This window comes from Arvicanthis niloticus, chromosome 4 (assembly GCF_011762505.2).
Source record: "Arvicanthis niloticus isolate mArvNil1 chromosome 4, mArvNil1.pat.X, whole genome shotgun sequence".
Lineage (NCBI taxonomy): Eukaryota > Metazoa > Chordata > Mammalia > Rodentia > Muridae > Arvicanthis > Arvicanthis niloticus.
Window position 1 is genome coordinate 93,657,552 of NC_047661.1, and position 72,089 is coordinate 93,729,640.

A 72,089-nucleotide genomic window follows, 5' to 3' on the forward strand; every position below is an offset into this window, starting at 1 on the left:
TATATAACCAAGTACATGACAGGTATCTGCTAAGTGTTCTCAAGAAAAACTGGGCATGGTGATGAACACCTGTAATTCCAGCACTCCTGAGGTTCAGGTGGGAGGATCAGAAATTTGAGGCTAGCCTGGGCTATATGGGAAGATACTGTCATTAAAAGACTTTTTAAAGTTCCTATGATGTACTGCATGGAAAGAAAACCATAAAACTATGGTGAATGTCATATAAAAAGTAAGTGAAAAGGTTAATAAAATGTACTAGATAGTGCCAGGTGTGGTGGCACACACCCTTAACCCCAGCACTTGGGAGGCAGAGAGGCAGGGGGAATCTCTGAGTTCAAGGCCAGCCTGTTTTACAAAGTGAGTTCCAGGACAGCCAGGGCTACACAGAGAAACTCCGTCTTGAAATCCCTCCACACCACCACCAAATGTACTAGATAGAAGAGTGGGAAGAGACAGAACTAGAACTGCTCATCATTAGCTTTTTCTGGAACAACTGTAAATATAGAGTAAAAGAATCATTGTTCTAATTTCATTCTGTCACTGAGACAGACAAACGCCATCACCCAAAACAACTTTGTGGAGGAGAGGATTTAATGTCAAACTCGTACTCTGGGGTAACAGTTCATCACCAAAGAAGTCAAAGCAGAAACTTGAAGCAGAAAACATGGAGTCAGGCTGCCTTCCTGGCTCACTTGCTGTCTTTCTCAGCTAGCTTTCTTATACAGTCCAGGCCCACCTGCCTAGGGGATGGCACCACTCAGAGTGGGCTAAGCCCTCCTATATGCATCATCAAACAAAATAGTGCCTCATAAACATGGCTACAGAACAAGCTGAGCTGAGCAATTCCTGAGTTGAAGCTCCCTCTTTCCAGTTGACTTTGGGTTGTGTCACAACCACCCAGCTAAAAGTTGTCTCCAGCAGGCTTCTAGGCTTCACTTCTGACCCCATCTTCCTTTTCCACATCCATCCTATTTCCAGCTTTAAGCCCCATTTTCTGAGCCCAAGACTTTGAGTCATCTTAATTAAGGCTCTGTCTTAGTTACTTCTCTACAGCTGTGACCAAACACCATGTCCAAGGCAACATATAAAAGAAAGCATTTCATTTAGGGAATTGTGGTTCAGAGGCTTGGAGTCTATGAAGATCATGGCAGAAAACATGGCAACCGGAAGCAGGCAGGGCACAGGAGCAGTAGCTGAGAGCTTTCATCTTCTCCACAAGCATGCGACAGGCAGGGGAGAGGGAGAAAGGCATAGAGAAAGCTAATTGGGCTGACACAGAGATTCTGAAACCTCAAAAAAAACGCACACCCACCAAGATACCCCCTCCAACAAGGCCACACCTCCTAATTCTTTCAAAGAGCTCCACCAACTGTGGAGTGACCACTGAAAAGAACAAGCCTATGAGGGCCCAGGGGGTCATTCGCATTCAAATCAACCCAAGCTCCACCCACAACCTTGGGCCTCCGCGGGCCCTGCTCAAGAGCTGTTGTCCTAACTGATACTACACAGACCTGTTCACTTACGTAAGCGTGTGGGAGATGCAATTCTCCGGGTCCCTCTGTTTGATCATCTTCTGACTGTTCTACTCATTCCGTACCACAGATTCCTAAACTCTCAACCCCACAACTACAGCCCTGGCACTTTCAGAGTGTATCTGCTGCCGGATTGACTTATACTTTCTTAGCAGCCCGTTGCCTCCTTGTCTGGATCGCTACACAGCTTTCCTGTTGAATCCTGGAGAAGCTCATCCCTGTTGAGCACTACGCTTGCCAGTCGGGGTAAAACTTAAGGGTGAGGCATAGCTCAGTGGTAGAGAACATATTTCCCTTGCATAAGGCCCCAAGTTTAATTCTCACAGCACTACTGGCTTAAAAAGGCAAACTGTCATTAAACCTGGTAAGTCCAAGGGACCCTATCCCCCAGAATGTGACTTATTCCAAGTATGAAAATCAACTTCTATAACCAAGCACTTTGCTCCATATACCTGGGGCAAGAAAACAACACAAGCAACACATTTTGTCTTTTATACGACAGAATAAATTTACTGGTTTTTAAAAACATTATCTTATTTGAACTCCACACCAAATATACCATATAAAAATAACCAGTTTCTCTATTTTTTTATATATAAGTATGCAAGCTTGGCACAATGGCACATACCTATAATCCTAGCACTTGGAGGGTAGAGACATGGGGATCACAGGTTTAGATCAGCCTGAGATTCATGAGACTACTTCAGAACAAATCAAAGTAAAATCAAAAGTATGAGGGGGACAGAGCTGTGAGGTCCCACCCCCACCCTGAGGGTCTATAGGATGTTAATAGTTGCTGAAAGATGGAGAGACATTTTCTTCCATGGTGTAAGTGTGGAAAAGGTGGCCTGGCTTCTGTAAGTAACCTCTCACCCTTGCACCTGTAAGCAGTATCTTATTTTGTGTTTTTGAAAACAACCTTAATAAAACTCACAGAGACACCAAAAAGACACTAACAACAAAGAAGAAGAAGAAGAGGAAGAGGAAGAGGAAGAGGAAGGAGGAGGAGGAGGAGGATGATGAAGGGAAGAAGGAAGAAAGAAAGGAAGAAAGGAAGATAAAAAGAAAGGAAAGCAGAAGAAAGCAGAAGAGTAACTAGCTGGAGAGAGGAGGAGGGAGTCATCAGGAGTGAAATTGGGACATGAAAGGGTAATGAGATATGCATATCATCAAAGTGCATTAGACACATGCATAAAACGCCATAACAAGTCCATTGTCATGTATAATTCATATATGCTAATAAAAACCCTAAGTAAATGACTTGGAGAGGATGATAAAATAACCCCATTTTCCCAGGTTCGAGGGGTTTCCCAGATCATTGGTCTTCCTGGTTTGAAACAAGTCTTACACAAACTGGGATGGTGACATACGCTACATCACACAGCTCGTAAACAACGGTCTAGGATTTGGATCCAGGGCACCTAGGTGATACTGCCGTGACTGAAACAAATAGATACTTGTTAAATGAATACTTGGTCCCTTCTTTCCAAATCTCTTGTGCTCTCCAGACTAAAGAATCAAGGTGCTGTTTGTCATTTTCATGAGATTCCAATTGGACGCAGAGCATGAGGAATGGCTGCTTTTTATACAGGGAAAGCATTCTTGCAGTAATATGAAGGTCAGAATAAACACTCATGGGAATGATGTCAATAAAAGGATTAATTGAGCAGAGTTCATGATTATCTTAACGAGACTTGAAATCAAAAGTGATTGTGCATGAGCTGCTAACCCAATCAACAATCAAACTGCCCCTACTCTTGGGTGAGCAAACACTGATTGCAGAGATGAATATTCAGTACATGAGAATTTTTCAGGCCCTTTTATCAGATAACAATCAAGAGTCGTAAGAGACATAAACAGACCAATAAATCTCACATTCAATGGTAGCTTTGCTGAAGCCATCTCACTAAAGACTCATTTAAAACTGTTAAATAAGAAGAGGCCAAGAGCTTCCTAAGTGACAATTTTAACATCCAGTCATCAAGGAAGAATGACAGAGAAGGGAATTTGTAGGAGAAAACTATCGAGCTTGAGATGGAAATGGTTCTTTTCTCTTTACCCACCACATAGCTGCCATCACTTAATTGTGTGTGTGTGATGGGGGGAGTGTCAAGGGGGCAGGGGTGTATCATTATCTAGTGATGTCATCTTTTCCTTTTGTGACAGATACGTGGACAATATAAGAGTCTTTAAATTCAGCATTACATGTATCAAAATGTAGCCCCCTTATGACCAAAGCCAGCCAGGGACTTCTGTCTAAATCATAAAACTAGAGGTGCTCTGAGGGGCCAGGCAGGGCACCTCATCTTCAGGGCTGGCACAGTTCCCCTAACTTCTAGGCTATCAGAGAAGGGCTAAGGTCAGGGACCACTCACTTCCCCTTGGCAGGCTTTCTGGGGCACCACCCCTCTGTCACCAGAATGCCACCGTTCTTCCTAAGTACACCCAGCCTTCCTTTGGACATTAGTTTACATCATCTTGGGGGATGATCCATTCCAAATGCTTAAATTCTATTATAAAATATCCTTGGTATGTCTTCAATTTTAGGGTTTTTTTTTTTTTTTTTTTCAGTGCTTACTGTTTCTAACAGTATCGGGAAGATACTGAATATTCACCTTTCACTCAGTCTGTAACTGTCTGACAATACACTGGGTGCCAAGATCAGAGGAGGAACAGCGATAAGGGTGAAAGACCTCCTTAGCAACGAAGAGAACAGACATAGCGAAGCTATTCCAGGAAGAGGGGGGCCAGCATTCATCCGTATGCAGATGATACATGCAAAAGACTACAAATTAGTTCAACAAGGTCGCAGGCAGGAAGCCTAGGAGTTGGCAGACCTGCAGCTGGGTAATTCGGTACTTTTCCAGGAAGTTTTCTCTGGCTGAGTCCTGTAGTAGCAACAGCTTCTGCCCACTTCCTAAGAATAATCAGAAAGCCATTAGAGCTCCTGATGTCCTTCCTGCCCTTTAGTTTCCCATCTCCAGTGTCTTCTCACAGGCGACATATTTTAAACCCTAATTTGCATTTGTTTTTCCATCTTTCTTCAGCATCCACCTAACAGTCTGGTCCACATCAGTGTTCTCTGCCAGTAACCACTATCAAGGGTGGAGTTTCCTGTGACCCAGGAAGAAGAGAAAACACAGCCTTGCCAGCTCAAAAGTTACAGCGAAGCCGCTGCATGCTATGTCAGAAGTCTGGCTAATCTGTCGGAGGACAGCATCTCACACCTGTCTCTGCCAAACATGTCCCGTTAACTGAATGGACACAACCCCTGAGTCTCCCAATGGTGCCTATCAGTGGCTTAAGTGGAGTTGTGGTAGTCAGTTTTCATCACTGTGTCAAAAATGCTGGAGAAAAAGATTCTGACAGAACAGGTTTATTTTAGTTTACAGTCAAGGCACATGGTCGGTCACTTGTTCTGTTATTCCTGAACCTGGATCACCGTGAGGTGACTCAGAACTCTACAGCGCAACTCTTAAAGTTAAAGTCATCATAATCCAATTACCCTTCAACAATCCCAGCAGCTGGCAACAAGCCATCTTAACACCTGAGCTTTGGGAATATTGTTCCTAGTCAAACCAACCCCAGCAGGCACTAAGGAGCTTGGTTACCTCAGACGCTACTAAAACTGCTACAGGGCAGGTAAGATGGCTCAGTGGGTGATGGCACTAGCTTGGCAAGCCTGAGGAATTCAGTTTCACTTCTGAGACACATGTGGTGAAAAGAAAGAATGTTTATCTTGACTCCCACAAGAAGGGTGTAGTACAACACCCCCAACACACACACACACACACACACACACACACACACACACACACACACACACACACACGTAGGAAGGAGTGAGAAGAACTGGGCAAAAGGCAATGGAAAGTAAGGGAGAAATAGAAAGCAGGCTGCGCATGCGTACAGACATCATAAGGATGGGCACAACAAGTTTTGCTTGAACCTCTGGCCCCAGAGTCTGAGCTGACTGGGACAGTGATAAGCTGTGACCAAAGGACTGTCACGTCACAGGCTGGTCGACGATCGTTGAGGAAGCTTGGGAGTGAGGATGGTCACGGTTGCAGCTCAGATGGGTTAAGGGTTTTCAGTGCACGCAATGCTTTTTCCTCTTAGCTCACATTACGGCACTGACCTTTCCTTTACAGATGAGGGCCAAGTTAAGATGGTTCACAGCCTCCCAAGATCAAAGTTGGGTGGAACCCTGGTGATTGTGAGTCCAGACTCAACTCTGTCATCCAAATTCAGCATTACCTTTTATTTATCGGTTGGTTGTTCACTCATTTATTATGCTTCTGAGTCTCTTGCTACTAAAGTACTGTGAATACTTCTTGGTCTTTTGGCTAAGACCTATAAATCCAGAGCTACACAAAATGCTGAAGATACAGAAGACTTTGAGTCTGAAAAGGTCTGATGAGACTCCCTTTGAGCCTCTATGTCATAGAACACAATCAAGTGACAAGCAATCAACAAAGGTAAGGACGGGCTGTGTTACATTCTATGTATGGGTTATGGCAGAGATGAGTAGAAGACACCTACTTGTGTGGTCAGGGGAAGGCCTCGGGGAAAGGGATGGGAGATCTAAAGGATGTTATAGAGTCAGCCATCGGGCAACTGCCAGACCTGTAAAGAAATAACCAATGCAAAAGCAAGACTGTCAGGGTGACTGGGTAAGTGTAGAGAATTTAGGAGGAGCCAGGCCATAAAAGGTCTTCAAAGACATCAGAGGACTTAGGATTGTCTTAATGCAATGGCAAGCCCTTAGAAGACAATAGGCAATGGAGTGATGACAGTTTTACTTTTTATTCAGAGAAAAGGGCATAGGCTCTGGAGCCAGAACGCCTGGATTTAAATCTTGGTTTGCTATTCATGAGCAGGACAGCCACAGGCAACTTCTTTTATGCTTCTTTTTATCTTTCAAGTGCAGAATCTAGACCAGAAAATGGTGGTGCATGGGCACAATCCCAGCACTGGGAAGGGTCAGTAGGATGATGACAGGCAGCCTGAACTGCATAGGAAAGCCTATCTCAGAACAACACAGAGCTCATCAAATGCAGACTCTACTAACAGGTCCCTCAGGGGCAGTTAGAAAAGTCAGATTTGTTATCATTTGAATATTCTTATAATAACATTTAGCTTATAAAACACATAAGTAGATGGGTTAATAAATAAGCAAATAGATGCTTTCACACATACAGCCATCCAAATATACTTCTGCATCAACTCAGAAAGGTTATTTCGAGGCATCCTTTTCTTTCCGTGCAGTATGTGTGATTTCTTCTTCCCCTTGGCTCACATTAGCAATTGTTCTGCCCTATAGGAATGACTCATCAAGAACTCGATGTTTCTTACCACATAATGCTAAATAGGCATGCATAAAAATGGGTGTGAGCATATGTATTATAGCATGATACTATCATTGTTTTGCAGAAAATAAGTCATACACATTGTTCAATAAATACTAACACGTGGAAACCCTTTCTAAACAATGGGTGTGAGTCTATTTCATCATTTTAAGATGGGCATGTCTTGACCTCTGTGGACTGATCTGCTATAATTTATGCAGAACCTCCTCTCTTGGCTCCACATTTGTCCCCAGTTCTTTTGACAGTTCTATAAGTGTCAATACTTAAACATCCATACATCCATGCACTCTGTGTCTCAACAGGTATCAAGGAGAGGGATTATTAGACTTCAGGATACCAGTGGCATTCATTTCCTTTCTCTCTCTCTCTCTCTCTCTCTCTCTCTCTCTCTCTCTCTCTCTCTCTCTCTCTCTCGGGATAGATATTGTTTGTTTTGTTTTCTTTCTGGTAGGTTCTCAACATAATAAAGGAGTCTAACCTTGAACTTGCTAAGCAGCCAAGGCTGGCCTTGAACTACTGATGCCTCCACTTCCCAAGTGAAGTATTAGGATTACAAGTGACTTTATTTTCCTTTTTTGTTATTGTTTGTTTGTTTGTTTGTTGAAAGACTCTCACATAGCCCAGAATGGCCTTGAATTCATTCTGTAGCAAAGATGGCCTTGAACTCCTGATTCTACTGCCTCTATTGTCCAAATTTTATGGTTACAGGCACGTGCTCCCACACCTAGCTGAAATATCATGAATTTCCATAGTGACTTTACAATATAATCAGAACCATAATCAAGAAAGAAAATATTCATCATCCTCAGAATATTTCACTCACAATTACTTTTTTGATCTCTATCATCATGTATTAGTTCTGTATGCAACTAAATAACATATAAATAAAACTACATAGTATATATTTTAGTATCTGGATTATTTAACTCAACATCTTTTTTATTGTTGCTATTGGCCTTATTATTATTATTTGAGAAATGATCTTACTACATTACCTCAGGCTAGCCTGTAACTCACCAAGTAGCCCAGGCTGACCTTGAACTTCAGTAATTAATACAGTAATTTAGCATCCAATATTTTGTTACTAAGTTTAATGTTACATGCTTTTCACCTATACTCTTTTTAAATTAAGCAAGTTGCTTTTTATTCTAATTCTTTAGTAGGATTTTTTTTAAAGAAATAAGGCTTGCATTCCTAGAATAAATTTTGCTTGGTAATAATATATTTGACATCCTATTCATATTAGAATTAAATTTGCTAATATCTCATCTTTGATAGACTCTGACCATAACTTTTATATTTCTTTGACAAATGTTTATATCAGAACATAATTCTGGCTTCATGGAAATAACTGGAAGACATTGTCTTCTCCTATGTTTCTCAAGAGTCTGCATTGTGTACAAATATACACACATGCATAAAATATTTTTAAAAAGAGTTTCTTTTAAATTTCTATTACTTTTCCCTCAAATATCTGGTGAAATTCATCACTGAAATTACATAAGCTTATGAAATCAACTACAGAGGATGACTATATGGGGGAAAACTGCTCATTTTCATAAACTATCTCCTGGTGTCAGATACTGTATTTTATGAAATTCTATGCCTACATATCAGTTATTCTTCTCAATTGCTTTGAGAAAACAGGTAGGGGGTGGGGTGAGATTTGGCTTACACTTCTCCATCATTGAAAGAAGCCAAGTCAGGAACTCAAAGTAGGAATTTGGAGACAGGAGCCAAGACAGAAGACATGGAGGAACACTACTTACTGACTTGCTCGCTGTGGCTTCCTCTTCTTCTGCAACCCAGGACCACATGTCCTGGAATTGTACCACCCACATGGGCTGGGCCTTACCACATCAATCAAGTTGACAAAAACTGTTCAGAACAACAATGGGGATAGGTGAGTCCATTCATTCCAGAAGTATTCTCTACACCTGTGAGAATGGAAGGCTAGTTCTTAGAGGGCAGAAGGGCTCTGAGGTAGCAGACATTGTTTCCCTTTGAGATAAGACTGTATGCTTCAAGGCTGATCTTTTAGCATGGTCTTTGTGCCTCTACTACACTGGGTCTTGGATTACCCATCTGGCCTAAGGTAGTAGACATCTCATTATGTTGCTCATTGTTCCTGAAAAAGAGTGTCCTGATGCAATATCAGAAATGTCTGCTACTGATCCCTCCCCCGCCCCCTCTCTCTTCTGGCAGGATTTTTCTATGTAGTTTGGATTGGCATTGAACTTGTACTCTCCCTGCCTCTGCTTCCTTAGTGTTGACATTAAACACATGCTTCACCATGCACAGCCTATGCTATGAAATAGTCGAAAGAAGCAACAGCTATAATGTGCCTAACAAGGAGAAACCCAAGTTGTTGATTTACAGGTACATTTACACTCTGCCCCTACAGTACCCATGCCAATTGTGGGTGGCTGGTGACAAAACTAGCTAGCATCAATAGCCAATACATTTCAATAATACTTAGTGCATTTTCTTGCTAATGGGTATTACGTATGAAACGAAATGCATTCAGAATGGTGCATAGGGACACACAGCTGCTGTAATCTCAGCACTGGACAGAGGCAGGAGGACCATGAGTCCAAGGGCATTCTATACTAGAGAGTAAGAACCTGTCTTCAAAACCACCGAGACAAGATGATGAAACCCAAACAACTTTTACAACTCCTGCCTCTGTCTACACTTCTGCCTATACATTTCTGCTAGAGACTTTTTTGTCTTGTTTTTTTTGTTTTTGTTGTTTTGTTCGTTTCATTTTGTTCTTTTCCTTCCAATCCCGTAGCCAGATGTTCAGGTCATCTGTCATTGATTGACCAGGAATTTCATGTTTTCTTATTTGAGGCAATTTCTGCTCCAAGTGGGAGACTTGATGCATTCCTTGGGAACATCTTTCACCTCCATTTCCAAGACCAGCACCGCTTGCTCTAACGCTATTGTTTATTTCTGACTTGCATGCACATCTGAGTGCATGTCAAACTTAGATTTTCCCCTTCCTCAGCATGCACTATGAGACCTCTTATGAACTATGAGACATCTTGTGTGAGCACAGTGTGAGCTTACAGAAAGGCATGTGAACAGCTATGGGGAACGGGTATGCAGCATATGCATGCTTCTGTCTGAGATCATCGTCTTGGGGTTGTCTCAACTTTCCCAGTATAGACATCTTCAAGAAATTATACCAGCTATTTGATCCAAAGGAGAAGAGAACTTATACCACAGCCTTGAATTAATGCAGACTTTTTTACCTGCTCTTGCTCACTCAAACGTAAGACTACTCTTGAGAGAGGGATATAAATATAGTCCCGATATGTGAAATTCTCAAAAATATAAAAATGTTAGATATTTTAAATGCAATAGTATTCTTAGATATATATTACCTCTAGAACCTAAAGATGCCTTCCAAGAATTGTACTTCCTTATTTGTAATAGGGGGTATAACAGGGGTCTTCATTTTAAAAGGATAGCTCAAGAATCAGTGAAATAGCTCTGTTGGTAAAAGACCTGGCTGCCAAGCCTGTTGACCTGAGTCCTCAAGACCCACCTCTGCATCTTCTGGGTCCGTAACAGGAGCATTAGTCCCTCCTTTTCCACATTTATAGGATGAGCTTTGGGGGTACCACTTGGCCTTCTCCATTGTAGCATGCCATTCCCCACAAGTCAGCAATGCCATGTGAGAGATTCTCCGCGTGTTAATGATAGACATTTAATGACTTGAGAAATAATCATGTGTTTATTTAGATGTGTTTATTTAGGTATTTTTTTAGGGAGGGAGTGAACCCCCACTGAGCTTGAATTTATTCAAATATGTATTTGTTTCCTAGGTCACACAAATCTCCAGTCTAACAGAGGGTCACATGTTACTGGGTCTCTGGGGATCAACTCAAACCACATGTTCCTTAAACTGTCAAGGTATTTCCTGCCCTCAGGGTCAGAGCTTACAATTAAAATGATCCCCTTGTTGCCATCTCAAGCTGAGACAGAAAAAAATGGAGTCTATAGGTCCCATTTGGCTAGTCATTGAATGTAAGCATCCCTGAAGGGACTATCTGAGTATACTAACCAAGGATCCTGGAAGCCATGATAATTAGTTCTTTGTTTCTGAAGTGGTATATGGATGTTGCCTTCTTTGCTGAGCACTGTAATGTCCCTGGGGGAAATATCTAGAAGGAATAGGGTAGCAAGACTGGGCAGAGGGAAAAGATGGATTATGGTGTGGGTGTCACAGAGATGCTGGCCAGTCTTACATGGGTCTTTGGCACTGGCATAGCCGGCTTCTCAGAATTGTCCTGGACTATCAAATCCTGAGTTTTCTTTCTACCAGCATTAGATGCAGGCTGTTCTTGGTGAAGAAATGTGATGTGGGATGAGACAGTATCTAGGAGGAGGTACAGTCAACTAGGCTTGATGGCTGGGGTGGAAGCATTGCAGGTTTGAGGTTGACCTGGGCTACATAGTGATGACCTGTTTCTCAGAAAATAGGGAGCTGGGGGATGTCACTCAGTGGCAGAGTACTTGCCTAGCATGTGGGAGGTCCTGGGTTCCGTCCTCAGTACTAAACAAAACAAAAACAAACAAACAAAAACAAGAAACACACAAAACGGGAAAAGAGGAGAAAAGAAATAAAGTGGGAGAGGGAGATAGAGACAAGAAGGGAAAGAAGAGGAGAAAGAGAGAAGTGGGAAGGAGAGGAAGAAAAAAGCAAGACAAAAAGGGAAAAAAGGAATTGTCGCTGTAAGCTGCTAAAGATGAACGCCTCCAAAAGTTGGGGGATGCACGTTTTGGCACTGAAAAAAACATCTGGGTGTTATGCTTGTTCTCCATCCGGAGCCGTCAGCATGTAGACGGTAATTCAAAGCCTGGATATGAATGTGATTACTAAGGAGAAAAGGCAGACAGTAGAGAGAGAAGAGGAAGTAGGGTACCAGGGGCTCATGCTTGTAGTCTGGATTAGTTGAGAACCCGAGGCTCTCACATGAGCCCTTGAGTAACAAAACAAGATCCCTTCAGAAGAGTGATTCCTAGTAGTTAAGTAAGTGGCTGCTTGTAGCATTGCAGATGTTTCCACGCCAAGCCATCAAGGTACCAACCCCGTTCTCATCTTGTACACAGGAAGAGGCAAGGCGGGGCTCTGCCAAACTGACAACCACTGCTTGGCACAGTGGCTGTGGCTCTTCGCTGTCTTTTTCTACCATTTACAGTCACGTGTGCCAGCCTTCAAACTGGTAAACAGGGGATGGGGCGAAAGGTCAAAGGGGGTCAGATCGCAATCTGAACACGCTGGCGTAATCAGCTGTGTTTCCTCATTATAATCAGGAAATCCTGTCTCCCTCCAGTGAAGGCACATCTGGAGAGTCAGCAAGGGTGGGGAAGGGCAGAGGGGGGAAAGAGGAAAAGGGGAAGAGGGTGGAGTCAGGTAGCAAGGAAGGGAGAGGCTGATCTCTCCTTTCTGGGCTTAAAATAAGCCTTCATTTCTTTAGTTCTTATACAACGTACATCGCTCTGCCACACTTCTTTCCCCATTAGCCTCTGTTGTCTTCATAATTTTATTACTAGCTAAGGGGAATTTCACTGCATTTAAAGAGAAGGTAAGTGTGAGTTATATAGTACGTGCTGAGCTATGAGAGACTCTGTCTCAAAAAAAAAAGTTAAAAATTTAAAGTAGTATTTTAAGGTGTGAATATGTTTGCATGCATGTATGTATAATGTACGTGCGTAATCAGATGTCGTGGTACACACTTAAAATCCTAGCAATTGAGAGGTCAAAGTAGGGAGATCATGAGTTACAGACCAGCTTAGGCAACATGGGAAGAGCCTGTCTCAAAAAAGGGCTGTGGCTCAGTTGTTGGAGTACTTCCCTAACCTGTATGATACGTAGGTTCAAGTCCCAATAGTTCATAAACCAGCATGGTGAAAGTAGGAAGATCAGAACAAGGCCATCCTCAACTACATAGGGTATTTGAGGTTAGCCTAGAATAAAAGAAACTGCCTTGAGAGAAACAAACATAGAGTAATAACAATAACCCTAACTTTTAAATGGCCCATTTTTGGTAAAGCGTTTATTGCATGCCACCTACAATATGGATTCTGGTATTAAAAATAAAAGTTAAATTATTAATTTTAAATTGTAGCACTAATCCAATTTTTATTTTTATTGTCTCTACCTCCAGAGTGCTGAGAATTAAGCATTTGACAACAAAGCTTATGTGGAAGTAAGGACTGCATCCAGAGTTTTGTAGCTACCAGGCAAGCCGTCTAATAGCTGAGCTACATCCCTGCTTGTTTCTATGCTTCTTTGAGACAGGTGCTGTGTAGATCAGGCTGGCCTGAAACATGCCTGGATCCTCCTGTCTCTAGCTCCTGAGCACAGGGATTACAGGTGTATGCCACCACACGTAGCTGCTGCTTGCTCTAGATGCCTTATTCTTCAAACCTTTATTTATTACTCTGATGTATACGCAAGTTCATGCAACAGTGCACATGTGGAGGTCTGAGGACAACCTGTAGGATTCAATTCTCTCTCCATCTACCCATCCATGGGTCCCAGGGGTCCCAGATCATCAGGTTTGTGTGCTAAGTGCCTTCACCCACTTAGCAAGCTTTCTGACTCTACATACCCCATTTTATGAACAAAAATAGTAAAGTTTATTTTAGAATCAAGACCAGGTTCCTGATAAGGTCTTCAATGCAGAGAAATCAATTGTTATGGTCAAGGGTGGCCAGTCCATTCATTGACTGTAATCTTTGAAGGAAATGAGAAGATTAAGATGCCACCATGCCAAGAGTTTCTAACTTCAGTGCAGAGAAATCACGGGAACTGGATCAGGTTTTTCTTGATTTCTACCTTGATTTCTCTGCATTGAAGTTAGAAACTCTCAGCATAATGGCATCTTAACCTTCTAGTTTCCTTCGAAGACTACAGTCAATGAAAGAGACTGGCACCCACCCTTGATGCTAACAATTGAGAAGATCTAGTCCCTGCCATAACAAAAGGCAAGAAGACCACTGAACACTTTACTGATACCTCAAAGCTTCTGCCCATGGTGCTAGATAGCTTTCCTGGCACTGTGACATTCTGCCACAGTTTCCAAGGGAATATTCTCCTAATGTAATGGGGCTCATTATTTACCAGGAAAAAAGTCTTAATAATTCTGAACTTGCTTCACCAAATTTCATCTATTTTTTTCCTAAGAAGTCACTCTCTTAATGTTTAAGCTTTGAATGGGGCTCTATCCCATCCCCAATTTGAATTTTAAACAAACAAAAATGGAGAAGGCTGGTGAGTTAAGAGGCTGGGCCTTCCTCATGAGGAAAAAAGTGAGTTTGTGCCCCATTTTCCAAGTGGGCTGGCAACCACTTCTTTGACTACAAAGATCAACATAGTGATTGCTTGCTTGAATTTACTTTTTCTTTTTGAACCCCTGGGTCATTCTGACATAACTCCCAAAGAAGGCAAAATGGAATAGTTAGAGAAGCTACTGGAAGTAGGTATGTCTTGACATAAAACTTTTCTGCTCAATTTATTTATTTTTACTTTAAGCGTATGGGTATTTTGGCCTGCATGAATGTCTGTGCACCACATATGTGTAATGCCTGTAGAGGCCAAAAGAGGATGTCAGATCTCTGGAATCAGCATCAAGGATGATTGTGAGCTACCATGTCAGTGCTAGAAACTGAACCTCAGTCCTCTGAAAGAGCAAAAACTTCTCTTAACTGCTGAATCATCTCTCTAGCCCACAGCTTAGAAGACTTTAAGAGCTGTCAGCAAAAATCTAATACCTGAGGATGACTTGACAACTACTCCAAATGCTTCAGGATCATTGTCCATAATGCACTTAAGGGACCATAAGGCAAATTAGTTATTAGAATTTAACATCTTAATTTATATTGGCTATGGAAACCGACAAGCCCCAAAAGGATGTAAGTGCCTGTAATTTCAGTTCCTGGTAGGTAAAACCACAAGGATCAGTGTAAGTTCATCCTTGTCACAAGTGGAGTTCAAGGCCAAATGACCTAAGACCCTGTCTTAGAAAAGAATAAAATAGAAACTGTTGTTACTGTCACACAAAGATTAAAATGAATTAGAAGGGGCTGTATCTTCAAAGAGTCTGCCATACCTTTAGTGACACTTGCTGAATGTCACAGAAACTGAGGGGGCAGGGGAAGAAAGAAAGAAAAGCAAGATCTAAAAATAACAGAAAATTTTAAGGAACTAGCCCCAGCCTCTTCCAAACAGAAGGATCTACCTTCCTTCCCGTGAAAAGGGAACTGGATCAGGTTTTCCTTTGTTATGAGACTGGAAGCCCTAAAAGAATCTTCCCTGCTCTTTCTTAAAGACAAACCAGTCCAGGAAACCAGTGCTGGGTGTGTCGGGTGAGATGAAAGAGTGGGAATGTAGTTTAATTTGCTCCATTGAACTCCCCTCTTATTCTTCCCCATTAGCCTGTAACCACTGTGAATCATCATTTCAACCTAATAGAAAAGTCTGCTTATATTCAAGAGTATGTGGAGAAGTGGCTCGTCATAAATAACTATGCATTCTTTTTTAGAAAGTGTTTGTTTAATTGGCACACAGTGATACTTCTGATTTGTGGGGTGATGTCTGGCAGGCAGGCGTGGCAGCAGGAGCTTGAAAGGTCACATCTTCAACAGCAAATGTGAACCAGAGAGTGACTGAACTGAAAACAGGGTGAAGCTAGGAATGCCCACCCCCCTCCCCCACACACACCCCAATGATGTACTTCTCTACAGGAAGGCACCATAGCCTTTCTAAGCAGCGTCAAACTGGGATCAAGTTTCCCAGTATCCAATGGGATACATTTCTCATTCAAACCCCCACATGAAGTATTATTTCAATACATGCATACAATGTGCTATGGCCAGATCAGGACAAGTAGCTGATCTATTCATCTTTAACTTGGATCATTTCTTTGAGTTGGGAATATTCAAATCCTTTCTATTACCTATCTTGTAATAGTCAGTTAATTGTTGTCAACATAACCCTACATTAAAAAAAAAAAAAATTGTCTCTTTACTGATTTCCAAACATATGCACAGACATAACCATACATGTAGATATATGCCCACACACTCCAACTGAGAGGCTAAAGCACAATCCAGTTTTTCCTTTAACCCACTGATGAACTTTAAGCGAAACCTCACAGAATAAAAATAACAACCATAGCAACAACAAAAGCGGGGTGTGGTGTCCTGCCTAGGATCCCAGTATTCAGTAGAGACAAATGCCATAATCAGCTCACACTCAACAAGTGATCAAGGGATTTGTGTTAATACCCTCAGACTTTATATGGGTTCACTTTCAACTTTTCCTAACATGATACATTTCATACTTGCAGGCAACCTTGGTACTATAACTCTATTGGATGGTTTTGTGTGTCAACTTGACACAAACTGGAGTTATCACAGAGAAAGGAGCTTCAGTTGAGAAAATGCCCCCAAGAGATTCAGCTATAAGGCATTTTCCCAATTAGTGATCGTGGGTGGGAGGGCCCATTGTGGGTGGTGCCATCCCTGGGCTGGTAGTCTTGGGTTCTATTAGAAAGCAAGCTGAGCAAGCCAGGGGAAGCAAGCCAGTAAGTAGCATCCCTCCATGGCCTCTGTATCAGCTCCTGCTTCCTGACATGCTTGAGTTCCAGTCCTGACTTTCCTCGGTGATGAACAGCAATGTAGAAGTGTAAGCTGAATAAACCCTTTCCTCTCCCACCTTGCTTCTTGGTCATGATGTTTGTGCAGCAATAGAAACCCTGACTAAGACAATAACAAAACATGGGGATGTTGTATGATGACAAATCCCTCTAAATGTCCTCCCATCTCATTTGAATACTACTCCATCTTAGAGTGCTTATTGATTGACTCTTCCTGATCCTTTTTTTTTCCAGGAAAGTTCTAAACTTACTACAGGACTCATGATTTAGGAATTTAGCGTATTTCTGTATTTCATGTCATTACCAAGGTTTGAGAGTTCAAGTTACAAAACTTGTACAGGTTTTGAGTGATTCATCCTCTAATTTAATTTCTGCATTAACAGTTATTCTTAGTGCAGAAAGGCATGAATTATCCCATACGTTTACTTTACTGTTAACTCAGAATGCGCTTGACTAGCCAAGCGACCCAACTGTGTAATATTATCATGAATTCACTACACATCAGAAGTTGCCTGAAGCCAGCTAAGACAGCACAGCAAGAGGTATCTTTTTTTTTTTTTAAAGTACTCATCCCAATATCATATACACACAAGCTAAGCACACTGTGTTATTATATTTAGGAATATATATGCATATATGTATACATACAGGAATGTAACATATATATTTGTCTACAATTTAAAAAAAAAAAAAAAAGAGCCAGAGGCCATGAATCTGAGGGGGGTGGGAGCAGCACATGGAAGAGGTTGGCGGGAGAAAAGCAAAAGGGGAAAATAATGTAACTGTACTTTAATTTCAAAAATTAAAAATTAAACGAAAAAACTATAAAACTTGATGTCATATATATAAATGATTGGTGCAAGAAATAAAATAAGTTGACTATGAAAAAGAGAAGAAAAACAGAAGTGTAACCTTTAAATAAAGGAAACAATAGCCCAAAGGAATGGGGAAAATCAGCTGCAAGAAACAAAGCTGAGGGGCAGAAGAGGAAGTGTTAAGTTAGCACAGGAAAATAGCTGGAACCAAAATACGACGAAGACCTCTGCTGCTAGCTTTTTTGGTTTTCTGTTTTTTTGTTTTTTGGTTTTTTTTTTTTAAGCGGCTGGCTGAGATGTGGAGTCTTCCCGTTTCCTGCCGTGCAATGCCCTTTTTACCAACACTGAGATCACAAAGGCTGTCAGCAGACCATGAGTCAGCGCTTCAAAGAGAGAAGGCATCAAAGACTGACCCTCCAACCCAGTTCCTCCAGACACAGTGAATTAAAAAGCAAAAACAAGTCATGCTTTCCAAACCAGTCGGAAATGTTTAAGTTTCAAGTTTAGAGTTATTTCAACATAACTCAACTCACCTGAAATCTTCCTTCAAAGTTCTCCAGGATTGTTCGTGACCATGTCTTGGAAGTCAGCAAAGCCAGAATTTTAGTCCCGGCTATGGCAATGACTAGTTTGGTAGCTTCAAACACTTTAAACTTCTTAATCCTCACTTTCTTCTCCCATTTAGTAGAGTCCAAGGATAAAGAACTTTTTCAGCTCTAGTCTGTAAGTGATGCTTACACAGCAGTGAAGACCATGTAAAGGATTGAACACCGACAGATACGCAGAATGACAGAGTGGAACTTCTTGGGAAAATGAGCCAGAGGAAGCTAGGTAGGTGGCACATGACTGTAATCCTAGCATTTAGGACACGGAGATAAAAGAAAGGGTTTAAGGTCATTCTCAACTACACAGTGAGCTCGAGGTCAACCTGGGCTATGAGATTCTTTCTCAAGCGACCAAACAATAAGAGTGTTAGAAGAACAAAGTGAAAGGGATTCAGCAGGTATATTCATCTGTGTATATAAATACACCTGTGTGTGTGTGTGTGTGTGTGTGTGTGTGTGTGTTACTATAGGGGTTTTCAGAAGAAAACATTAAAACTTAGTTTAATTTTGTTTGTTGATAGAGCCTCACTCAGGTTAGGTTGGCCTTGCACTCTCAGTAGATGACCTTTGAACTCTGACCTTCTTGCCTTTACCTCTTCAGTGGTTGGCAGTTTACAACAGGTTATTGATTAAAAACAAAACTTCATACATAATAGGCACATGCTTTTCAAAATCTTAAGTGGAGAGCTTGAAAGAGAACTCGGTGGTTAAAAGCACTTGATGCTCTTCGAGAAGACCCAAGTTTGGTCCCTAGCACACATGTAAGACAGCTTAAGTTCCTCTGACTCTCTCTAGCTTCAGGGAATCTGATGCCCCAACTCTCTGCAGATACCTGTACAACAAGAGGTTGTTGGGTATTTTAAAGTTACTTTCCCTTCCAAGGCTGGCATGGGAGTCCAGTGAGAACAAAAGGGTCACTAGCATCACTTTGCCCAGGTAATTTCTTCTGTGTAATGGAAACTTCACTGTTAGGTCAAGTAAAATTCAACAATCCTAGTTTTCCAAAGGTCTGACATCTTGATTTTCTTCTTCATGGAACTTTAGCATACATGACTCCTTGTTTGTTTGTTTGTTTGTTGTTGCTATTATTGCTTTGAGAAAGGGTTTCTTTGTGTAGCCTCGGCTGTCTTGGAACTTGCACTGTAGTTCAGGCTGGCCTCAAACTCAAAGATCAACCTGCCTCTGCCTCCCAAGTGCTGGTAAAGGCATACATCATCACAGTGAGTTCCCACTTTGATTTTTAATGTGAACCAAAGCTCAAAAATAAAAAGTTATACTTATATACATACAAGGCTGTTTTGAACTTCTCCATAGAGCAGAATGCTGAAGATCCAGAATCAAATTATCTTAGGCTCCCTTTAGTCCCCTTAAGAACCATGTATTGCCCACTTCTGACCTAACATCCTCATGATTGGGTAGATGCTTTTTGGAATGTATTGTAGACCACTAGCTTCACCAAACCAATAAGCAAAGGGATGACTTAAAATGGTGCTCTCCATCACCATTCTGCATCACTGCTCAAGCAATAGAAGTTCCAGGACCACCAATATCTGCATAGAGTCAGATCATATAAAGCTGTGCAACAGTGGGTTTCTAGAAGCCCTCAACCACAGTTTTATAGCAGGGGTAAACAGTTAAATTTTAATATATGTTATTTCTTTTGCTTTTGGGGTAGGATTCTTTGCTGTAGTCTACCTTAGGCCATGATTTGCCCAGAAGAAAACTTGAATTAACTCCAGAAGAACAGGAGACAGAGCAATGTCCTATTTCCAACTTCCCAAAAGCCAAGTTTCACACCCATTTGGTGAAGGGATTTCATGAGCATTTCTGTGAAACATTTGTCTTAGAGACTTCAGATCACAGGGTTTTACTACAGGAAAGGGGGGAGGGGCAAGGAAGGAAGGACACTTGTCACTAAAATTTAGTCAGGTGAAAGCTGTATGAAGACATGATGCAAAAGTTTGCCCTTTGTGGGATGGTTAGTAGTTTGAGGCTAGTCTGGACTATGTAGTAAGATCATGTATCAAAAATAATCAAGCAAAGCACACGCGTGCACGCGCGCACAAAAGAAAAGGAAGAAAAGGGGGAAGAAGGGGAGGAGAAAAGAGGGGAGAGAAGAAAAGAGGAAAGAAAGATTTGCCTTTGTTAATCTGAAGAATTGTGAAGTGAGTGTGTGTGTGTGTCTGTGTGTGTGTGTGTCTGTGTGTGTGTGTGTGTAGCTGCTGTGAGACACTAACAGTGAAGGTTGTCTAATAGCTCCCCTCCATAGCTGTTCTGAGGTTGTCCCAGGAAAGGAAAACTTTCCTCTGAAGGCCCAACAGCTGTCACTATTGAAAATCTCCCTACAGACATGGAACAGGAGTAGCCCAGTGTGCAATAAGCTCCCTTTCAAACCCAAAGATGGAGAAACTCCTTTGAGTTTCCTCCTGGCAATAGGGAACTGTCTCTTTACCATGCAATAAACTGCTGCTTGCTTTCTTGCCCCTAACACTAAAACAAAGCATCAGACTATGCAAAAAAAGAAATCCTCAAAGGCACTAATTATCAAAGGCAGAGGTGACTGGACTGCAGCAGACACCAGCCCAGAGGAGACAGAAAGAAGACCATGTCAGTCAGGGACCAAGTGCTGGATTTTGACCAAACCCAACTAGAGAGCCCCAAATCACACCCACACAACAGAAAACCACAAACACCTACAGGGCAAGTAGCAACAAGTAGACAGGGGCTGGCAGCAGGGGCAGGCAGGCAACAGCTTAAGGACTTCAATTTCTCCTTTCTACCAGGGCCTTACATAAACCACAATCCCTCCCCCATTCTCTAGGCTCTTAGAGGAAGACAGTGGCAGATGAACATTTTGTCTGAAGGATTACATCAGCAGATCCTGGATGGAATAGCCGTATTTTTTTTTATTGTGTGCTGAGGAATAAACTCAGGGCCTTATGCATGCTAATATGGCTTCAGTCACTGACCTACACCCGTCAGCTGGATGGTTGGGATTCTGTTGTTTATTTTTTCGGAACATTTTTATATGTAACCTAAGCTAACCCAGAACCCACAATTCCTCCTGTCTTAGCTTCCAGGGCTCTGGGATTACAGGCCTGCACCCTCACAAAGGATGGGCTCATCTCCGCTGTTTACATCAGAGACTTTCTCTCCGCCTCTACACGGGAAGGAAGGGCTTGGGAGGGAATCCAGGATACTTTAGACTAAATAACATGCATATTTTTGCACCTCCAAATTGTAACATAGATAAAAGCTACAGTCCTGGCACTCATTCACTCTTGGGTTTCATGAAGAAAAAAAAAAAAGACAGTCTAAGTACAAAACGTCATTGTTGACTGGAACAACTTCCAAAGGAATGAGTTCTTTGAAAGACCAGAATAGTCTTCCTATGTGGTCTGGCTTTAGTAGAGCTCATCTGGGGAAAGGAGAGGAGGAGACAAGGAAATGGCTGTGGCAAGGGTTTAGTCTGTTTTCTTCATGACTGTGTGCAGAATAGTAAATAACCGATAAACCCATGCTAAAAGACAATGAGCATTTGAGAATCTGCCTGTACCAGCCATTGAAAAGCATGATCCTGTCTAATTTGCTACCCAGCCTATGAAGTTGGAACTCTTATCACTAGTTTATTGCCAAAGATGTGGATTCAGATAGGGGAATGTAGTTCAATTGTTAGAGTGCTTGCCTAGCATGCAGGAAATCCTGGGTTTCATCTCCAGAGCCACATATGGTGGTTCATGCCTGTAATCCCAATACTTAGGAGGTAGAAGCAGGAGGATCAGAAGTTCAAAGTCATACATAGCTACTCAGAGAGTTCAAAGTCAGCTTGAGCTACATTAAGACTCTGTCTCCAAAGAGGGGCGTTGGGGTGGGCAGTGAGATGGTCCGATGGGTAAGTTTACTTGCATCCAAGCTGGATGACTAGAGGTTGATCCCCAGGACCCACACTGTGAAGAGAACCAACTCCTGCAGCTTGTCTCCTGCTTTCCACGGGTGCACCATGGAGCATGTGCCAATCCCACCCACACCCCACACACACATGTGCACACACTTATACACAAATAAATATGAACAAAAATATTGAGAAAGAAAGGAAAGCAGGAAGAAAGAGAGAGGCTGGAGAGATGGGCTAATGTTAAGAGTGCTTGCTGCTCTTGCAGAGGACCAGAGTTCCAATTACAACCCAATGGTGCACAGATCACATGCCCTGTGATCCGAGCTCCACCGGATCAAGCACCACCCTCTGGCCTCTGAAGGCAACTGCACTGATGTGCATGCACCACCCACACAGACAGACACACATATACATAATCACAAACATTAAAATATATCTTAAGAAAGGAAGTAAGAAATTAATTTGGGCTTAATATTTTTTCCTGGGCCACACTTAGTAAACATATATGCTAGGAACAGGATTCAAATATAGGTCAAACTGTCCACTGAAGGTTTTTTATTCCTGTTTTTATGCATTTTTTCTTTTAAGTAGATAAAATATTCATATGGAAGAAACTTTAACGATATTTTTGTCTTTTACTTTATTTTACAGGAAAGATTTTGATGTTTTCTGTGGTAACCAGATTCCTAATACATACATATACATACACACATATACATGCATATGTGTTTGTGTCTGTATTTATATGTATGTATTTTAAAAGTCTATATATTTTATTTGGTTTAAGCAAAAACCAAAACACAATACTTTTCCCTGCCAGGTGTGGTCGAACTGAAGCATTTGCAAAGCTGAGCTAGAACTGCTGTAAGCCTCAGGAAAGCTTGAACTACCTAGCTTAGTTGAAGGTCTGTCTCAAACAATAAAGAAGAAGAGAGATGCTTCCTGCTGCTTTGACTGCACTGGGAGTGCAACACTGATGCTGTACCTAGCACATACCTAGGTTCAAATGCTACTAATTGCCTGGATAGACAGAAGTCACAGGAGCAGTAGAAAAAACTGGACTGAGAATTGAAATGGAATTCCACAGAGGGGAGGGGGACTCTGGAAAAGGGAAGTCAGAACTCTAATCAGTACTTTAACTGAAATAAGCACTTTTTAAGGTCAAAAGAACCCTTGAGCTTTGTGCAATCAAGGCTTAAGAAAACAAAATGGGCCAAATTGCATAAAAATAAGTCCTTTCTTGGATTTCCAGTGACGTTAGAAACCACAAAAGACTTCACCATCTATTCAAATTACAGCCTTCTCTTTCAGCCTCTGGTAAGATGCTTGGTCAAAAACCATCATCTGTTCATCTACATTAGCATTCACCACACCCTTTGGCTTTGATCTCCTGCTTTCTCTAAATTCAGTCACCCAGTAGCCAGAGAGCAGAATCATTGTTAGTCCCAAGATTTGCATTCCAAGGTTCTAAAAAAAAATCTGGCTAGATCTGAACAAACTTGGGCCAGGGGCTTGAAAATGGAAGTGTCACCTACAACCACTGCTTTTGTTAATTGGACTGTGGTTGCAAAATGGCTTGGGGAAAGAGGAAGAAGCAAGTTATTGTAAGCCACCTATCTGTACGATAAGACGATAAGAAGATTATATAGATCTCTGAGGTTCCTTCTAACTTGAGCATTCTGTGAGTCCAAGACTAAGGAAAATTTCTCAACTTCCCCAAGGAAGAAAAAGTCAAAACCCTCAGCTTCTCTGCTTAACTTGGTCTTGTGTCTAAGAGGAAGTTATTTTAACTCATTAGTCCCTGATTTTGCATGCCCAGGAGCCAGAGAGTAACATACACTTCACAGAAGCCCCGTATATAGCTAGTTGGAATGCAAAAATCAGGCCTGGTAACATACTTGCTTTAAATATTGTTTTAGAACTGTTTACATGGGCTGGAGAGATGGCTTAGCGGTTAAGAGCACCGACTGCTCTGCCAGAGGTCCAGAGTTCAATTCCCGGCAACCACAAGGTGGCTCACAACCATCTGACCATCTGTAATGGGATCTGATGCCCTCTTCTTGTGTGTGTCTGAAGACAGCTGCAGTGTACTCATATAAATAAAAAAATAAATAAATCTTTAAAACTGTTTACATGCATATGGTGTGTTTTGATCATATTCACTCTTTAACTATCTCTCATTTTTCTCCCACTCATGCTGAACCCTTCTTCCAAACAAGTTTTTCTACTACTTCCAAGTCTTATGGAGGGGAGGTGCTTGGTGAGCTTAATTAGGGCAGTGTTGATCTGCATTGATTGGGGGCGGGGTCTTTACTGGAGCACAAGCAAATTGCCCGTGGCTATTCTTCTGAAGACAATGACTCCTTTCCCCCAGTAGCCATTAATTGTCAATAGTTCTTCCTGGAGAAGTGGGAGAGGGTCTCCAAAGCCTATTGATCTTGTACAGGTCTTGTGTATGTTAATCACAGCCATTGTGAGTTCTTATGTGTCATGGTTATGTCATATCCAGAAGACAGCATTAGCACTCTGCCCTGTCACCCCTCCAGCACTGCTTCAAGCCCTCTTTCCATGATGCTCACTGATCATTGTGGAGAGGGAACTAAGGTTGATATTGAAGTCCCATCTAGAGGTGAGCACTCTGTGGTCACTGACTGACAGCGCTTTGACCAGTTTTGGGTCTTGTCATAAACCACTGCCAACGGCAAATCAGAGCTTCTCTAAGCAAGTCTGTGAGCTGCACTGATCAATAGGTATAAACATATTTAGACAACCAAACTGTTCATGAAGCAAAACTGCTGCCATGGCCACAAATATGAAATTTTGAGCAAATTTACAGTACAAGGCATGGTCTCCCTGCTATAGAGTAGGTTTCAGATCCAATCAGAAAGTGTTTGGTTACTCTCAAAACAGTCATGTCTATAAAGTCAATATTGTAACCCACAGGGTCCACATTTCAGTCAAGATCACAGACGATCTTTCTTCTCCAGCAGCCTATGTAGTACCTCAGACACCATGAAAGCTTTGCCAACCTAGTTTTTATGCTTTTAAATTTTAAAGAAATTTTGGAAAGGAATATGGGAGGAGTTTGCGCACTTGAACAGTGTTTCACATGCATCATGCCTTTACCTGTGTTATTTTCCCATCATGCTAATACATTAGGACAGCATCGTTTAGAGAGTTTGAGGGACTGCTTCTTTGGCCACCATCACTACTCAGTGGAAATCTAGGAGTTGGAGCCCCCCATGTGAGGATATGCAGTAGCTTCCAATGATCATATATACTTGCCAAGAAGAATCGTCATCCACAGAGTCCGAGAACTTGAGCCACTCTAGTCTCCCAAGCTACCATGTTTGTCACGACCTAAGGGGAAAAAAAAAAACCCTCCTCCAATGTGGGACTGCGTTGGTACCCAGAGTAGAATCCTGGGTAGATAACTCAGGTCTGAGAGCTCTCTCTGTAGCACTAATTTATATTGATGGTCACATAGGATCTCTGAGATCCTTCTGGCTACTGTTAATGCCACTTTATTCAGAAGGATCAAAAGTTCAAGGTCATCCTGTGCTAGATATTGAAAATGAAAACCAGACTATTCTATATGAGACCCTATCTCAAAAACCCAAGCACATAAACAAAATACAAAATGAACAAAAATCTGAATATAACACATCAAACCCCAGCTCCCTTTGACGTGCCTAGCAATACTGACTGGGCTTACATTCTCAAGTGATCACAAAAGCCTGTACCGAGGTGGTACGGTAGGGCATGGGGAGGTATAACAGATTTCTCCATTGGGCTAGGAGGCATTTATTCTCAAATTCATTACCACCTGTACCTGTATCATTCCAATGAATTCTCTGCCTGGTTCTGAGAGGTAGGCATGGTTCAGAATTGGTAGGTCCTAATGAAACTCCAAATCCATAGTTCTTAATCTTCTTAATGCTGTGACCCTTTAATACAGTTCCTCATGTGTGGTGACCCACAACTATAAAGTAATTTTCATTGCTATTTCATAACTGTAACTTTGCTACTATTATAAACCGGAATGTACATATTTGATATATAGGGTATCTTATATTTGACCCCCGTGAAAGGGTCCTATAATTCCCAAAGGAGTTGTGACCCACAGGTTGAGAACTGCTGCTTCAAACTCTCAAATTCCTTAAGACTGTCAACGTATACAAAAGGAATGTCCTGAAGGTTCTTCAACTAGTTACGAGGCCTGCAGGTTTATTCAGGAAGCTGATCTCACTGTCTGTTCTGCCTTTAGGGACCTTGAGACAAAACAATGGTCTCACACTGTCTGGAAAGCTACTGCATTCCTCAAGGAATCAGGGTATCAGGGCAAGCCAGAGGCCTTGTTTCAGTTCCGCCACTGCTTTTTAACCCCCTGTATTGTGTGTTCTATAAACGCCACTTTCTAGGTTGTGCTAATTAACCAACAAATCCCTAGAACCATGTTCACAGTCTGAGGGACTATGTCAGCCTACTTACAGCAGAATTTAGACAACCTTGGTGAGAGTAAATGCTTCTACTTCAATTTTCTTCGATAACAGCTGTCTGCCCTCTCCCCCTCTCTTAACCCCACTCCTCCCTTTTCTTTCTCTCTCTCTCTACCAGTTATGAGGGAAGAAGGCAATTCCTGGAATTCTCCTGATTCTGCCCTGGGACTCAGCGGTTAAGAGCACTTGCTGATCTCAGAGAACCCAGGGACATTTTCCAGCAGCCACATCAGACTGCTCATATCTGCCTCTAAGTCCAGCTCCAACGGCTCAGACCCCCTCTTTTGGCCTTCAAGGGCATCTACATAGATGTGCAAATACACACACACACACACACACACACACACGTACACACCATGAATTTAAAAAACTGTACCTTCAGAAACCTTCAGAACTATGACTCAAAAGACATTTGCTCATTATATTTATTAATTTTAATAATATAAGAAATATAATCATAGAAATGTCTATCTTAACAAAGCTAATCAGAATAGATTATTTTCTCTAAAGTTCATAACTTGACTCCTTTGAGAATTCCTATTGTTTCTCTGTATTGCTGATCTGTGGTATACATTAGTTGTCAGCCTGCATTGGGGTCTTCTTGTGGGAAAGAGTTTATGTACTTACACATCCATATGCGTTCATCCCATAAAGGGGCTTATGCTTTGTTTCCTTTTCTACCTTGATGGGGCCTCCTCACTCTCTCACAAGTGAAAAGCAAAACTCTGCCTGCCTGTGGGCTGTTGATGCCTACTGAGAGCATGGAATGTGAATGACACTGATCCTGAGAGATTACTACAGGGGCAGCCACAAGTCCTCTGGACATCCTGCTGGCTCCAAAATATGGGAACCAGCGATGCACCCTCAAAATCTGTGCTTTACCAAAAAAGGAATTGGGAAAGGAGAAATGGTGCTTACCAAGTTTGTCTTTTTTTTTTTTTTTTTAAAGGATAATGTAACCTCTGCAATAAGACTAAATGCCATGGATTCCGTCCAAATTCCAGAAGAATCCATACAGTCAGATGTAAAGAATGTGAATGGCTTAGAACACAGAGAAACTGTAGTGACCTCTGATATATTAAACTTCCTTTGTATAAAAAAGTCCTCTTGCTTCCGAAGGTAGATTTGAATGAAAGCCAACTTGAAGGAGAGAACTAAAATGTTATTATGACTAACTTCGCTCCAAATGTGAGTTCCCCACCAGTGTTTTTAATTGATAGTGAAACGCAAAGTCTAATGTAAACTTACTGCGGTAACAACATGCACAGTTCTGAGTCAGACTTCCACCAAGCTCAAGGTATTCAAGCGGTGGTGCCAGGATTCAGTCCCATGTGACCAGAAGCATTTGTGGTAGCTTCCCGGGCACCAGTTGTTCTGGGCTTCTCAGACACCACCACACATGTGCGCACACATATATTCAAACATAGTTCTCATGCATGTAAAATAAATAAGAATAAATCTAAAAACTTTAATGTTCTCTTCTTTACTTCTTTTAATTCTTTAATGAACTTTTTTAGGGTTTATTTATTTATTTGTGGGGTTCGCACACATGCATGCCACAGCCGATATGTGCAAGTCAGAGGATGCCCTGGGGCTTGAACTCTTGTGATTCTTGGCTACCTGCCACTGAGGCCCTGGCCACTGAGCTATCTTATAAGCCTTTTTACTTTTTATTTTCAAGTCGGATTCTCACTGAGTTGTTTTAGGCTGGTTTGGATTTTGCTCTGTAGCCCAAGAGGGCCTTGGACAGTTGGTTTTGAGACAAGTTTTTGTGTAGCTCTGGTTGGGATGTCACTGTTTGAGGTTGAGGATGATCTAGAACGTCCAACGCACAGTTGTGTATGCAGCCTACTAACATGCAGTGACAGGATCTGAACCCCAGGCCTGCTGTAAGCTGCACTCTTCTAACTGAACTATGTCTCTGGCAGGACTTGAATGTTTGGTCTTTCTGCTATAGCCTCTTGGAATGGGAGTTATAATCCTATGCCATCAAGCCTCACTCAGTTATTTTTCTTGTATGTGTGCAGGTGTGTGTGTATGTGTGTGTGTGTACGTCCGCGCACATGTGCGTGTGTCTCAGAAAACTGTGTCCGACCCCACTGAACCAGAGTTACAGGAAATTTTGACCACTTGAAACCAAGCTCAAGACTAAACATCCTGGGGGTTTTTTGTTGTTTTGTTTTTTGTCTTTGTTTGTTTGTTTTCGTTTTTTCCCCTAAACAGGGTTTCTCTGTCTCTGTGTAGCCCTGGTGGGGAACTCACTTGTCAAGCAGATTGGCCTCAAACTCAGAGATCTGCCAACCTTTGCCTCTCAAGTGCTGGGATTAAAGCCATGCATCACCACTGCCTAGCAAGACCACGCATTCGTAACTGTTGAGCTATCCCAGATAAATTCTTTACCATTGCTCCTACCACAGTATGAAAACTCTGCTAAGGAGAGGACTGTAAAGTGCCTGTCACACAATCATAAGCCAGTAGTTCCGCTTCCCTGTGTACACCCAGGAGCTGAACACAGCGGTGCATTCCTGTAACTATAGCGCTGTAGGGGCTGGAGGAAGGCTACAGCTCAGTCACTAAACTCCAAGTTCAGAGACAGATCCTGTCCAAAAAGATAAGGTTGAACGCAATCGAGGAAGATACCTGACCTTGACCTCTGGCCTTCAGATGCACAGGCAGACATGTGTGAGTACACACATATGTATGTGTACTGAATAAACTTGAATGTACACCTCTCTCCCCCTCCCCCACTTCCCCAGCTAGAGAAGGAAATGACATAAAATATCCAGTTAACAGTTGCATACTATTTACACTTAAAAAAAAAATTAGTGGTAGAAGTAGTGTCAGTGAGTGTGTGTGCATGTGTGTGTTTGGGTGTACTTGTACTACAAATGACACGTGGAGGTTAGAGGACAACTTTTGAGAATCAGTTCTCTACTAATCTGTTGAGGCAGGGTCTCTCTTGTTTCCCTTACCTTGTGTTCTCCTGAAGAGCAGTCCCACAAGCCTGGGGCTACTTTTCCTGTTTCTGCTTCTCATCTAGAGTACACGTATTGGAATTACGGATTAATTATGGAGTCCAGTTTGTGTGTGTGTGTGTGTGTGTGTGTGTGTGTGTGTGTGGTTTACATGGCCAACACTTTCACCCTCCAGATCATCTTGTTGCTTCTCAAACAAAGTATTTTCTAGATTAAGCAACCTAGGGAATTCTCTGATACCCTAGCCCTCTTCCACACAAGAAAGAAGTATGAAAATCTGTGTTTTTCTCAAAGCGCCCTTGACTGACATCTAGACAAGGAAGAGAAACCAAGGGCTCTCTGTGCAGGTGGCCACATGCAGAGATCGCTGAGGCAGAACAGCGTGTGAGCTAACCAACCTCTATTTCTGGTATGGCAGAAGCTGGGTGAGCACAGTCTCTGGGCGTCTGATAGCTCATGTTTTGACAAGAGATTTCTCACAAATATTTTCTTATTTTAGAACATAGCTTTACTGGTGATCTAAATCTGTTTTTTTTTTTTTTCCTGAGGTTGTCTAGACAGGAGCAAGAGAAACTCTGAAATTAGAAATAAATATTTTCCCTTTTGTACAAAGTAGTGAAGACACTTCACTTCAAGGCGATGGTGTACTTTAAGGAGACGCAAACATCTGACTGGTTAGCATTCTTAAAAATCCTCGTCATGAAAATAGAAAATGGGGCTGGGGTGGAGCTCAATCCTGAGTGCTCACTTAGCACACAAGAAGCCTGGGGTTCAGTGCCTAGCACCACATAAACCAGAATCGGTGATGCTCACCCGTGACGCTAACACTTGGGAGTTGTCAGTGGCGATTAGAAGTTCACATAAGACTGTTAAAATAATAAGAAATACATAATAGATAAAAGCAGCAAATTAAATCGGTCATGGTAATGCATTCTGTAATGCCAGCACTTGGGAGGGTGAGCCACAGTGTCCTTTCAGCCATCAACACGAAGTAGGGCCTTACCTGCAAAAAAAAAAAAAAAAAAAAAAAAACAACCAAACACAAAGGCTAACCAGTGTAACTAGGTCAGCTCACATTCATTAGGGTTAGAGTGTGTGACTGGGGTTCACGGCTCCTGGGTTGCCGGTGGAGTTGAGCAGGAAAGGTACAAGAGAGTTACCGAGGCAGCTCTCTGAGATTCTTAGATGATTGCAGGGTTTCCTATTCCACGAGTCTGTGCCATTACAATTCCGATCATTAGAAGCACATGTCATGCTTCCTCTCCCAAAAAGTTATGCATTTAAGGGACTGGAGAGACAGATGGCTCAGTGTTTAAGTGTTTGTTGCTCTTCGAGAGAATGAGAGTTCACGTCTTAGCTCACAACACTTATAACTCCAGCTTTAGGAAATTTAATGCCCTCTCTTGCTCTCACATGCACGCATGCATGCAAACACACACACACACACACACACACACACACACACACACACACGGCACATGATCGCACGTGTGAATAAAATAAGTAATTTTTTTAGTCACACATTTTGTCTCCAATATTTTTTATACAAATTGAGTAAGGATCCCACCTATGATTATTCAAATGATTTATGCAGATCTGATTTACCCATTATACCCCGCATGGTTCTAGTTCACAGCAGCATTGCAGAAAGAAAATCACACACTCAGGTGAGACAGAAACTGGCAACAATGTAAAATGTTTCCACCCACCGGAAACTGGATGCTTTTCATCAGGGGAAGACCATAAACAACCCTGATAATCTCTACCCTGATTTTCGCAGAGTGTCTAGTAACTCTCTCTTCCAGAGGAAATAACCCACGGCATTTCATGTAAGTGGTTTAGAGAAGCCAAGTTAAGTCACGGAGGAAAGCTGTCAGCACCAAGCATGCTTTGTCTGGCTTGCATTCTGTTGTCACTGTTGTTGTTGTTGTTTTTTTTTTTTTTTTTTTTTTTTTTTTTTGGTTTTTCGAGACAGGGTTTCTCTGTGTAGCCCTGGCTGTCCTGGAGCTCACTCTGTAGACCAGGCTGGCCGCGAACTCAGAAATCCGCCTGCCTCTGCCTCCCAAGTGCTGGGATTAAAGGCGTGCGCCACCACGCCCGGCCGTCACTGTTGTTTATTAGTGTGTTTTCTTTGTGGGCACTCCTGCCATGGAGGTCAGATGCTGTGGAGTAGAAAGTGGAGAGAACTTTCTACTTTGATACAGGAGCTGAGACTCCAACCCAGACCCCCAGGTTCACTTAGCAAGAATCTCTACCTGCTGAGTTGTAGATACAGGCAGCCTTTCATTTTTTTTTTTTTAAAGACAGGTTCTCACTCAATAGCCCAGGCTGGTCTGGAGGATTCAGTGTAGCTCAAGCGGCTTTCTGTCCTGGTTTCTCTAAGTGCTGGGATTATAGCATGAGTCACCTTACCTGGCCTAATCATGACTTAATTGGACGTAATTTGCCTGTCCAGTATAAGTGTCTAAGTGAGTACTGAAGAAAAGCTAAAATCACTGGAGGAAGTATAGGACACTGAATACATTCCTGAAAGAAAAAAAAAAAAAAAAAAAAGAAGCATTTCTTGCCATCTCATCATCTCTTAACCTCAAAGGGAAGAGGCCACTAAGGCACCAGAACAGGAAAAAAAAATAGACCTTGTACATTCTAGAAAGGCAGGAACCCTACTTGACATTTTCCCATAGCACAACATACAACCCAGAGCAGGCATTCCAGCTAAACGGGCGGGAGAGTGGACAGTGAGGAGTTGTGAAGACGTGGGGCCAGGAAGGTCAGCCACATCATGGCTTTGATTCCTCTACAGGAAACAGATAAGCAAAGCAGCTCACCAGCCTTCCCCATCTCCTTGTAGGCCGGGCAGCATTTCTCCCACTTTCCTGTTTCTAGTTCTGATTAATATCTAATCAGCCTGTTGTCACAGGACCTGTGGAACACCAGGAGCATGTCACCTCTGGTCTACTACACCTAGAGCTGGCTGAAGGTCTCAGACAGAGCTGTGCATAAGCAGACAACATATCTGGTCTCAGCGTTGTCTTCCTCTACCCTGTAAGTCTTCGACCGTTACTTCTACCTATGCAGAGCTTATGCCCAGGAAGTTGCCCTAACCTGACTGACAGTTTTGTATAGGTTTGTTCATGTGGCCATGGTTGTGTGTTTCCAATACTAATATACTTCAGCATCCTAACCAGTCCAAGCCTTACTGGCTTTTACATTTACAGAAATTGTTTAAATTGTGTCCTTCTTAAGAATGCTTACAACCCTTCATGAGTTCATAAGAGTGGGCTCTGAATGCCAATGAATTTTTATTGTGAAAGTCTCATTGTACCCTTAGGCTCTTTCCACACACGGATTCTCCAGGGATAACACGCAGAGAAGCTAAGGCATTTTCTCACCCTATAGAAGCAAATGAGTTCCATTGGGTCACGATTATTTAGTATTTTAATGGTTTGTTTCTGGAGCATGAGATAAATACAAAGAAATCACATGCTCTTCTGTGGGATACTCTGGGCCGTCTGCCACATTCTCTCGGACTCTGTGGAATCTTCCCAGAATTTCCAAAAGAGGACCCTTTACTGCCATTGTACTTGCAAGCAGAAGCCTGATGTCTTGGATTTTTAAAACTTTCATTTGTCTTTAGAATATAGTTGGATAAATTTAGGCACATATATTCATCTGAATAATCAATGCTCTTTAAAGAAAAAGATATACTATAGAACATTGGTAACAACCTGAAAATATTTCCTCTCCCTCTGCTTTGGTCTGTGTTCTTTTGATCTCTATAAATTGGTTTTCCTTTCCTTTTTTTTTTTTATTAAGAGATACATTTTATAATCTTTAATAATATGAACGCATATATGTGCATAGGAGTGTAAGTTCAACAGAGGCCAGAAGTGTTGGACCCCCTGAAACTGGAACTACAGAGGGTTGTAGAAAACCTTATGTGGGTGCTGAGAACCCAACTCAGATTGTCTGCAAGAACAGGGAACACTTTTAAACTGTGATCCATCTCTCTAGTCCCAGTTCTGCTTTCTTCCAAATTTCACTTTAGGGGCTTATGTAGTATAAGATGGGCTTGTTGTTTATATTTTGGTTTTTCTCACCATAGTGGCTTTGAGACTCACACAAATTGTTTAAAGAACTAGTAGTAACTGGGCAGTATTCCTTGTGTGCTGGCTGTCATCAACAAGGAAGCTGCTGGCTAAGCATATGGAGGAGCCACAATAAAACACAACACAGCCATTTCTAAACCTCAGATCCACACCCACATCAAGCTGTTGCTTCTGTCTACACGCAGAGCTAAATCTGAGTGATAATCTTGGAGAGGTCAATGGAATGAAAAAGGAGAACTAGGAACCATGGCAATCTACAGTCAAGAAGCGAGCACAGGAATCGAGGATAGGGTGTATTCAGAGATGTGTTTCCCTCATGGACCAGCACTGCTCTCAGTCCTAGCTCTCATCAAGGACTGTGAAGAAGACCAGCCTGAACCAACTGAATGAACCATAGTTCCAACACAGTGATCTCCATCTTCTCTTCCCAGGTCTTTTGACTTTCTCCTCTTTTTGATTTTGTTTTGAAGTCTTTTTAAAAGTGTGCACTATGTCCAGGAAAAGGTGTGTGTGTGTGTGTGTGTGTGTGTGTGTGTGTGTGTGCTCATGAACACGAATGCATAGACAAATCTGAATGCTTTTTCCTGCCCATGTCTTGTTTCCTGGAATGCTCTCAAAGATGATTCTAGATTCAGCTACCACAGAATTAAAAGCAAAGCTGTGTGCAGATGGCTCTATAGAGTCCTTTTCCTTGTATGATGTGAAGCACATCAAAATGGGTAGGGAGGATGCATGGGGGAGATGATGCAACTTGTTATGTTTTCTCATCTTCAAGAACTTACTGTGCTGGGCAGGGCAATTCACTCCTGTCGCCTGTTTCTCAGGAAGCTGAGACAAGGGCATTACAGTAAATTCAAGGACAGCCTGGACTGCTGAATGAGACCCTATCTTAAAACACACACACATACACACTCACACACACACACACACACACACACACACACACACACACACACGCACGAGCCCCACCAACACTACTTACCATTCGAAAGGATATTTCGAATCTGTGAAGCTTTCTTTTAGTTTTGGTTCATTGTAATTCCTCCCTCAATGTGTTTAGAAACTATTCAGGGAAAAATGCAAACAACTCAGCTCTAAAAATAAATGCAATCAAATTTAGTTTGATAAAATTAGTTAGGTGCCCTTGGAAAACACCACAGATCAGAAGAATGGAATGTGTCATCTGAAAAAGAAAAAAGAATACAGCTCAGTTGATAGAGTGCCTGTCCATCTATGTCCCTCTAGCACACAGGAAGTCCTGGGTTCTGCATCCAGCACTTCGTAAACTGGATGTGGTAGCACTCACCTGTAATCTTGGAACTTGATCAGTCAAGGCAAAGTCATAATATGTTCGTGCTCGTCTTCAAGTAATTTGAGGCCAGCCTGGACTATATGATACCCTGCCCCCAAAACAGAATTTTAGAGCCAGGTATGATGATGCATGCCTCAAATTCAGAATAAGTTTGCCAGCTTTGGCGCTAAAATATTCTGTCTCAAAAAAATAGAAGTAATTAATTAGTTATATAAAAACAATAACGTTACATACAAACTACAAAAACTCATTGCAAATTCTTATCATGTTTATTATAACACTTTCTAGCTAGAGAATAGTTTTTGAACTAATGACTTTTTGTTTTTGAGTTGGGGTGGTGGTGGGAGAAGTTTGTTTGTTTGTTTGGTTGCTTGTATTTTTAAAAAAATGAGAACAGGAACTCCCAGCAATCCCCCTGTTTAAGCTTTCAGAGTACTAGGAGTGTAGATGTGCCCCAGCTACAAAGCCAGTGACTATTGAGAAGGTCTTTAGAAATTGTATTCATAGAATGCTTTAAAACGAGTCTTTGTGGTACTACACCCTACTTTCCATTAAATGTGGAATTGTTACCACTGAGAGTTACTGTATCAGCAAGTCCTCATTTTACAGCATTCCCCAGGAACATCCATTGCTTGTTGGAAGTTTTCCTTTCTGAGTAGCAGCTCCAAACAGATGCTTAGAAGTGAACAATCTTAGTGATATAAAAAACGTAGGTACAAAGGGTCCAAAGCCTAAGAAAGGGCAGTCCTAGAAGTACTATGATGTGCATCGGACAGCTTTCTTTGTTTGGTTGACTTTGAACTGTTGGTTTGTTTGTTTGTTTGTTTGTTTGTTTGTTTTTGAGACGGAGTTTTTCTTTGTAGCTGTGGCTGTCCTGGAACTCCTTCTGGAGACCTGGCTAGCATCAAACTCAAAAGAGATCCACTTTTCTCTGCCATCCGAGAATGCTGAGCTTGAAGGTGTGTGCCACCACCACCTGGCTTTGGACAGTTTATTAAAACAGGCACTGTCCTGAGAAGTCAGCATAATTTCAAATGGACTAAAATGATGACTTTTATAAGCAAACTTTTTACATTGGAGGAAAAAATAGGGATTCTTGACATTACAGGTGAAGTGTCGATATTACTCAATAGAATATAATATCTAATGAGCATGGATGGTTGGATTCATAACTTGCACTAAAGCTTCTAAATTCCCATTAATATTGCAAGAACTGGTAGTAGTAGTAGCTCTAGTGTTTTAAGACAGTCTCATAACCTAGATTGGCCTCCAATTTGTCACTTGGCCAAAGCTGGTCTTAAATTCTTTATCCTCCTGCCTCAGCTTCTCACTTACTGGTATTATAAGCTTGAACCACCACTCTCTGTTCCAATTTCTATTATTAAAGGGCTTCTGGGGACAGAACTGAAGCCTCTGGGTCTGTGTGGCAAGCACCTTTACCTGCTAAGCCATTTCAACAGCCTGGATCGTGTTCTGTGATATTAATACAATACTGAATGTTGGGGATCAAATACTATGTAATGTCATTTTGTAGCTTTCCTGATATTTAGAACTAATTGAATTTTTACACAAATACATTAAGTAGTTTTATATGCCTCACTTCTGAATAAGACTACTTCAGGTTTTGTCTTGTTTTGTTTTCTTTGTTTGTTTGCTTTGTTTTGTTTTACAGACATGGTCTCCTATATCCTAGGATGGCTTCAAACTCAATATTTAACTGAACAGCTTCCTGCTTCACCTTCCTGGGATTACTGCCACACCCATATCAGGTTTATGTGTTACTGAGGATGAAACCCACAGCAGGCAAGAAAAGCTCTCTGCCAACTGAGGTATCTCTTCATGCACATGTGTGGCAATAGGATGGGTGTACATGTGTGTGTGTCTGTGTGTGTGTGTTCAATCACTGAGTGATTTTCTCATCCTCACTACTTAGGGTATACTCAATTAAAATATACATCTATAGTAACATATACATAGTGGGATAGAACCAAAGATTCCTTCACCTTTGCCTTTGTGTCTTAACCAGAATTGGGGCTTCCACACATCTACAACTGCCCTGCTTTGCTCCAAACAACATCCACTGTCTGGTGGTGCTGTGAAGAAAGCACGTCCACAGGATGCTGTACTCAGAGGTGGGCAAGAAGATTGACCTCCTGTCACCAATGAGCCACCATATGCTCCGATGTCGTGAGTCACCCTGTGCTTGGAGATAAGTCCAAAAGCAGAGCTTTTTCATCCACTGAAGCAAAATGGACACACGTTTCCATTCTGCCTGGCTCTATAACGAAAGCCTGAGGAAGTGAGTGGAACATGAAGTCACCCCTTCCGCCCCAGCAGACAGATGGACAGAGACATTCGCATTTGTTCCCAGCCCTTTGTCTTCTGAGCACTTTTGGCATTTCCTTCAGGAAGCCGGAGGTTATGACCTAAGGTTTCCTTAGCGAACACACTCTGTTTCCCACAGTTAACTTTACCCAGAAATGACATCTACTCTAGTAGGTGAGGTTTATCTTCATGTCCCAACTGTGTCCTGTCCCGTGCAAATTCAATGACACTTGAAAACACAAACTCTGAAAAGTAGCAATAGGCTGATTTAATCTACAGTGAAGATGGCGGTAACTCCGAGTTAACTGTTCGAATGTTATGCTATATGCCTTTGTTTCACAGTTGTTTTCGTTTTAGTAGGGCCAGTTAAATGGACAAGAACCGAGGAAGTTTAAAAGCTGCATTTGGGGGGAGGGGATGAGTACCCACCCTATACTCTACTTGTTACTTGTTATAATTGATACCTCATAGTCCCGTAGTGTTCTCATGAGAACCCAAGGCGAATGTCCTAGAAAATGGGAGGACTTAAAGGCTGGAGATGGAACTCAGTGGATAAAGTGCTTGCCTAGCATGTGTAAGGACCTGGATTCATTCCCTACCCTCTCATAAACCTGGGCCCAACATTGAAGAAGAGGGAGCAGGAGGATCAAAAGTTCACATTCCTCTTCTGAGCAAGCATGAGGCAAGCCTAGGATACGAGACCTTATCTTAAGAATAGGCAAACCAAGAAATTACAAAGCACTGGCCATTTAAGATCATCTCCCATTAACCACGTTTTCTCTTTCCCCATATGTTGATAAAAGGCCAAGTATGTATGCCTTTGCTGCGGCATTTGAACCAATCATTTTAGTCCTAATTTAAAATAGATTTAAGAATACATTGCTGAATTTCAGAAGGCTGAAGTTTTATTTCAGGGTAGAATTATCAGAGTTGGTTTTGTTTGGCCTCGCTGCACTTTAAAATGGAAACAGTCGCATTTATTTGCTGTGGCCTTTGGAAGGTTGATGGTTTTTCTCTTGTTCTCCACATGTCTCTGATGCTAATTTATTGAAGTTTCTCTTCCTGAAAAACCTAGAGTGGTTTCTAAACAAACCACATTTTTTTCATACCTTAGTTTATCGAGGCTAAAGCTTTTAACTTCTTTCAACTTTTTAAAATTGAGCCTCACCTTTAATTCCAAAGAGTCACATAATCCAGAAGTATCGAATCTCAGTGAATGAGGTTTTTTTTTTTTAAAAAAAGTTCTCTTCACAAAAGAATCTTTAAAAAAAAATCAGTTTATTAATGTTTAAAAGTTGATAAAGCTATGTGCAAAATGATCCACAAAAGTCAGGAACCTATTAAATACTATTTTTTTTTTTTTAAAAAAAAGACATTTCTTGGTTTAATTGCACTGAAAACCATACTAAAGAGACAGTAATATATTTTTATTCTCTGTAACATTTACACCCACCATCAATACCTAATGACAGCTGAAATAAATTCCTGATGTTCCTTGTCAGTTAAAGTAATGCTTTTGGGGCACAAAAGGATAGCACTTTCTTAGGAACTACACATTCAATGGTGTTAACATGGGTTAGGAAGAAATTCAATAAGATGACCTCAAAGAGACAAATACATTCGAAAACCAGAAACTGTTCTTTAAACAAAATACAGCCATCCCCCAGTGGGTTGAAATGGATCACACAACACTCTGAAATCATCAAGAAAAGTGCCAAAGATGCTGTATGGGTTAGAGAACGACATCAAAAAACAGCTCTTGGTTTGCATAACTTATCTCTCACATTTCACTTCATTCTGGTGGGGTTTTGTTTTTTTGTTTGTTTGTTTTGTTTTGTTTTTCCCATATCACCTAAGATCCTGGCCAATATAGTTCAAATAAAGTAGACTTCATTATTCGCATTACAAACTCATACTAGCTGTGGTTGTAGTGGGAATAAGGAATCTGTGAGGAATGAACAACAACACCTTTTCGTCTTAAAGACGGCTTACCCAATCCCAAATTCCAGCTTACATGGAAACTTTGGCCTTAGCAAATAGCCTTCCAGTCAACAGTCTGCTGGCTACAGACAATCAAGAAATAGCCTCTCCATAACCTCCTTCTGATGAACAAAGGTCAGGCAGTTAAGATATAAAGTAAAAGAATATGAAGAAGGTGTGGTAAGGGGAGACAGGGTGAGAAGAAACGGAGGGTGGGGACATGCACACCACCCAACCAAGCTAAAGGACACATACTCACTTTGTCATTACAGTGAGAGATCACGACACTTTCTCTTGAGACCTTAGTCTTTGAGGAGGGACGGTCAGATGAGCCCTTTGGGAGCTTGACAATGCTAGACCTTTGGCTCAGTGCAAAATCAAAGCTCCAGGGTATTGGGGGGTGGGGGCAGGAAACCCACTGCAGGCCAGACCTGATCTCCACCCTTCCCAGTGCATTGTTCACAATTACTACCTACCTACATCATGGTATCACCGGGCCGCACATTCTCCCTTCCCTCCCTCTCTCAGGCTCCCAGTTGCTCCTTCTTTGTAGCAGTGGAGAACGAGGGACATTTTTGAAATGCTGGGGTAGTGGGTGACCAAGTCAGAATGCTTCCCCTAGTACCACCAGCTTCCGGTTTTAAGAAGAAGAATTGACATTTCCAGAAGACATAATGGTCTCTGGGTTGTCCCCATCGTCCTTTTGCGGGTGGGAGGAGTTGTCTGATTTGCTGCGGCTAAATTCCATGCCTGGGATGATGGGCCTCTTGAATTTGCCAGCGGAGTCTCCGTTGGGGCATTTGCAACAAGATACGATCCGGATGAAGGCCCGGCGCATCTCCTTGTTGGTCAGAGTGTAGATGATGGGGTTGGTACCTGAGTTCAGCACTGCCAGAACTAGGAAGTACTCTGCTTTGTACAGGATGTCACAGGTCTTCGCCTTGCAGCCCACATCTAACAGTAGTAGGATGAAGAGAGGGGCCCAGCAGGCAATGAAGACACTCAGGACAATGATCACCGTCTTCAGCAAGGCCAGAGACTTCTCAGAACTGCGGCTGGCCTTGGAGATGTTCTTGCGGAAGGTCAGGCGGCGGCTTCGAGTCCTGACCAAGGAGTAGATCCTGCAGTAGAGGATGACGATGGAAAGCAGGAGCAGAGTGAAGACGGTGGTGCAGAAGAGAATATAGTGCTTGTGGTACAGCGGTAGCACGGTGGAGCAGCTGGACAGTGAGCTGATGCAGTTCCAGCCCATGATGGGCAGGCCACCCAGAATGAGGGAGATGACCCAGCAGGCGCTGATCAGCAGAAAGGACCGCGAGCTGTTGCTCCCATTGTGTAGTTTCATCTTCAGCATGGTGATGTAGCGCTCAATAGCGATGGCAAGGAGGCTGAAGACTGAGGCAGACAGAGCCACAAACATACTCCCTTCCCGCAGAAACCACTGGGCAGGCGTGAGCTTGTAGGTGGTGGCCCCAGACAACAGCAAGTTAGCTGTGTAAGCCACTCCTGCTAATAGGTCCGAGAGGGCTAGGTTGCCTATGAAATAGTACATGGGCCGGTGGAACTTCTTGGTTTTCCAAATAGTTAGCAAGACAAATATATTCTCTAAGATGATGAAGCAGCAGATGAGAATGAACACCACTGAAGTCAGTTTAATGCCATGGTCCTTCTCCGCTCCGATGTTCAACTTGCCTGTGTAGTTGTAATGCCGGACTATGATATCATAGTTGCCATAGTCGGAGACTGGGCTGCGGAGAGCCTTAACCACCGGGACGCTGGTGGACACCATAGCCGCGGCACTGTGTCCCCAGGAACCCGGCGTGGTACTTCTCCAGACAAACGCTAGAGGGCGAGGTTGAGCGGGCCTTCAGTTACAGCAAGGCCAGGTCAGCGAGCAATCCAATGCTTTTCTATGTAGCTTTTCCTGGCTGGAGAGGCCTCCGAGAAACAGCAGCCTTAAAGAAGTTACAAAGAAAAGAGTCAGGGAAAATGCCCAGCACACTAGCATAATTCATTCTAGCCAAGGCATTGCTCCGACTTTATTGTTGATTTGTTTTAAGGGAACTTGGCCAGAGCACAGGCAGGATTTTTTTTTTTAACTCAAATTATCATCTCTAGTAACAAAACAAAAATAAATAAACTAAAGAGAAATGACGTTAGAAAGGTAGAAAGAAAACAAACAAACAAACAAACAAATTTAACCAGACTCTGAGTAGACAAAACCTTCCCTTGGGTCACTAAATCAACCAAGATGGGAATGGCAAAGAGCCACCCATTCTGGTTTTCGACTCCACGCCATTTCCACTGGCGTTGCCACGTTCAGTGTCCAGCCCTGAGATTCCTTCAAGAGATCACCAGGTCATCTGCTTGCTCACCACCAGCCCAAGGGCCTCTTTTCACAAAAGGCACCAACTGCAAATTCTGGGTGCAGTGCAGACACGCGTACGCCCGCCACACACACACACACACACACACACACACACACACACACACACACACACCCCACAGCTCTCATTACCATGCAAGAAAGTAGCTTTGTAGGAGGGTTATTTGACAAGTAAGTCGTTTTCTGGGCTCTATTAATAACTCCCTGGGAGCAGGTGTGTTGAGGGTCGGGTCGGAGGGTAAAGCGAGGTGTGGGCCGCCAGGCCTTGAAGTAAACAGGAAAGCTTGGCGCCTCCGTGAAGCAACTGCCTATTTTTAATTTTTTTTCTTTACTCCTCCACCCTACCCAACCTCCCCACAAGTCAATTTATTATGTTTAAAGGTAAGTATAATTTATTATGTTTCATTGAGAGCCCCTCCTAAGAGACTGCAGCAAATGCTAGAACTTTCTACATGAACTGATTGCTTAAGAAGGGTTTAACTTTGGCCAGCACTCGCATGCACACAAAAGGCAATCTGCTAGCCATAACGAAACATGCATGTCACTTTGTTCTAACTTCAGGTACATTAATTTCCAGAAACACGGACTGCTAAATTTGCATGGGCAGTTTTAACCTCATCGGCTCCCCATACCCCAACATTGCCTCCTCTCACAGAACTAGCAACTCTTAAAGATGGACACACAGCACTAAATGAGTTGCGCACACAGCACTAATTAAGTATTTTAAAGTCCGCATGGTAATTGATCAACGCGATAACAAATGAAGGGGAGAAACTCCCTAGAGATATTGCAGTCATTTCTATGACAAAAGCTTACAAACTCCGTATTTCCCAACTCCAAAGCTACAGTCCACTCTCAGGCCATGGAAACCATTGACGTGATGCCTGGTAATTTTGACTATAGGATTTCCAAAAATAAGCGTCACCCCTTTTCTCCGTTCTAATGAACCATAACTTCTCCAGCACTCCCTCCCCCAGTCGTTTCTATAATTTGGAAATTAATCTTTCTCTAACTTCATTAACTCCGTGCCCCAAGAAGAAGCCAGTCAAGATGGGCTCCATGGTATCCTGGTGATGCCCGGGTTTGTTTTGTTTTGTTTTTTTCCCAAAGTTTTTGTTTGTTTCGTTCGGGTTTACAGGATCGTTCTTGACACCTGGATGCCCTACAGCCGGCGCCAAAGCCTGAGAGGCTCACAACCTCCTACCTCTCTCAAGCCGGACGAAGCTGCGTCCGCAGAGCTCTGGGTCTACACCGCGCGATCCGCATCTTGCTGCTGTCGGCAACTGACCGCGATCAGCTCACTCGCAAAGTTCCCTGAGCCGGGGTCCCCTCCCTCCTCAGCGGTGCACTCCAATGGCCAGCTCTGCCTGCGCTGCCCGCACCACTTTTGCAAGGCGAAGTCTCTGAGCGCCCGGCCGCCGAGGCTGGGTGGCTCCTCTAGGAAGGGACTGGGAGGGGTTAATGCCTTTAACTCCTCCGCCCTCTGCCAGCGGCAGGGGGCCCCTCCGGGTCCAGGCTGCTAAGTAGCAGCCTCCCAGAAAGATCTGGGGCAGAGTGACTAAAATAAAACGAAATGAATAGGAGCCCCTCCGCCCCAACCAGCAGAGAGAGGAGAAGAGAAGGGGCGGAGCCTGGCAGCCCCTAAATTCTAATTCACAAATCACGTCTCAAGCCAGCTACCCGCAGTCCCCAGCGCGGGACAGGACTCCGAAACTAGGCATGGGATCCCTGGGAAAACTTTTCTTCGTTGAAAATCTTAGAGGACTGAGAACAAGCCTGCGTCAAGTAGAGGATCTCTCTGGTCCCCGATCCCACAGCCCTGAGGATCCGTGTAGCCCGAGTGGCCCCGGTGCCCTGAGGGCCACTTCCACGCGGTCAGGGGAAACCCGAGCTACTGCCCAGAGAGTCACCGCCACGCCACAGGGAGGAGATCCTGAGAAGGGACTGCTAGAGGGGTCGGAGGAGAGCAGCCCCGGGGCACTGAAAAGCTTCTGTTCTCCTCCTCCTCCCCCTCCACTCCGATCCTGGTGAAGCCTTGAAACTTGCGGTCTGGTGGGCAGAAAGCGGCTTTCCCCGGGTGCACGGAGAAGTGGGCCAGTGCTGTGCTTGGTGTTGGGCGGGGGTTCCCCTCACTCAGCTGAGCGCAAAGCCAGGCGGTGTGCCCCAGATTCTGGGAAGTGCAGAGGCCTTTGAGGAGGTGGGCTGTTGCCCTGGCCTCAGAGATTTAAATAATCCAGCAGTTCAGGAATTTCCACAGGGGAAAGGGCTGCCTGGCTTTTCACAGGCCAGCTCCTACAGCCCCCGGGCAAAAGCTGGATGCCTCTTCTCTCCCTGTCTACTTGAAAGATAACTAAGAGACCCCCAAATCTCAGGAGTCGCGCCTCGCCTCGCCCACATTTTTCTATTGCTAGATAATGCTAGACTGAGACTGAAGAGGCCTTGGTCAGATTTGTCTGAGTAGCAGACTCAGGGCCTTTGTGCCTTGTCTGTCCTACAGTTAAAAAGAGGTTCCACCCAAGTCCTCTGTTCGCACTGCCTTCCCACCCTGAGCAGATGTGATCACAAAACTTCCTCTGCTGTGCAGTTTCAATTAACAGACACACCCTGTACCTGAATGACTCAAGAGAGACTGAAGGAACAAACAACAGACCCCTACCTTCTGGGATTTTATGAGCTTGCAAAAAAAAAAAAAAAAAAAAAAAAAAAAAAAAAAAAAAAAAAGTAACTGTTAATTCACATTTGCCTAGAAGCGCTCAACAGCCTCCTACCTTACTTACCCACAAACTACAGACTTTGCAAAAACAATATGGAGACCAAGATAACAGCCATCCAGTCTCCCCCGGAAAAGACAGAGTTTGAGACTTGTTTCATTTGAAAGAGGAGATAAGTCTATGACAGTGCTGCAGAGGCAAGGAATTAGCTTCCCCTCCTCCCACTAACAATTTGTGAGGTCTTTAAGGGGGAACTGTGCACCTTGCTGTCCCAAGACACTGTTCCATGAAGCAATGGGGCAGCATGGGCCAGTCTATCCATGGTAGAAACCCTCAGCCTGAAAGGCCTGTAGGTTCCCCCGTAGTTCATGGCAGAGCTGGGTCACCAAATCTAAGGTGCTTTGCCTGCATGCTCAAATGCCATCAATCGATTTAAAACGTCAAATTACTTTCCTGAACAGAGGAGACGTCTGGACTTGGACTCCTTACATTTGTACTTCTGATTGTACTTGTCTTTACATATGCGTAAAACTAATGTATACAGTGTGCTTGTATGTGGGAGGAGTGAGCTTCTCAAGCTTGGGTTATCGGACTCAGCCATATATATAAGCATATCATTGATATACACAAATAGCCAGGAACAGTGCTGCATGTCTGTAATCTCAGAATTTGTAGAGGCAGGAGGATCAGGAGTTCAAGGCTATCCTCAGCCATATACTGAGCTGGAGGCCACCTTGGGATACTTGAAACTGTATCACACACACACACACACACACACATACACCAACAACTTGGGTATATTACAGAGGTAGACTGTCTACTTAGTAAGTGCAACACCCTGGATTCAGTTTCCAGTACTGTGAAAAGAAAACATAGGCTCCACATGGTGACAATTGCCTTTAATCCCAGCATTCCAGAGGCAGGCGCAGGGCAGATTTTTTTTTGTAAGTCTGAAGCCAGACTAGTCTATATAGTTACATCCAGGCTAGTCGGGGCTATATAGTGAGACCTTGTCTCAAACAAAAAGAATAAAGGGGGGGGGAACCCTGAAAGATAAGCATATTGAATATTCAGAATTCTATGAAGGAACAGAACTGACTGGCTAGTCCAACAATGGCTATGTCATGACAGAAAGACCAAGCATCTAGTAACCACTTGTTCATGAGACTGAATGCTTCATCAATCCCAGTCTGGTTCCAGAGTTCTAGGGGAGTCCTAGAGAACTGCTGCATTAGCCTCCATTGGAGTCCTGGAGAAGTAGGTCCTAGTAGTGGTGAAGGGATGCCTCAGCAGCAGAACAGATGAACTTGTCATCTAGAGTGAGGTTGAGCAGGCAAGAAGCCTACTTCCGTGTCCTTCTTCCTTCTTCCATGTCCTTTTAGGAGGGCTGCCACCAAAGGGTGTGCCCTAAATTTGGGGTGGGTTTTCTCACTTCAAATAATCCTGTCGAGAAAATCTCTCACAGGCATGCCCAGCTGCTTGGGTTTTAGCTGATTCAAGATGTCAGTTTGACAACCAAGAGTCCATATTACCCATATGTAGATATAGGTCTATATTACTATAGGTATTAGAATCTTATTGTAGCCCAGGATAACCACAACAGCCATTTGTATTCACCATAGACAATCTCAGATTCTGATGCTCCTAATTCCACGTCTAGTGTTGGTATTATAAGCATGCACCACCACACCTGGCTTTATGTTTAAACAGTACAGGGGATGGAACCCAGGGCTTTATGCAAACTAGGCAAGTACTCTACCAACTTAGTTACCTCCTAATGAATGTTATCTGACACTTCTCAGTGCCCACCTTCCAGACCTAAAGAAAACTTGTACTTTCAATAATTATAATCAGATTCTAAATCATATATGTGTGTGCATATACATATGTGCATATATATGCATATATGTATATATATTCATTTAATCCTTACAGTTTAATGTCTACAAGTTAGGTACTATTATTATTCTAATTTTATAAACAAGAAAAAATGTGCTCCAGGTATATTAAGCATGTAGGTTAATGTGAGACGTGACCATAGCAGACTGTAGCATCATAACCACTACCAAACCACTAAGATGAACCTTAAGTATACCAAAGAATTACTTGGGGGAAACCTTTTCTGTTGTACATATACCAGTGCTGAGGACAACATGCAGGCCTGGCCGAGTACTGTAAAGAACACAGATGTCTTGCAGATGATCATTTGGTAATATTCACCATTATCACACATCTCTGGGATATAAAATGTGTAAGACTGGCAATTTGGGCAAATGCTAAAATCCAGCAAGGCTGTTCCTAGACACAGCTTTCTCGTAAATTCCAGGTTTCTAGCCCCACACCCTTTTAGACCCAGACCTTGAAGACAGTGCTAAGAACTATGCCCTCCAGCTAATTCCTCACCAGAAGTCTGGCCCTTTTTCTGCCTGGAAGCCACTCCCTACGTTATCACCTTTCTAAGGACACACTTAAGGACATCTGCTGTGTCCAGTTCCGGTTAAGGTGGCTCTACTTCAGGGTTCTAATTTCAAAGTGGCTTCCCTACCCTTCAGTATCTTTTCTTAAGAGTTGTCAGATGAAATAGCACATGACTGTTGGGAGCCGACTTTAGTAGAAAGCGGCTAGATCAACTTTGCAGCCATCTGGAACCATATACCCTGATGAAAGACTTGGTTTTCAAAAGCCTATAACAGCTGAAGCACACTCTGATAAGTATATTGTTTATCCCACAGAGCTTGTTTTGCTGTTTAGTGACCTCAGCTGTATGGTGCACGTGGTAAATGTTTTCACCTGTGTTCTCCTGCTTGTGTTTATAAATACCCCAGATTTCCTTTCAATAAAGTGAGATGAGAGAGAGAGAGAGAGAGAGAGAGACAGACAGACACAGACACGGGAGGAGACGAGAATTAAGACCTGACCGCACACCCTGTCTTGTCTCCATTCTTCGAGTCGCTTGCCCCTTTATCCCCACTCACTCTCTCTTGACCAGAGCACTTAGCCCCAAAGCGTTGAGGCAGAGTGCAGGCCTCAACACATGACCCTTAAGCTACATAGTATAAATATGTAAGTAAATACTGGGAACCAAATGTTCGGGGTAAACTCTGCAGTCTCTTTGCTGATTTCTGACTGCTCTCATTTCTGTTTATTCCGATTGATTTTCAACTCATTCTGCCTCTAAAGACTCAGGGAAGAGCAACATTTTTCTTTCTCATTTATCCGTACGAAAACAACCAGTCTCCCACTTCTCACAGAGAAAGCTGTATGATCACCTCACTTCCTGACTCTCTGAGTTCCTGCTCTATAACAGAGCTGCCCCCAGCAGGTCTTTTCCACCTGCTTGAGAAGTGAGACTCACTTTACTCTTTAAAAGCAAATTCTTTCCATATCAATCACCTCACTGGCTCCCTCAGGCTTTCTATGACCCAGCTCCATTGCTCCCTCCCTCTTGTAAACAGTTTTTAGTTATTTCTTTTCCCAAAGATTTATTTTTGGTTTTATTTATGTGTGTGTAGGGGTTCACATGGAGGCCAGAGAAAAGCATCAGATATCCTGGGGCTGGAGGTACAGGATGTCCTGAGCTGCCCCACGTGGGTGCTGGGACCAGAACTTGTGTCCTCTGGAAGAGCAGTAAGTGCTCTTAACCGATGAGCTGGCTCCCCAGACCTCTGACACAGCTTGGTTTCTGATATTTTTAGTTTCTTTGTCTTTGTCTCTACCTATCTCCCTGTCTGTGTCTCTGTCTTTGTCTCTGTCTCTCTCTGTGTCTCTGCCTCCCTCTCTTTCTCTGTGTGTGTGTGTGTTCTTTTCTTCTGACACAGAATCTTATACCTCCAGCGCCTCCTGCCTCCATCCTGAGTGCTGGGGTTACAGGAATGTGCCAACATGTCTAGATTGGTTTCTGATGACTTATAGCCTTCAAGTTATATCAACATCTATGTGTTTCTTAAACCAAAACCTCAATATCTTCTGCTTATCCAAGGGTCCACTATATATCTTCTTGCTTGCCAACAGTCTAAACTACATAGATAAATACAGTGGAACCCTGGAGACAGAGTTGGGTCCAGCCTTCCTATTGCCAATTTTGAGCTCTATGTCTATGTCTTTGGACAGTTTCCTTTAACTTACTGTATCATCAATTGGTGGTAAGCAAAACTGTGCTGTGCTCACACTCAGGGCTTTCTCTGATGTTAAATAAGCTCTCTGCCATCGAGCCACACCATAGCACCTCCATTAACTTCCCTGAGGATGTTCCCTCATCTGTAGAAGCAGAGGGTGATAATAGTTCTTCAATTTAAGCCATTTTTAAAAGATTTATTTATTTTATACACAGTGTCCTGCATATATAACTGCGTGTCAGAAAAGGACACCAGATCTCATTATAGATGGTTGTGAGCACCATGTGGTTGCTGGGAATTGAACTCAGGGCCTCTGGAAGAGCAGTCAAATGCTCAACCTCTAAGCCATCTCTCCAGCCCTCTTTAAGTCATTTTAAGACTTAGGGCTTTCCATGGCAGGCAGCCTCAACTACAGAAAGCATCTTCTCATCTCATGTTGCTGCCATGGTCTCATTTCCAACTGCTCATTCATTTCTTTCTGATTTTAGAACAGTCATTCTACAGGGCGGTGGTGGCACACGCCTTTAATCCCAGCACTTGGGAGGCAGAGGCAGGTGAATTTCTCAGTTCGAGGCCAGCCTAGTCTACAGAGTGACTTCCAGGACAGCCAGGGCTACACAGAGAAGCCCTGTCTTGAAAAACTAAAAAACAAACAAACAAACAAAAACAGTCATTCTATTAAATTTCTTATATGTGCATGTTATTGGGGAAGATACTAATGCCACAGCATGTGTATGGATGTCAGCGGTCAGCTTGAGGAAGTCAGTTGCCTCCTTGCAACCAAGTAATTCCTGGGGATCAAACTCATTAGTCAGACTTAGAAGGAAGTACTTTTATCCACTGAGTTTTGTCTCTGATCTTGACAAAATCATTTTCCATTTAGCCAATGTGTGAATATCATTTAGAAAACATCAAAGAGTACTTATCTTCTGAAAAAGAGTGTCTCTTCTTGGGTGCTCTCTGGTCCTCAGTTCTCCATGTCCCACGGGCAGAAACCTATTAATGTTTCTGATGGCTATTGGAAAATCCATTAATCCTATATTTATATGTCTATAATGTTACTATTAGTATTTAATGTTATTTATAGATTTTTTTGCTATGCTGAAGTTTCTTAAAAATGTTTCATGATGAAATGTTGACTAATTTACTCTTAAAGACAATGCTTGTGTTGTAAATGTTCCAAATTCTACATGTCCGATATATACATACATATATACATATATAATATATATGTCAGGCCTGATACTTACTTTAGAGCTCAGGCCAGCATTTAAGCTTACAATAATTCTCCTGCCTCAGACTCCCAAAGGCTGTAAACATAGATGTGTACCACCATGTATATGTACAAAATATACTTTTTGTATATTCTTTTTCCTTTAAAAATTATATTTTGTTAGTTTTGTGTGTGTGTGTGCACATGTGCATGCATGTGTCATGAGAAGAATATGTGGAGGTCAGATAATAAATGGGAAAGTTGGCTCCGTCCATCTACCACTTGGGTTCCAGGTGGTTAGGCATGGCAGCAAGTGCCTTAATCCACTGAGTCATTTTACTGACCCTGCATATTCTTTTATTTGCTCAATTTCCTATATACTTGCCATCAATCAATACACACTTATAGAGTATTCCTTCAAATACATGAGAAAATATACCAAATTCATGCAGAACTCTCTGGAGTTCTTGTCTTCTGCAGTCCTGGCTGCTGCCTGGCTGTCATCCCGAGGTTCCCCTCACTTCTCTCCTCCTTGGAGCTTCCTGTCCTGACTCCTTATCATCGTATTTGTGCTACACTACTGGTGGAACAGTCTAGAAGTTTTCTAGCTAAGGCCATATGGAAAAATAAGTTACTTGAGAAGTTGCTTGTACACAAGTGACTTTAGCCAGTGTTCACACTTTATCATTCAGCAAAGTGTAGAGTTCTAGAAGGAAGTTATTTTCCTTCAGAATCTACAAGGCATCGCTTCCTTGTCTTCTGGCATTCAGTTACTGATAAGAACCGTGCCGTTCTGATTCCCAAACCTTTGTGCAGAACCTGCGATTGTGTGATTCCCTTTCTCCCCACATCCCCTTCTTACATACAAATGTTATACTTGCCCACCAGACTCTGTGGAGCCTCTACCTGAACCCAGACCTTTTTAACCAGCAGGAGGTAAAAATTCTACTAATGATTTCCAGGGTAGGTCATGAAAAATAACCTGTCTCTCTCTCTGCCCACCCTTTCTTTCTTACTTCATTAGAGTTGACATTAGAATTGTGTTGTTAGTCTATTCTTGATGTAACAAAATACATTAGACTGAGTAATTTACAAATAACACAAATGTATACCAGTTCTGTACACTGTGATGTCCAATATCAAGAGACAGTCAGATTTAGCTGGACATGATAGTGTATGCTTTTAACCCCAGCACTCAGGAGGAAGAGGCAGAAGGATCTCTGTTGAGTTTGAGGCTTGCCTGGACTACATTGCAAGTTCTAGGCCAACTGAAGCTAAATAATTAAATCATGTTTCTAAATAGATAGAAGATGGATGGATAGATGGATGGATGGATGGATGGATGGATGGATGGAAAGAAAGAAAGAGAGACAGAGGGGGACAAGCAAGTAAACAAGCAAGCAAATGTAGTATGAGGGGCATGGGGGTGGGGTAGGATCTCTGTTTCCAAGATGGTTCCTGTTGTTAAGTCTTCAGATAGTTAAAGGGGCAAACTATATGTTCACATGGCAGAATATGAAAGAATCAGTTTGCTTCTTTGTGTTTGTTTTGAGACAGGGTCTTTTGTAGCCTGTGCTAGCTAATAATTGCCCCTGTAGCCAAGGGTGACCTTGAACTTTACTCCTCTTGCTCGACCTCTTCCAAATGTTAGGGTTATAGGCTTCCACTTCTGCAATGCCCTCCCCAACCACTAAAATAAAAAAATAAAAAAATAAAAATAAAACAGGTATCTTTTTGATGGAGTTTTTGTATTGTTTTTTGCTTTAAAATATTTCTCTTTAAAATATTTATTCTTTGAAAAGTTATATAAGTATACAACATGTCTGAATCAAATCCATTCCCAAAGCCCCTAAGCTCTCCCTAAGCTTCCTTAGCACATCCCCCCGCCCCCCCATCCCCCCACCCCTCACCCCCCCACCCCCTGGCAGCCTTCAACTGCAGGAGCTTCCCAGCTAAGGGTGAGACCTCAGTAGCATTTCCCCTGTCTATAATGGTATTAGACCTGGTTTGATCAAATGCATGTCTACTACTCTGAGTTCATGCATACAGCAACCATGTTCTGCCCAAAGGACAACATTGCGTGCATACCATTCCTCCTTATCCCTCAAGTCTTTCTACCCTGACCCACTTCTGTGATGTCTCCTGAGCCATAGGACTGGGGGGCAGTCAATGCACATGCCCCATCTATAGTTGAGCACCCAATAGTCACTCATTCTTAGCATTTTGATCAGTTATGGGTCTCTCCATTACCCACCAGTCCTAGCCGCACCCCCACATAAACACTTTTTGTCTTGTTTTGAGACAGATTCTCACTATGTAGCCCTGGCTGTTCTGCAACTCACTATACAGACCAGGCTAATCTCACAATCATAGAGACCTACCTGCTTTCTGCCGTGGGATTGGAGTAATGTAATCCATACCCACTTAAACCTGGGGGTCCAGGATTTCCACTGATTTATCATATCATTTGTGTTGCACTGCCTCTGCTTCCTATGTTTTTTACTTAGGTTATAAGGCCATAGGTTTGCATACACTTTTCTCATACATCTCAGGCTTTGTAGTGGTTGAGCCTTCCCCAGCCCCTCATTTTTTTTCCTCTAACTTCACTCCTTGCTTGAACTTTTCTACTCCCCAAATCCCCCCTTCTCTACCTTTTTCAATAAAAACCCTATATTCTACTATCTCCCTCATTATTGCACACCCCCCACGGCCTTGTAATAGTTTCTTGCTTTCACATGGACTCTAAGCTGAAGACAGAAAGGACCAGAAAGTCAGGACCCACATGAGAACACCCGGGTATTTATTGATCTTTCTTTATTGCTTCAGTGACTCCAACAATGTATTCTTTAATTTCCATGAGTTTGCATATTTTTGTACTATTAACATCATGTTAATATCTGTTGCACCAGGGTCCCCTTTTGCCGGGAGTTTACGCCAAGCCTTCATGGTTGCATTTTGAATTTGAGCGGATAAGCCTGGGTCATATTGCATCTGGTTATCACTAGAAGCAAATTGCCCTTCTCCTACTAAGGCATCAAAGGACCAACCATTGCCTGCCTGAACATTTCTCCTAGCTGTTTCTTTACAATTCTCATGATACTCTGATTTCCAAATAAGATAGTTATCACTGCTAAGAACTACTCTCACTAACGTATTCCAATAGCCAGGAGCCAGCCACTCCTCTGCAGCAGACTCTAAAATTGCAAGAGTAAAGGGAGCAGTGGAACCGTATTGTGATACTGCATTTTTTAATTCCTTAATAATTTGAAAATAAAACCCTGTGTGATGTCTCCGAGCAACCCCTTGATTGTCTCCGGTCTCGGATACAGGAAAAGCCTCAGTGTCTCCCTTCTCTGGATGATCTGTGGCTAATCTTAAGCTAGGGGACAGGGACTGCCTTTGGACTCCTGGTTGAGGAACGCAAGGATCCGGGGGATTTTCACAGTTTACCTCTCGAGACATCGTCCCTGTCTTTAATTTTTGTAGCTGATTAATTAAGTCCTGATACTCTTTTTCTAACTCTATTTGTTGTTTAAGAACAGATATTTTTCCTGTAACTCCCTTATGGGATCTATAACCACCATCTCCATTGAGGGAGCACTTGGAGGTGGAGGTGTGTAGGGAGGGGGTCTTCTGGAAGAGGGCCATTCAGGGTCGTAATGTTCGACTATCTCTTCCTCTAGGTCAGCACAATCTGGCTCTGACAAATCATCATCAACCTTTGGTTGTATTTTAGATTCTAATTTCAGATAAATACGTTTCTTTTTATTTTGAACATGAAAGACAGCATTCAAACAACGAAACAAAAGCAGACAATTAACACGTGTGAGCAGCAAACAACAAAACGAAAATAGAGAGTTAAGTTCGGGCTGATTTATTTCTTGCCCCGTTTTCATTAACATGGCTTACCTTTCTCAACGTGGCTTCCCACGGTATCATCTTCGTTTCACTTCTGAATTTTCCCAGATCCTTCTTCCAGTAATGTCCTTCACTGGGTCTCTCTTTCTTGTTGCCCTACATTGGGCACCAAAAATGTTGTGGCCCAAGCTGCCCCACCTTTGGGGGCCAAAAATGTCGGGGACTGCTCTATCAATGTTGAAACCCACACTGCCAAAAGCCTTGGGGGCTAAACTGTTAAAGCCTACACTGCCCCAAGCTGCTCCAGTCTGCGGTCCGGGTTCAGCAAGAGAGAGTGAGGACAGACATGATGAATGGAGACCAGACAGAGTGTGATTCAATTCCGTTTATTCTTCAGTCTCTCTTCTTCTCTCCAAGTCCCTAGTTCCAAGTCCCTAGCTCCTAGCACCTAATCCTAGTTCCAGTTGCTAGTCTCTTTCCCAGTTCCAAGTTCTTTCTCCAAGTGCTAAGTTCCTAATGTCTAAATGCCTGTCTCATGTGCCTACTACCTCATTCTCTTTCCAAGTCTAATGTCTAATGCCTAATAATTTCTTCTGTCTACCTCTCGCCTTTTATATGTCTCACTTCTAAGCCACGCCATTAAGTCACGCCCTTAAGTCACACCTTTAAGTCTTGTCTCTAAATCTGATCTCTAAGTCACACCCTTAAGTCACACATCTTTAAGTCTCACACACCCAAGGGAAAATCCTGGGTATCTAAAACAAGATGTTATCAGAGTGTGCTCAGCTGTTGTAAGCTATTGTAAGCAAGTCTCTTGTCAGGGTATATGGCTCAAGATGGCTGCAAGGATGATAGCCGCCTTCTGTCGGCTCCCCACACATATCTAGCTTTATTCCATGGTACCCAGATAGAATACAAGGTGTTATTTCAATTTTTCTGTATTTGTTGATACATGATTCATGTCCTAATATGTGATCAGTTTTTGAGAAAGCCCCATAGTCTGCTGAGAAGAATGCATTGTTTGTTTGCTTGCTTGTTTGTTTTAGTCTTTTGTTTATTTATAACATCTCTGGCTGTCCTGGAACTTGCTTTGTAGACCAGGTTGGCCTCAAATTCAGAGATCTGTCTGCCTCTGCCTCCCAAGTACTAGGATTAAAGGTGCTACCGCCTGGTTAGAATGTATATTTAGTGTTTGAGTGGAATGTTCTACAGATGCCTATTAATTCTATTTTATTTATGATGTTACCTAGAATCCTATGTCTTTCTGTTTAATTTTTGTCTAGATGAATCTGATTGTTGATGACCGTGGACTCTGAAGTCACCTACTACCTCTGTTTTGGAGTCAATCTGGGATTGGACAGCTAATAGTATTTCTTTTGTAGAAATGAGCACATGTGTGTTTGGTGCATTCATGTTACATTTGTAGTATCTTCTTGATGGATTGTTCCTTTAATGATGAAATGACTTCCTTATGTCTTCTGATAAGTTTTGGAATAATATCTATTTTGTCAGATGTTATGAAAGTTACAAACTGCTTGTTTTCTATCCCAATTTTCTTGGATGACCATTTATCATTCTTTTATACTAAGGGATTTTTAAAATTTTTGATGATACAAGATGTTTTATCCCCCCCCCCGGAGGCAACAAAAAGATGAACTTTATCCAGTCTGTTTGTCTGTGTCTTTTTATTGGGGAATTGCAACCATTAGTATTCAGAGTTATTATTGGAAAATTCAGTTTCATTTCTGCCATTTTGTTGATTTTGTGGCCCCTTGTAGACATCTTTTGACAAATTGCTCTCTGGTATTTTTTATTTGCCCCCCCCCCCCATGACCTCCTATGCCGTTTATGCTTCTCTTCAGTCCAAAGTATTCCTTTGAGTATCCTCTGTAGATCTGGCATAGGGATTATAAATTCCTTTAATATGTTTTCATCACAAAAGTTTTAATTTCTCCTTCAATTTCAGTAGATAGTTTTGCTGAGTATAATGATTTAGATTGGAAGTTGTGGCCTTTGAGAACTTGGAACACATCTTTCCAGGTTCTTCTGGACTCTAAAAGTTTCTATCTAATGATTAGCTGATATTCTTATGGGTTTTTCTTTATAAATGACTTAATCTTTTCTCTTTTTCACCTTTTAATATCCTTTTTATGTTATGTGTTTCTAATGTTTAGACTACAATATGTCATAGGGGTTTTTCTTTCAAGTCCTGTTTATTTGGCATTCTATAGATGCTTGTACCTGAGTGAGCAGCTCTTCTCTAGACTTGGAATTTTATCTTGTATAATCTTAATGAAAATACTTTCGATGTGTTTCTTTAGGCATTATTTCTTTTTCCTAAGCTCATAGTTCAAAGGCTAGATGTTTTCACAGTCCTCTCAAACTTCCCAATGTTCTATTTGTGCATTTTAAAGAAGGTTGTCATTGACCTGTACTGAGTGACTCAATTCTTTCCCCTTGTCTTTCAGTCCCAATTCTGTTTTACACACTCCATGTTCTCCTAAGCCTTTCCATTGAGGTTTTTGGTTGGCTGGTTGTGCTTTTCATCTCCAGCATATTTCTGTTTCACTGTTCTTCAGCACTTCTTTCTTCTCTATTGAATTCCATTTTCTTTCTTTATTTTTTGTCATTTTTCTCCTTTTTTATTGGATATTTTATTCATTTACATTTCAGATGTTATCCCCTTTCCCCATTCTCCCCTCCCCATGAACCCCCTATCCCATCCCTCCTCCTCCTTTTTGCTTTTATACCATTTTAATTACTTGCAAGTATTAATGTCAGTTCTAGGTTGAGGAACTAGCAACACAATAAATGCAAATAGTCAAGGAACAAGCAAGACAATAAACACAAAGAACAAGTACAAGCAAGGCAATAAACAAAGTTCCATGATCACTCCCATGATCACTATTTCTAAGGGCTTATCAGGATGACCAAAATATCTGATCCTACTTTCCTGTCCTAGCCCAAAGTCATTTTCATGCCTGAAGCCTACTTCTTTGTTCTAGCCTAAGATTTATATTCCTGCCTGAAATTACTTCTTTGTTCTAGCCCAATGTCAGATTCCTGCCAAACAGCCCATTTCCTTGTCCTTGGCCAACATCAGATTCCTGCCAAGCAGCCCCCAAAGCTCTCCATCTCTCCCCCTTTTTAATTTCATAAACAAGAACGAGCCTGTCTTAGGTCATTCTGACAAGAATGCCTTCCTTACCCATTGTGGAATATGCATTATCAAAAGCAATACACTTCTGTCATAGGTTAGTAAGGCTCTGTGCAGAATCTTACTCATCTTTGGCTTACCAGCCTGTTAAATTATTAACTCTATCTGGGGTTCCATTTTCAGTTTCAAGTCATGTACTTTGGCTGCCAACATGTTGATGTTGTTAAAGACAAGCTTTAATGCAATAGGCGGGAATAAAAGTATTCCCAGGACAAAAAAGGGCTAGCATGATCAAGCTACATATGCCATTTTTAACACTTGGAATTCCATTTTCATATCATGTATTGACTTCCCCAATTCATTCTGTCCTTTGCTTTAATTCTCTTGGAGTACAATTGCATTTTCTAAGAGTCAGTTGACAATAGTTATGATCATTTTCTTGAGTTCTTTGTCAGAAAGTCCTTCTAGGCCATTGGTTCTGGGGACCATTACTATGGGTTAGTAATTTTTCAAGGAGACATGTCTTGGTTTTATGTGTTGGTTTTGTTTTTGTGCCGTGGACTGTGTATCTGGAGTTAGTTAAGTCAGTCTCTCTCTCTCTCTCTCTCTCTCTCTCTCTCTCTCTCTTCAAGTTATTTTTCTTCTTTCAGTGGAGGCATTTACAATGTTCAGGAAGGCATTGTATTCCTGACAGGACTAAGTCATAATAGGTTTGAGCTGTCCTTTTCTTCTGTGAGAGCTGCTATTGAGTTCCACAGTATCTACTCAAAATTTGTCTCTGAGTGTCAGCTATGTCTGGTTAGTGGCTATGGCTTCAAGGATCAAGAGCTGAAATGGAGTTTCTAAGGCCACTTACACAGTTCTACATGGAGGAAGATGCCTCCTGACTCAGTATCATTCCAAAGACCTCAACTTCTTAAAAACTTGTTTGTCCCTGGTGTCCTCTCTTGAGTTCCCCCTACCTCTTTACCATCCCCTCGGGGCTTAAATTACAACACAAGCAATTTAAACAGCCATAGTAGTAATATGGGCAAAGGATGAAGATAGCCAAGGGGCTGCCATGATTTCTGCCATAGCTGTTCTAGTTTTCCAATACACTAAAAGAAAACTTTGAAATGTCCCCTATTTAACTGAAACCTTAGTGAGAGACACTGTGTCAGAACTGTGCATGCTTTGGGCCATTTCTAGATTCCTCTCTCTTGGGATTGGCAGGAGACAAGTATGGTAGTGTATGCTTCTGAATTTAGGGTCAGTTGCTGTTAGCCAGCCAAAATAAGCCAGAACATCACTTATCATCCTATCCTTACCCCCTCCCGAGCCCACTACTGCCAGAGCTTTTAAGATGCTGTCTTCATCTTGAATCTTCTGAAAGTTCACAAAGATCTATCATGGTCAAACTCTCTTTTCCTTCTTACATTGTCCCAAGGAAATCCCAAAGTTTAGTGGACACTTCAGTTTAGAAATTTAATTCTCTCAGTTTAGAATTAGTTCTTTGGCCTGGGGGGTGTGGCTCTGCATATGAGTTGTCTCACTTCTGCAAGTCTGGGTTAATCCCTGATACCATGAACAAAACCTCAATTATCAACTGACTCAGGAGTTCCCCCATCCAAATGGCACAGCTTTCTAGTAAAAGACTCACACAGGCACAAGTCAACAGACAGTTGAGTACCACAGTGAGTCCACAGCTTTGCCTCACCGCCTTGATCCACACATTCAGCAAATGTTTACTTAAAACCTGTTTAAATATGTTAAGAAAAAACAGGCACTTTCAGAGTTTTGTTTATTTTTTGAGACTGAGTCTCATTAAGTCACTCTGACTGGCCTTGAACTCACAGAAATCCCCTTCCCTCTGCTTCCTGAGTTTTAGGATTAAAAAGGCAGAAAAAAAAATTCTTCCCCCCCCCCTTTTAAGTTTTCTTTATCCAATCTTGTCTTGTATTCCTTCAAGGTTTATGTTTCTTTTAGATTCTTTCACAGAAGCTGAGTTCACCGGTTGCACTTGTCTGTCTGTAGTCTGTTCAGATTTGAGTCACACGCTAAAAAGGCAAGACAGCTGTGGGTCTGAACAGGAGTGAGTCCAAAACAGTGAACACTGGAAGGTGATCTGACTGAGCCTTTTAGTCAGAGACTCCTAACTACAATTATCTTTAGGCTATTTCTTAGGTGGTCCTAGAAAACCCTTCTATCCTTTCTGGAGACCATCAAGCTAATGTGGAAACTGTGAGGCCCGGAATTACCTTCCCATTCAACTGACAGACTTCCACTGAAGCCATCACCTTCACCTTGGCCTTCTTTTCTCAGTCATTAGCTCCGTGCCTCTACCACAACCTTCTGCAGTTCACTAGACACAATCCACCTCCCCACAGGGCTGGGCGGAGATTGTATTTGGCAGAAGAAAGGACCTAGGGTTCTACTCTTGTTGTTGAAGCAAGATTCACTGGCCTTAAACTTTTGATACTCTGCTTGATTTTCTTTTTGAGATAGAATTTCACTCTTTGGCTAATCTGGAACTCAGAATGCAGCCCAGGCTAATCTGGATCTCATGACACTCCTCCAATGTTAGCATCCCGAAAAAGTTAGAATCCAGGCCTGTGCCACACCTCTGGCCCCACCTTAACTCTCCAAGCCTATTTACAAAGGTACCTGGATCACAGTTTGGGCCTCTACACTGTCCTATTGAGCAAGTTAGCGCTTCTGTGACCTTTTCCTTGTAGCTCCACTGTGGCCTCCTTAGTTGCCCTGATCAGCATTCATCTTTCTGCTTTTCAGCTTCCAGAATTTTGTAGCTGTCGTTTCTTCTTATCTGCTTCTCTTCTTTGTTTACAAAGAAAGAAATCCCGTTGCTATGACACCACCGAAAGTGTCAGTGTGGAGGGAAGTGAAAGTGTTCACCATCTTTGAACAGAGGTCATTTCTATTCTTACTTCAACCTATGCCTTGCCCTCTCTGACGTCACAAGGTCTCCTTAGCAAATTCAACACCAGAAATACTTGTTCTGGCACAGCTTGGGAGCCTGGGCATGGCCGACCACCCTCATTCAAAGCATCCATATTGCCCTTCTGCAGCTGTACTCTCTCTCTCTCTCCTTTATTCTAGCCCTTATCACTCTTTCTCAGTGCTTTGAGCAGGACCCTTCTGTGCTACGTATGCTATCCTATCTCCAGTCATGCACAGCAATGGCACAGCCTGAGTTATGTGTTAAACAGTGTCTAAATAAGAAATGTACAGGTAAAAATTCACCCTCTGAAAAACTCAGTGACTGAGGGTGTATTAAGTAACACAGTTTACAACTGTAGAAGCCAGGCACCAAGAGCTTAAGTAACTGAAGTGGCTTTTTAAGTACTGGGTATATTGCCTCTGCAAATGTGTGCAGGCGTGGTTTCCCTTCATACCCACTCATACATTCCTAGACTTTCTCATCTACCCAGAGTCTGCCTACCTACCACATACTGCTTTGCTTTTTTAAAATTTGGTGTGTGTATATGTGTGTAGAGCTTGTGGAAGTCACTTCTTTCCTCTTACCATGTAAGTTCTAGGTAACAAACTTACTTGAGAGCAATCAAGATGTGAAGATTCACCCTAAATGTCAGTGGCACCATTCCTCCAGCTGGGGTCCTAGCCTGAATAAAAAAGATACAGGGAGTTGAGCACCAATGTCGATCACTCTCTGCTTCCTGTCTGTGGATGCACTGTGGTCGGATGCCTTAGCTCCTGCCATTAGGCCTCCCCACCATGATGGACTGTACCCTCAGATTCTGAACCAAAATAAAATTTTCTTTTTGTAATTCCTTCCCTGCCCCCAAGTATTTTGTTACAGCAAAGAAAATAGTAATTACTATAGCCTTGGTGAGAAAAACCACACTGAATGTTCCTGCTGTTGAGTGTAGCCGCACCTACCACATGTCACTTCAACCATAACAACCGGAAATCTCTCTGCAACTGTAAGCCAAACTAAGTTTTTGTTTGTATGTGTTGAGATAGGGTGTCACTGGATAGCACAGGCTTACTGCAGCCTCACTGTGCAGCCAGCCTAGGCTGAACTTGAATTCTTGATTCTCCTTCCTCAGCCACCCAGGTGCTGTTATTTCAACTGTGCCAACACACTCAGCTTCAAGATTTTTAGTGTGTGTGTGTGTGTGTGTGTGTGTGTGTGTGTGTGTGTGTGTATGTGTGTGTGTTGTGAATAAGGTGTACGTGCATATTGGGTCAAAAGATGGCTCAGGAGTTACACTCTGGCAGAGGATGCAGGTTAGGTTCCTGCACCCACACGATGACTCACAACTGCCTGTGATACAGTTGCTACAATGAACACGATAATGCACATGCATCTTCCATGAACCATCTTCATTTCCTTGTGACATAAACCGAGCAAGGAGAGCACTGACTGGCTCTAAGGGAAATTTTCCTTTCAGCTTATTGAGGAACCCCCATGCTGTCTTCCAATTGTTTCTCTTAAATTGTATTCTTGCCAGAAATCCAGAAGAACTATTTGTCCTCACATCCTTTTCTCAGCACGTGCTACCTACTGAGTCATAGTAGCCAGTCTCGCTATGCTTTGTGCTTTCATTTTTCTGGTGTTGAGTGACACTGAGCGTCGTCTCGTCCACCTCATGGATGTTTCCATGCCTTTTGTGAAATGGTTATTTGGGTTTGTTTCTCGATCTCTGTTTTTCCTTACTCTTACAGGTCCTTTGTAGTAACCTGGTTTCAGATGTACAGTTTTCAAATATATTCTCCCATTCTCTAGGCCATCATTTCTTTGCCCCATTGATGATTCCCTTTAAGAAAGCTCTTTTCTTTAAAATAAAAAAAAGTGTGTGTGTGTGTGTGTATCTGTATATCTTCATATGTGTTTATGTGCATACATGGAGAGGTCAGAAGTTGATGTCAGGAATTTTCCTCAATCATGCTGCCCTTATTTATTGAAACAGTTACTCACTCAATCTGAAGCTCACAGACTGAGCTCGGCTGGCTGGCCAGTAAACTCCAGAGATCTGTCTTTGCCACTTCAAGACTGGCATGTGTGTTACCTGGCTATTTACATGGATGTTAGAGACCCAAACTCAGTCCTCATGGTTGCCTGTAATCTGTTCTAATGATTTTGTTGTTGCTGCTGCTGCTGCTGCTGCTGCTGTTTGATTCATTTATTGAGAGAAGGTATTATGGAGCAGGCTCAAACTCCATGTGTCGCCTACAATGATTTTCAACTTCTGGTCTTCCTGCCTCTACCTTCCAAGTGCTATAAGTATAGGTGTGCACCCTGTGCTGGTTGTGCTTTGTTTGTTTGTTTTATTTGTTGTTGTTGTTTTCTTTTTGTCAACTTGATACAAACTAGAGTTATCTGGGAAGAGGAACCTCAACTGAGAAAATACGTCCATCAGATTGCCTGTAGACCATGTCAGTAGGGAATTTTCTTGAATGATATGGGAGGCCTAAGCCTATTGGGGGCAGTTATACTCCAAGACAGGTGGTCCTAAGTTTGTATAAGAAAGAAGGCTGAACAAGGCATGGAGAGCAAGTAACTAAACAGTGTGTCTCCATGGTCCCTGTCTCCGTATTCCTGACTTGAGTTTCTGCTATGTGTTTCCTTCCCAATTAACTACAACTCTTAAGTTGAAATAAATTTTCTCCTCTCCAAATTTGTTTTTGGTCATGGTCCTTATCACAGCAATAGAAGGCAAATTAACACACACTCCCATGTCTGGTTTATGCAGTGTCAAGAACTGATGGCAGGACTTCATGTCTGCCAGTAAGGACTCTACCACCTGAGCTACATTCCCAGGCTTGTTTTGGGTTTTTGAGGAAGGCTTCATTATGTAGCCTCAAGACTATGAGTGCTGGGATTGTGGGTGTAAGCCCACCCCCAATTTCCTGTTCTTGTGTTTCCACTGATTACAAGTTTTTATCTTTAGGAAGGAGATAGCTGGTAGTGGAGCAGAGGAGAGAAGAAAACAGCACTATTTGAATCTGTTCCTATACCTCCACTAAGGATTAGCATGAAATGTGAACTGCTGGAAAAAATCAGAAAAAAATGAGTTGGTCTTGGTAGCACAGCACTTGGGAGATTGTCACAGAAGATGGCAAGTTTTAATTTAACTTGGATAGCATAGTAAGTTCAATTCTAACTTGGGCAACATAGAGAAAATGTGTCTCAAAAAACAGAAACAGAACAAAGCAAAACAGAACACATGGCCAGCACAAAGACGACAGTGGGAATAGCCTGCAGTAATAGCATTTGGGAAGCTGAAATAGGAGGGCCAGCTGGGGCTAAAAGGAAAGAAAGAAAGAAACAAAGAAAAAAAAAAAAAAAAAAAAAACCTGCCAGTAAAGTCCAGGAAGAATTTCTATACTGCTGAAGTAAGTAAGGTCTAGAGAGCTGTCACAAGAAGGTTTATGGACATCTTCAAAATCTATCCAGTGTCAACACTTCAACGGTCTATCACCCCCAGAAGAACTGATTCCACTAAACTGTATCTGAATTTCTAAAATCACACAGGTCAGTTTGAGACATCAGTCAGTAGGGATCTTTGCCTTGAAGGAAACAGTGAGTTGCCTGGTTACTTTTCATTACAGATATGATCTCAGGTAAGACCAGGGATCTCTCACAGGAAAACCAACTTGGCCACCTCGCTTTCTTCTCTGACTTTGTTGTTCCCCTTGTATCTTCTTTCTCTGCACATTAGCACCGAGCTATGAATGTGATGACATTAAGGGAGATTTTAAACTCTAGGGCACTCCAGTATTAGATGCTAGTCCTTAACCTACCCACAGCATCTCAGAAATAACTGAGGAATGCACAGATCATTGCCAGACCCTGTGCCACAACTGTCAATCAAATGAATGAAGTATCTTTGCCAAAAAGAATGTCTGTGTCCCTAGCCAGGGCAGTCTGATTTTCCTGGGCTGTAAATCTTAAACAGGGTAACTCAAGGTCAAAAATTATTTGTACCCAGGACTCTCTGGTGGCAGAGGCCTAAATAAATTGTCTATTAGTTCCATCCACTAAACCATTAAGTGTAATTATGCCAGAAAATTTCCTTTTATTGAGCCTGGTATGGTAGTACACACCTTTAATCCCAGAACTTGTGAGGCAGAGGCAGGTGAGTCTCAATGAGTTTGAGGTCAGCCTCATCTACAAAGCAAGTTCCAGAACAGCCAGGGCTGTTACACAGAGAAACCCTGCCTTGAAGGAAAAAAAATCATTTTATTTAAATACATCTGAAATATTTACTATTGCTTGCAAGGAAAGAATCCTAATAGATCTACCCATGTAAGTTGGTGGAAATATGCAATTAATTCTCTGTCTTTGCCTTCTTCCCCTTCTCCTCTTCCTCCTCCCTGGCCTCCTCCTTCTTCTAACTCTTGATGCTCAGATTACAAGTATGTGTTTTCATATCCAACTTCAGGCTTTTAAATGTATGCATATGTCTGGGGATGTGGTTCAGCTGGAAAAGTGTTTGAATTACATTCAGCAGCTTTGAGTTTGATTCCTATCATCAAATATACTGGTCATGGTGTGGTTGTTCAAATGAATTCCCTCTCCTCCCCCCATAGTCTCATATATTTAATCTCCATTTGGACAAATTGATTGAAAGGATTAGGAGACATATCCTTGTTAGAGAAGGTGCTTCATTGTTGGCAGAGATGCTTCACCAAGAGTGAGCTTTGGGGTTCCAACAGCTGCTGGTACCATTCCCAGTTAGCTCTCTCTGCCTGGTAGCTGTGTCTCAAGATGTAAACTCTCGGATACTGCTCCATACTATGCCTACTCGCCTGCTGCCAAGCACCCCCATGATAGTCATGGACTTAAACCATCTGGAACCATGAGCCCCAACTTATTTTATAAGTTGTCTTCATTGTGGTGTCCTAGTATATAGCAATAGAAAATTCACCAAGACACATGATGACATACCTCTATAATCCCAGCACTTAGGAAGTAAAAGAAGAGAATCACAAACTTAAAGTCATTCTTGACTAACAGCAAAGTTAAGCCATGCTGCGGCTACATGAGACCTTGCCTAGACAAATAAAGTATTGAAAATAGCAATAATTACTTTTATTTCTTACCTAAGAAAGAGTACAGAGTTTGCTTCTTAGAGTAAAAATACTTAAGTATAAGGACAGAGTCTTGACATGCAACATAGGCTGGCCTTGAACTACAGACCCTCCTACTTTACTCTCCCAAGTACTGGGATCACAAAAGTATAGTTTGCATTCATATGTTACAATAACATCTTTTCTTAGTGTGCAGAGAAAAAAAGTCTTCATAAATGCCATTATCTTAAGGAGAAATTATATACAGACTAAGACTTTCATTCTGAAAAAAAATATAAATGTTCAATAACTGTAGAGTCAAAATAAATCCTACTTTTTACTTTCACAATGAGACGCTGAAAACAAAAATAAAGCGAGTCCCTGTACCAGCTGTGCACTAAGCAGCCACTACCATGGTCTTTTTATAGAAAGGGTCCTCTGTGGGAATGCACCTGAAGATGGGTCTGCACACCTACTCAGATCTGAGCAAACCCAGTTCCTACTTAGTCTATACTTATCACCAGTTTCTCGAGGGTGAAGAGTTGAAGTGTGAATAGAAACCCGTCTGTCCAACAATTGTCCTGTTTTCTGACCTTTCTCTAATCAATCAAGAGGGGCCAGGTCAGATACAGGTTAAATATTCAACATAAGTTTCATCACTGGCCTCTCATTTTGGTTTTGGTTTTTTACTTGGGTCATGTCAATATTAAGATGCAACCAGGAGAGTTATATATCACTGACTGTAGTTTCGATAGTGAGCAAAAATAATAGATGACACTAATTTGATGACCTGTGTTTTTTACACGGAAATGCCCTGTAGTTTTGAAACAGTTTTGTACACCTTATCAGCCAGGTTCTGAGAAAGAAATACAACTTGCTGGTGGGTGGGGGCTGTCAATGATAGGATTAATAGAGGGGCTACTTACAAGGGTGGTGAGTGGGTTAAAGAGCAAACAAAGGATGCTGAGGCACCCAAGAGACAAGGGGTGAAAGCAGTGCTCCCCAGAGTCCGTGAAAAGTTAGTGTCAAGGGAAAGGGGCCAGGCCAGCCAGCTGCTTCCCAGCACTTGGTACAGAAGAGGTAAGGAGTGGGGGCAGAACTATCTATCCTCCCTCTTTTCCTACCCTGTTGTGTGATGCTAAATCAGCTAGAAGCCAGATGGCTAAAGCATTCTGGTGCTGCAGTGATAAAGACGTAGAGCCTTAGGACACTTGGAGCATGTGTGCACACGTGTGTGTATATGAGTGTGAGCTTGTGTGTGTGTGTGTGTGTGTGTGTGTGTGTGTGTGTGTGTGATAAAACATGGGTACTAACCAGCCACACACACTAACCCAAAATACTGGAGGTTGAGAATGAATTAAATACTTGATTCCATTTACAAAGCTCATGATCTGGGAGCTGGGATTTCAGTCCAAGTGACTGGGCCCTCCAAAGCCAGGCTTTTCCCTCTACCATTCTGCTTACTGTGCTTTAGTTAAGGGCTTAGTTATCAGTGACAGAATAGTGTATCGTGTTGTGTGAGTAAAAATAATTTGGTTTTACACTGAGCATTCTATTAAAAATCCCCAAAGAGAGTGTTTGCTTCATGTCTGCCATGGGAATGAAGCCCCTTAGATATACTGTCCAATAAACCAGGTAAGTTCATTGGAGATGTCTGTCCTGCCTCCCACAGTCACTCTAGCCAGGGCTCTGTGCTGCCATGGGAGCACAGTGTGGACAAGTGCGTGACAGGAGTCAGCAAGGTGGTGCCTGAACACTTTTTTTTCCCTGGCACATAGATTAGCCAATCTGAATCTCACTTTATTTATTGTTGGATGTAAAAGAGATAAAAATCATTTTCGTGATGAGGTTTAGTGTGCAGCTTAGCTTAAACTTCCAGTTAAGAGTAACAGCTTCCATTTACTGACCCCACCACTGCACACCCCTGCTTTCCATAAAATAGGACTTAAGGGAGGCTCTGCCTCACTCTTGCTACAAATATGGAAGCTGAGGGTTAGAGAATGATTTGCCTATGATCACGAAATCAATGCCAATTTTAATATTTCCACTTAAAGGAGCATGCCTAGGAACAGGAGAAATGGCTCAGTGGGTAAAGCATTTGCTTTGTCAGCATGAGGACCTGAGTTTGAATCCTCGCCACTGATGTAAAGAGCCTGACATAGGAGTCCCCACTTATAATCCAATGCCGGGAAGCAGAAACAGGCAAGTCCCTGGGGCTTGCTGACCAGCTGATCTTACTAATTGGTGACCTTTAGGTTCCTTAAGAGACTCTCCAAAAATAAGTCAGAGAGTAATAAATAAAACAAGACACCCGATGTTGACTACTGACCACACACACACATACATGCTCACATGAAGGCACGCACATGTGAACACGCACATGCACACTAACACAAATAAGAAAAAAAGACAACAGAGGTAGGAGAATGTCTGTGAGTTTGAGGGCAGCCTGGTCTACATAGCAATTCCAGGTCAGCCATAGTTATATAGTGAGACCCAGAAAAGAAAAGAAGGGAAGGAGAGAGGAAGGGAGGGAGGAAAGAAGGAAAGGAGGGAGGGAGGGAGGGAGGAGGGAAGGAGGAAGGAAGGAAGGAAGGAAGGAAGGAAGGAAGGAAGGAAGGAAGGAAGACAAGCAGACATGCCCACACTTCAGTCCCATTTTTCACTATCAGGTAAGACAATGTTTCAGTTCTGTGAGTGGGAGCTCAAACCAAATACTTAAAATTAAAACACCTAAATGCATATTTTCTTGAGCTTTCCCAAGCTGGAGTAATATGGGAAGCATGAGCTCTACTCCTTTGTTTTCCTGTCTATTCCTCTTGTTCTTTTGTTATGATCATTGTGGATATTTCAGGGCTAGCATCAGCAATACTACTGTTTTGTTTGTTTGTTTTAGTTTAGTTTTTTTTTTTTTTTTTTTTTTTTTTTTTTTTTTTTTTTTTTTTTTTTTTTAATAAAGCCCAGGGTGCCCTTGAAGAATACGCCTTTCACCACGGGATAATTGGTTCAGGATCCTGATGCCTTTATTTATCATCACATGGAGGTGATTTGCAAGGAATCTGGCTTTGATGCTTGAAGGTTGGCTTGGCGCCAAGCAGTCATTGTTGGCGATTCTGGCCGTTTGATGTTCAGATGCAATCTGCTTCGTACTGACTAGCCCTATTAATAGGAGTTCAAACACAACTTCACAAGCATCCCTGGGAGGTCCTGGGAGGACAGGCCTGAGTAACTGTTCAGACAGAGTCAGGAAGTGTCATTGGGCAGGACAGTGTGCCCTTGACACTGTGTTAGGGACTTAGAAAGGCATCTAAAGCATGCCAGGAGTACCCCTTCACACCCACCCTCACTTGAGCCCACTATTTTGGGAACATGATATGCCCCAATTAGGTGCCTGTGTTTCCCACAGCTCTTTAGAGCAGGGATTATGTCATTAATTCAAAAAAAGCATTCATTGCGTGCTTCTTGCCACTGCCAGACATTGTACAAGGAGCCAGAATACTCATTCATTCTTGTATGCACCTAGTAAAGAGGCTAGCACATGGCAGGCATTCAATACGTATTATGAGTAAAACATCACTGAAGAGGAGAAATACATGCCCTGAATTGGCTTGAACAATGGAGATTTTTCAGATGCAATGTTTTCTCGAGATTGGCAACATGTAAATCATTAAAAAATGACACTTTACTTGGGAGAAATATGATAGACATTTAAATGTGTTTCTATTTATTTTGTGGTTAATAACTAGAGCATTCCAATCCATCAAATATTTTGGTTGTTTGAGGGTTAAACCCACACTTGGTACTATCAATTAAAACAATAAAATGCTACCCAAACAAAACATAAATCACTCCTTGATGATCAAAAGACAATGTGAGTCTCTCACAACTGCCATTAGGGAACCATTTGTCATTGGCTGGGCTCTAGCTGTACATGGGGTTAAGAGTCTAGGATTAATAAATGCTTGCTCTGTTGCTGTGATTTATTTTTTATGCACAGTTAATGATACATAATTATGAGACCCCCAGGCTACAGTCAATCATTTAAAAAATAATTTGAAGCAATGGAAAGTGGTACCACTGAAGGCTGCTCCTGAAAGCAACAAAAAACCAAATTCATTTGAAAGATAATAGGTAGGTAGATAGATCTCAGAAGAGAAGGCTGGAAGCCCAGGCTCAGAACAAAACAGCAGGGATGAAGGGAGGCCAGGCAGCAGGAAACCAAGCTAAGATGCTCTGTGGGTTTAAGGCCTCAGACCTTCTGTGCCACCTTGCCAAATCCAGCAAAAGGGTCTCAGTGACAAGGAGGTGGAGTCCACACAGTCTGAGCTAAGATAGTGGGAGTATGAGGCACCTTGTTGGGGCAGAAGATGCGCAATTTGGACCCTTGAATGTATTGAGAATCTGAGCCTTTTTTTCAGCAGACTCAGAAGAAAGCAATGGTTGCTCCATAAGTCATGATTGTAAAACAAATCCAAACTATATTCCCTGTTATGACAACTAATGGCAAGAACAAATATAATACACGTCTATTATAATGTTTTAAACTCAATAATAGGGGCTAGGGAGAGGGCTTGGTTGGTAAGAGGCTTGCTGTACAAATATGAAGACCAGCATTTTATCCACAGAATCCATGTTAAAAAAAAAAAAAAAAAAAAAGCCAAGTATGTCCATGATTGTATCGTGGTGACAGAGAGGTAGAGGGGATCCCTGGGCCTCAATGGCTAGCTATCCTGGTTTAATCAGCAAGCACCAGATAAAATGGAGAGACTGTCTCAAACAACGAATTGGTGAGTTATTAAAGAAAACACCCAAGGTTGACCTCGGATCTCTGAATGCATACATAACATGTGCTTGTGTACACACATGTACCTTACATATACCTGAATACATATACATCTGTGCATACACAAAATAAAAACATAAATGTAAAATAAAATAAAATTCAATAAGGGCATTCAATAATGCCACCTGCTCCGTGTCAAAAGATCCTACACTCGAGTCACACACATGGAAGAGATAAGGGATACTGGCAGAAGCAGGTGGCTTTAGATAAGTAGACTCCTCACATAGGTCCAGACTAAGAACAGGATGAAGGACTGCCATCCAGGTCTTCAGTCTGTGTCTATCTCCTTTGCCTGGGCTAAAATCACAGAGGCATGTCACTGTCATTGTCCTCAACCTTACTTTTTAAGTTGCTTTGGATTTGGCAAGACAGAGGCCCTTCCTCCTACCTCATGGGTGAGTTCACTCCGGAGCAGAGGTACTCATTCCTGAGAACTACTTTGTCCCCTCAAGCAATAAGGACTTCTCTGGTCCATTCTCCTGGACCAGAGCTAAGACAATGAAGGAGGAAGGCATGTTCTAAACCAGGACTACTTAATTACACATGCTTTTTGCTTTTTGGCGGGATCTTTCTCTATTTAAGTCTGCAGTTCATGTTAGTTCCCCAAATAGATGTGAAGGCCACTGGACCTCCTCACTTCTTCCTCTTTCCATGGAATAAAACCCCTGCGTTTTAACATTACTTGTTTCTTTAACTGGTATTAAGAATGAATGGCCATGCCTCATTTGTTAGGGCTGCCAGAGCCTCAGGTTTTACCCTTAAACCTCCACTTACATAAGAACCTAAACTAGACATGATAGTCTATGCCTGTAATCCTGACACTCAGGAAGGAGGGGCAAGAGGATAGCTGCAAGTTCAAGGCCAGCTCCCGGGACATAAGGCTGCAGGCCAATGGGAGTGCCACATAACAAGACCCTGTCTAAAACCAAACAAAACAACAATACAAACAAAAATAGGCCAAGATTACTTGTATCTATTCCCAAATACAACAGGAAGGCAAAAGATACTGTCAAATTATGCACCCTGCTGAGTCTTCACCTGTCTTTGGTGACCCTGATGTCTTTGAACTTCTTCACAGTGGTTCATCCTGGAGAAAGTAACTGTTCAAGTGTGTACAGAAACAAGCTAAAAGTTAATACATAAATTTCATATGTATTTTAAAGGCTTGTTGATTATTATTTTTTTATGTGTGGGTACCTGTGTTTGGCTGTATGAGCTTATGTGTACCATGTATGTGCTTGATGCCCACGGAGACCTGGGAGCATCAGATCTAGAACTGCAGTTATAGGAGGTTATGGGTGCTATGAGGCAAAGTTAAGTGCAGTAAGTGCTCTTAACTGCTGAGCCATTTCTCCAGCATGAGAGACAAAGTTATGTGTTAAGTTTTAATTACTGTGCCTAAGAGATCCATAAAACAAAAGAATTCCTCTAACCTGGAAGCCCCTTGTCCAAGTACAGATACTTCCTGTAATGCTGCAGGCTGATGTTTATATAAGATAACAAGCCACATATTTTCTCTCCCCTAAACAAGTTTGTTTGACCCAACTGCATCAGATGTGCTTGATCACATGCAGGTGGGCGGTGCACGTAGGGCAGGAAGTACATCAGGATATATGCTTGTCCCTGATTGGACTTGATGGAAAACACAGTAGCCTTGCGGATTTGCCTTTGCAAAATGTGACTCCTTGCCGTTTTCTGGGAACATCAGAATGCTCCTGGCTAGCGTTCATCACCCTGGCCAATATTTCATTAACCTTGATTTAAACTTGACTCAAAACTTGTGGTAGTGATTTTATTTTTGACTGATGGGTTTAACACCCACCCCTGAACCTCCTTCCCTATTCTTTTTGAAACATATTCTCACATGTAAACAAGGCTGACCTGAAACTCACAGAAATCCATCTGCCTCTGTTTCCCAGGTACCAGGGTTAAAATCAAATGCCACTCTGCCCAGCTGTCATATATTCTGAAATAATTCAATAAGAATAATTCTCCCTTTAATGAGATAAATGTAACTCTTCTGCCCCTCCTGAAGTCACATACAGGACCATAGCTGTGCATTTTTGTGAATTACTCAGAAAAGTAGAACTTTTCCTTTTCTTCTTCCTATGCCTTTCCTAAGCAAGTTCATGAACACGGTATCTTCCCTCAAAGGACATGACTTTCTCTTTCTTTTTTTTTTCTATCCTTTTTCTCTTGAAGGCTGCTGAGATTTACATTTTTCCTGGTTGGGGATTTTGCTTTAAATTCTAATAAGAATTTTCCTTGAGCTTTTTTCCGAGTCCATTCTTAAATTTTTTTATTAATGAGACTAAGAACCCTGAGAGAGGATCCCATTCTCCCCAGGAGTGTATGGTATCCCAGATGGTACTTCTCAAACTTTCCAGTCACACTAACAATGAAACTGACTCTTGAGAGACACTTAAACATCCGTCACAATGTTTTTAAATATATACATACTGCAAAAAAAGTTCTATTTAGTAAGCTGGTTTGAAATGCTTCTACAGTGAATGTCTTCCATTATCTCTCTTCACAATCATCATTTCCACCAACGGGGTTTCAGTCTTTTTAAGATGTTTTTCTTCTGTACTCCTACCCAATTCTCCTCTCAAAAGAACCTGCAATACTGATGTTTTCCATCAGATGTAAAAACCAGTTGGGTCACTGAACATAAAACATATC

At 42.2% G+C, this 72,089-nt stretch overlaps 1 protein-coding gene across 1 annotated transcript; it reads right to left on the bottom strand.

Moving 5' to 3' along the window:
- Positions 1–38,369: 38,369 nt before the first annotated feature.
- S1pr1 (sphingosine-1-phosphate receptor 1) lies at positions 38,370–43,087 on the bottom strand. Its single transcript, XM_034501279.2, has 2 exons — positions 42,681–43,087; positions 38,370–41,045 (listed from the first exon to the last, which is right to left on the bottom strand). Exon 2 carries the CDS (start codon positions 40,877–40,879, stop codon positions 39,731–39,733), a length of 1,149 nt encoding a protein of 382 aa, XP_034357170.1. The 5' UTR covers positions 40,880–41,045; positions 42,681–43,087; the 3' UTR covers positions 38,370–39,730.
- Between the last annotated feature and the right edge of the window lie 29,002 nt (positions 43,088–72,089).

What these genes read in the sequence shown, in the direction of transcription:
- S1pr1 (XM_034501279.2), bottom strand. Translation starts at nt 40,879, where the DNA reads ATGGTGTCCACCAGCGTCCCGGTGGTTAAGGCTCTCCGCAGCCCAGTC.